Genomic DNA, 72089 nt, shown 5'->3' on the forward strand with positions numbered 1-72089 from the left:
CCTTATCCTAAATAAATTTTAATATCCACAATTACTTGTTAACAAAGTTTAGTTAATAGTCATAAAAGTCAATTGCATTAGATTGGATTCATACTATGTTGAATACGTACTTAGTGTTTTCTTCGTGCGTTATTTTTGAAAGTGGTGCTGATTCAATGAGAAAGCATATAATGGAAAAATAAAAAGGGAAGATATTACTCCTTAATATGTTAAGCAAATGAAACCAAGGTCTTTTCTTCATAAGATGAATAGTTTCTTCAAAAACTGCGTCTGTGTACGTCTAACATTTTGAGAACCTATATTTTTGTATTGAATATTTCCCAATTAGAGATTTTTATCTCACGGAAAATAGATAAGACGAGGACATATGATTGAATGCTTAACCATCTTATTCCATATGAATAACTATTTTATTATGCTATAGTTAATATTAATTTTATGATAATTTATATTGTATTTAGAAATAGATGGGTCGATGTAGTCCAGGGGGTAGAGCTTTGGACTGCTGACCGGAGGGTCCTGGGTTCGATTCCCTGGCAAGGCACTCTGGGCACCTGCAGCTCCAGCCGAGCTATGTGATTTTTCGTGTATCAGGTCTTCCTGGGAAACCATAACCGGCACAGGGAAAGGAACTGGCCCCCCCTACCCTGACGTGTGAATTACTATACGCCGTCGGTCTTAATACTCGTTGAACTCTGCCATCACCTACTAAACCGACCTGCGGTTTGATTACTATGTTTATGGTTTTAGTAATAGTTATTACTCTGCTGTGATGATGCGAAATATCACAATATGATATTTCATGCAATAGTTCCCTAAACTCATCTAGGTTGTTCAAATTTCGTGACCATCTTTTTGGAAGTCAAGCGAAGTCTGCCCTAAAAGTAAGTAAAATAAATCTAGGGAAAAAAATTACAGATGAAAGTAAAAATTACTGAAATTCTTCATAAGAGCACCCTTGTGTGTCGGCACACCAATGCTTGCTGTTCGCTTCCTGTAAGTCATCAACAGGCCCCTCGTTCAGGCACCTCGCCATGGCCTCTTTGACATAATCCAGGGGTCAAAATTGATACTCAAAGGGGTCATACTTGGGTCGTAATCAAAGATCAGTGTCTCTTCACCAGTAACCACCTATTCTGAAAAATTCGGGTAATTTCCATCGTAGTCCAAGAGGTCCAAGGCAAGATTGTCACAGAAGCAACCTTCTGACAACCCCTTGGGAATAATTTTGGCACACCTTTCTGATGGCTACATCTTCTTTAAGAATACAGTTCACTGTGGGTTTCTGAATTGTATTCTTCTGTTAAAATCAATCAGAATTGAGCATTTTTCTTACTTTTTGCACGTTTTCATCACACTGCGTTACCCTCCCAAAAAATCCTTTGCAAGCAGAAAACCATGACTTGGGACATTTCTCCATCTCCATAAGCCTGGTTATGGTCTCCAAACCCAATTTTCCAGGCTAAATGCACAACTTTATCACAAATCATTACTCCATAAAAAGTGGCATCGTGAATTTGTGACCTAACGGTCGAAAAGGGATCCAGTCTAGCAGAAATCCGCACAGTGTAAATGCCCACAGCTAACTGATTTGGGTCGCGTTGCTTTCCCAAGATCTTCCATTACTTTTCCTACCACAAATCACCCCACTCTAGCCATCTGCATTGGTGGCAAAAAATCAAGCCACTTATATTTGGAACTGACCCTGTATTTCTTTACCTTCGATTAAGGCTTTCATGACAAAATTGATACTATGAATACAAATTAATCTTAATATTTGAAAGATCACTTTCAACGTACCAATTTGAAGCACAAATTAAGCTCACATTACTAATAATTTACTGTAAATACTTCTGTCTTGTTTCCATCCTTATTTTCAGCGTGTTTATTTTGGTATAGGATGTATTTTTTTAGTAGGGATGTTACTTTGTTATTTGTTTTTCCCCAATTCCAGCTTCTTTTTTTATTTTCTTTACGTAAGCTATCTTCCTTGCACGTTTCATTCATACTCAGGTTTGTCTTTTTAACTGCCCAGCTTCTCAAACTATTGTTTTCCAAAACGTCCTTATATTTTTCTTTGTAAAAAATACATTCTCTCCGTTCCCATTCATTTTCTTTCCCTTTATCAACACTCCCACCCGTATTTTCGCGTCCCTGTTATCGGGTTGTCGATCCTTTTCATGGCGCCGCTAACTCTCACAGCAATATCCTCCGATTGATCGCCCCATCTACCGAGGGAATTGTAAAGCGGGCCACTTCTCCTTTGATGCATCTTTGCCGTCTTTTTGAACCCATTGTCAAACAGGGTTCGGGCAGACGAGTCACCGTCCCCCTCTTTTCATATTTCGAGGCTCTTTCCCCAATTTTCCTTTGCTCGAGAATTAGGTTTTGGATTAAATATCCCATTTTATGCATTGCCAGCTATGGATCTATTAACAAGACAAAAATTATTTTCGGTGGCAAAACAAAAATTGAAATTAGGGATATTTTTTAGGATAATGCCTTGTTTGCACATTTATTATAGACGCACGGGAAGGAAAGGTTTTTTACCATTTTTTTACCATAATGGAATAATACATACATACATTACATAATACAATACATTACATACATACAATACATAATACATACATACATTACATAATTTGGAATCATTAGGATAATAACGTTATTCTAAATAAGATATTGGTTGTTCTACTAAGTTTAAGCGCACTTTCCGAGCCTTCTGGACAATATAATAAATTATAAACCTCGAGACAAATAATAAACAAAACAAAACGAACAAAACAAACGAAACAAACAAAATAATAAACCTCGAGAAAAAGGGAAAAAGAATGGATTGTCTGGAGGAGCTGGAGATTAGGAAGCATCAGAAGGCAGGAAAAATTGCCAACGAGAATATTTTTGTGAGCAATCCCCCCCTTTTGGATATTTCTCTGACCACAATACCTGACGCCCCAACCCCCGCTGTGAACGGCATACCTAACCAAGCTTCGACTTAGCCTACATCCACCCCACCCCTCCCTTTGAGTCACCCACGCCCAGTACCACGCTCCCTCTCACACCGCCCCCCCCCTTTACCACCGCCTCTTTCCCCTCCCCCCTCTCCATCCTCTTTCCACCCCCACCTCTCAAAAAACTATATATTCTGGAACTCACTGAATCTATGTACCTGATGATGTCGCCTATGCGACGAAACCGGTCGACTTAAAAAAAATGTGGCAAAAAGTACCATCTCTCTTTTGATTTATTAATATAATAAATTGCTGATAACTTCTGAAGTAAATTTTTACCTCACCTCTCTTGAATTCTGTAATTTTAATCCCATCCAAATTATGTAGCGCTGTGCTCACTCTCTTCCAATGATTCTTATTTCTGTATTTTGTTAACGAGTGCAATATAACACTGCTTCTCAGTATCTATGTTCTTCCATTTCTTCAACCTTGACAACCCTTCCTCTAAAATCTTGCTCCTTTTCTCAAGCACATTTAATGCGTTATCGTATTTCTGTTGCTCAGCCAAGCTAATTTCATTTACCCTTCTCTTCCACCTCAACAAGATAGCCGACATATAATATTATCTTGACTATAGCAGCCACGTTCGGTGTCTTATAAAAATGTTTAAAATTTGTGTAGCCTTTTTCTTTTCGCGTACATTTAGTGTTTTCACCTAAATTTCCTATTTCGTACATTGTTCATTTTTAAGGAATGGAAAACTTCTCCAAACGATGTTTATCTTTGCGAAAATACCACCAAATAGATGAATCTTCTTTTTACGTTAATTTGAATTCTAATTGTAAATGCTGACTTCATCTCATCTACTTGGGCATCTCATTCTGACGGGGTGGTGCTCTTTTTTTATGGTTTCTAACCGTTATTTTCTCATGACCTTCTTTAGCAATGATGTCAATTTATTAACCTTCAAAAAATTTATCATCCTGAAGTATAAATCCTTCTATTATATACTAGCCTCCCCTCTGACCAGTTTCCGGAATACAAGTTAAATCCTCCTGAATTCTCCACCTGTTATTTTCTTTGCGTCATTCGAATTTATGTCCACGTTAGAATTTATACGCCCATCCCTACATTCTTTTCCTATGGGCACCATAGGAAAATGTATTACAAGTTGCATAAATTTCTACCACTATGATATATTGAATTCCTAATCGAAATCCACGAAACATAACACCATTCTGGCATGTTAATGTTTTTTCTAGTGAAACTGTCATCACTTCAAGCCCAGGGCACTCCTTTCTCATGCCAAAACTGAAATTGATTTGTACAAGCAGTCGTAGTCACTGTACCTAAAGCGATGTTGATGTTACTCTCTTTTTTTACTTTTTAGTTGCTGCCTTTTCCGTGTGCGAATTTACAATTTTTTTTGGCCATTGGTTTTCTCATATTTAGTATTCTTCTTTTCCGAGGCGAGAATTTCAATATATCTTTTAAAGGTTACTGCGCGAGTTTATTCTAAATCATGGCTGCGGCGTGGCTAAAACGTGTTTCGTGTTTGAATATTTATTAATATTTCTTGTTTATTTTAATATCCTTTGGCTTTATTACCCACATTCCCCGTAGTTTTTCTTATATTCCACCATCCCTTATTCATTGGTCCATTGTATTTTCATCTGTTACGCATTCATTGCCATGTACATGCGCAAACACCCATTGAATTTAAGTATCTGAAATTACATAATGTTGTAATATTTCCTAAATTTTATTCGTATTTCTTTAATTATCCTGTCCTATTTTATCTCAGTTATTCATTTTAAACACTTTTTAGTGGAGCTAATCTAACTTTCTGGATTTTTTTGAGCTTTTGGAAGAATAATTTAAAATGTTTTCAAAAGCCGGAAAAACAAGGAAAAAATGTGCCAATAGAGCAAAAATTGCGATGCACTAATGGAGAAAGACAGAGGTTCATCAGCGCGAATCAAGGTAGTTGGCCCTGTATCATTTTCCGTAGATGGTGGTGAGGTTGAAGTTCATTTAATCTTTCATTTCGAAGTCAACAGTGAACTACCGCGTTGATCTCTAGGTTTTTGGATGGACACAATTACCAAATAAATATTTTATTACTCCTGACAAAACACAGAATCGAGAATCCTACTCTACATTAGCTCCCTCTTCATCTCTGAGTACTTCTCTCCTTCCTTCATCCCGCAACAATCCCTATCCGGCTCCTTCCCTTTCCTCGTTTGACTAATATTCTCCCCTCTATCACAGTCTTCAACATTTCACTGCCGGTTAATACCCCTTTCATCCACTTTTCCTACCTCCATAGGATTTCTACCAACAAACCCCTATCTTCACCCACCATACCAAGTACTTCCTCATTTGTTTTCTTCTCTGTCCATTACACCTTCTGCATTCTTCTCCAGACCCACATTTCAAAAGCCTTCAGTCTACGTCTATCCTCCTGCTTCAATGACCACGTTTCTGCGCCATGCATAGCTACGCTCCATATCAAATGTTTTACGAGTCTTTTCTTAACCTCCTTACTCAACGTCCCCGTCGTCAACTCCCTCCTCCTTGTGAAAGCCTCTTTGCCTAGCGCAATTCTTCTCCTTACGTACCTACTACTTTGACCGTGTTGGTCCAAAACACTTCCGAGATATGTAACCTGTTCTGGCTGCTCCAGTTTTTGCCCTGTTATTTTGATTTTTAGCTTAACCGCATCGCATAACCTTTGTTTTATTAATATTGATTCTCATGCCATACCTGTCGCACTGAATTTTCAATTCACTCAGCAATGCTTGCAACCCCTTGGCTGACTGACCAACTAAAGCTTGGTCATCAGCGAACCTAACTGATTTTACGAATGCCCCGCCCTCTTTCATTCCTATCTCCAGTTCTTCCCATGCCTCTTTAATCATTTCCCCTGCATACAGGTTGAACAGCAACGGTGATAATGGGCAACACTGCCCATCTGGACTCCCCGTTCCCCACTCGTACCTGAGCAGTTTGAGACATGTACAGGTTGCGGATTAGCCTCCTGTTCCTCAAATCCATTCCTAATTTTTGAAATATACTCATTAGTTTTCCCCAATTTGCTCTATCAAACGTTTTTTCGAAATCTACGAAACAGGCACATACCTCCTGGTTGTATTCTATATTCCTCTCTTTTAATTATCTCATTACGACAATGGCATCACGCGTACCTCTCCCCTTCCCAAACCCAAACTGATCATCCCCAAAAGTAAATATTTGCCCTACTCTCAATTCTTTTGTTTATGATCCTGAGAACAACTTTAGCTGCGTGTGATATCAAACTTATTGTCCTGTAGTCCTCACATGATGTAGCCTTTACCTTTTTCGGAATAGGAACTAACACTGATCTCACAAAGTCTTCAGGCCTGATTCTTTCCTCATAGATATTACAAATCAGCCCATATAGCCTCTTCGCTCCGCATTTTTCTAAACATTTTAGTAGTTCCGCAGGAATTTCATCTGACGCCACGGCCTTATTTAGATTCATTTCCCTTAATGCCCTTTCTATCTAATCGTCCTGTATACCTATCTATCTTCCTCTACGTCAGGTTCCTTTTCTTATTATAATTTTGTTGGTCTTCTTGTTTTGAAGGTCTTTACTATGCAGTTCTTCTATTCATAAATAAATAAATGTATGTATAAACACAGATGTAGATTTTTAAAGCATAGAAACACAAAGGAAGGACACACACATATGTTTCTATGTATATATATAAATTTAGCAAAAATTAATTTCAAATAATTTAAAAATTATGTGTCATAAAATAGCGGAAAACAAGTGATGACTTTCATTTGCCTTTCGGAAAAACAATTTGGGTTCGGGAAGAGTGAAGATTAGAGAAATGGTATGATCCCTCTATAAAGGTGGTAAAAAAAGCTCCCACGACAAATGTCATTTTTGAAGCTATTTGATAATTTATGCCCAGGAGAAGGCCTTATATGCGATAGTGTATACGATCAATTAAAAGTACCAGCATTTTTTGAGATGTAATACTTTTGCTTCCTTTGAACAAAATAGTGTGAGAATCGAAGGAATTATGAATAAAACCAGACAATTACTTGACGAAGGAGAGAAGGATGATGGATGAAGGCTGTCGGAGTGTAAGAGAATTAACATTGAAAAGGATATATCGAAGAGCTGTGCTTTGAAATAATTGTGCAGATAAAATAAGGTGAATTTGGAATTTGTGTCAAATTAGTTGGATTGGGCTGTTAGTTAATTAAGAAAGTAAGCGACTTTAATCGTATGATTGAGCATTTAACGGGTTTAGTAACATTTTTTGATGTAGCTGGAGAAAAAGTTATGCCATTATTTATATTTTTATCCAGTCTTTCATCTGTTTCATTTTATTGTTGTAAATAATGATTAAAAGATAAAATATAGATTTTCATTTCTTGACTTTCAAGCGCCATTTACTCCATGTGGTGGGGTAATTGAGTATATCCTCTTAGAAAAGCAAACACATGCAAATATCACCTTTAATTGCCACGGCAATTGACGGTAGTTTTAACTGGCCGGCTAAATATTTCCTGTCTGTGCCCAGGACACGAACTTGCTTGTCCGCTCTTAACTGGGACTTCAGTTTGATGTTTGGGCCGATATTTAATGCCGTACAAAACACACTCCGTCAATTTTATGGCGAATTGCATCCTGTGTTCAGAGAAGTTTGTTTCATTGAGCGACCATTTCTCTAGGCTATCCTATTTATATCGGTGACGCCATATCTCAACGGAATTGTCACATGCCAAAATTTTGTTAAAATGGCTTTCACTGGATAACACGTAGCTTGTCTCTGTCGGTCATTTCATCTCTGTGTGAGTGAATGAGATAAAATATTTTATTTACGGAATGTAAACTCGATTTACGGCGTGCACAAGAGTGCTTCCCTGGGATATTATTACCCGGCAAATCCTGACATTTTTCACTTTATTTTGCATTTAGTGCGGAGCTATTTTCCTGTGGTTAATCGATTAGAGTTTAAAAAGACATTGCTGAATCCGAATTTGTTTACGTCTATAATTGGCTCAGCAATGTCTTAATCAATAAATATCTAAGTCATTATTATATATTGATATCAAAGAAACTCAGTTTTTCAATCTGACTTCGCTGGTTAAGATATAAATGTATTATATGCAGATATACATGCCTGTATTGTATCAAGATTCTAAATATTTCTGGCGCGTTATTAGTCATCACAGGGATTTAATTTTCATAGTTCTTGCTGAAATGTTTCTATCGTAAATATATCTATATCCTCTAGGGTGGCATTTACCAAAAACTTTGATTCACTATTGAATTAAATGAATCTTTGAGTTCACGAGTAAGTTTTTCGTACATCGATATACTATTCTCTCCTAATTAACGCAAATGATTTTCTATTGAAGAAGAAATATTTTACTCTGAACCAACGAAACTTAGGGAAGTAATATTCAAAATACAAACTAAATATTCATAGTAATCTACCCATTGTCTTGTCCGCACGACGTCCTAAGAAGGAATTAAATTTCTGTCACCTCTAGGAATCGATACTGAGGCTGTGGAAGAACTTTGAACTAGCTAGCGCAAATTATTCTACATGATTTACCTGACCATTTAACTTTCTACGCATATTTTATACGAAAATATGTACGTTGCCACCTCACTCTCCCTGGTAATTACCGAAATGAAATCCCTCGGGAGGTGACCACTGAGGCCTCCCTTAATAATCTGTTCCCACGAAACTCTTTCATCTCACCCTACGAAATCCTTCCCCCAAAAATTTAAAACAAAATCGAGTTTTAGTGATTTTTCAAGATTAAAAAAAGATCACCGTGTATTTAAACCCCTTGAAGAGAATGACAGGAAATTGGGCCTGGCATTTGGCGGCGGTGATTTGTGTCTGCCCTTTGGGTTAGGGTGCACGGTGGGTAATGGAAAAGAGGACGGAGGGGCGGGCTTTGTGACAAGGGAGGGACGCATTGAGGGTGTTTTGTGTTAGGGTGGAGGACGGAAAAAGGAATTATTAAAGGGGGAAATAGAGAGGGAGTCGGAGGGAGATCGGAACGGGAGCTGTTGTGTGGGACGGAGTGTTTGGATATGGTTTGCCGAGAAGAGAAAGTTTAAGAGATATTATGAGGCATACATTAATGAGAAATCGAGTGTATTTGGATAGTTACCACGTAGGATCAAAGCTGCTGGACCTGAAAAAATGAAATAGAGAGGAGAAAAGTGGCGCGTGAGAGGATGCGTGGGTGGAAGAAGAAGTGTGAAGGGGTATCATTGCTCTCCCCTCATATCTTGGAGCCCCGCTCCCTTTCTCCTCCATTTGCTTTTAAGGGTTCTTTTTTCCCTTTTCTAAGGTTACCCTTTTTAGCTCTCCCCGGCCCTTTTCATTTTACTCCGCCAGGCCCTTCCCTCTCTCCCTTTCGACGGTTCTTCCTCTCGTTTCCCCAAAAAAATCCCTTCCGAAAGCCAAGGAGAGTGCGTAAGGTTATGAAAAGAAGAGTAGGTTGGTTGGTTGGCGTAGGATGTGTGTGCGTGTGTCTGTGAATGAGGGGTGAGATAGGTGGGCGGTCTGAGCGCCCGTCTCGAATTGGAAGGGCCCTGGATGAGAGGGAGTAGGTGAGAGAGAGAAAGAGAGACTGAGGCGAGGATAAGGGATATATACTCGCGGCCATTAAAAATACTGCCTTCCCTTTGAAGTTCTAATAAAAGTGAGAAGAGGAGAAGGATTCGCTCCCTCCAAAAAAAAGATAGACTTGCTGAGGAGCAGAATAAAAGAAATCCCCCATGCGCGGCAGTCTCACTACCTTCCTCGGGCATTTATTACCGGTGGGAGACGGTTCGATCGATTTGAGTCCGATAAAACAGTGTCCGCGTAATGGGAAATAGCTTTTAAATCTTCGGAGATCACGTGTGCGAATGCAATTAAATATTTAAAATGTTCAATTTTAATGCTCCGTCGGTTGATACGTATCGTTTGGGAGTGTGGATATTCTTTAGTAGGGGTCATGAAGTGGAAAATATATATTTAATTTTTCACATTTACGGATTAATTTGCGTTTTACCCATCTGGGTAAGACACAAATGGGGATAAAACGTAACTGGGCATAAAACGGTGAGACGGGAGTAGACCTTCTTCCAATTGGAAGCCATTTATTCCTAAAACTTGTGAGAAAACTTAGAAAAATTGTACTTAATGTTATATAATGTAGCACCCAAACTGAACGCATACTACAGCTTTTGTGGAGATTAATTTGTTGCAACGCATCTTAACATAAGCCAGGCAATATTTGAAATAAAATCTTGCATGATTTCATGTTTACAAAGAACACTGTTTAATAAGCATCAATGATGTGGGGTTGCCAATATTACTTGACAATACTTCTTGTTTGTGTATGAAAATATTAAATAATTCTATAAACTCCTAAGCCTATTCGATGTTAATCTATGTGTACACGGCCCTGGAGCTAGTTTTTGGAGTATGAATAAGATTTTTAGAAAACTAATATGTTTTCTATCGTCTTATATTTGTATTTTTCATATCTGTTGTTTGCTGCTTTTATACTTGCAATCTCTTTGACTAATAGTAAAAAAGTTTAATCGTCCTTGCTCTTACATCTATGGCTTCTTTTATGCCACTGCATTTCAGTTTTAGTATATATGCCTTTTATGACTTCCTACGCCAGCTTTGGCTCTTCATGCTGTCCACTCCTAGAAATAATGGTGGATTAATACAACGAACAATGCGAACGTTGAGATTTACCATAGGTTTTTTGTACTTTGAGACATGTGAGTTTTTTACGTATAATATGGCCATTAGTATGCATAATTTGCTGTGGTGGATTTGGGAACTGTTTTCGTTATTAAGGGAATATTATGCCCAAGATGCTATGAATTATTATCAAATATCAAACTCTTAATTTTAAACTGCATAATCTCGTTCATCTCTATACGTGTGTTCTTTCAATTTCTAGGAATCTATAACACAAAAAAGTCTTTTGCCTTTATCAAGAATAACTGAAGTTACTTCTTCATTCCCAAATCTCCATAAACGTTCATATACTTAAAGCAGCTTTTGCTGCTTTTTATCCATGGTTAAATAAATAGCAGCGTTCATATTAGTTTACTGGCTATGCCACCGTTTCGGCTCAATTTAATTTTAATTATTATGTAGGAAGATTCTCTCTCTATTAAGTTTGTTAACATTTAATAGCAGCTTAGATCCCACTTAATCAAATCGGGGCATATATTATGAAAAGAATTAATGGTTAAAAATAGAATTATATATTTATCCATGATTTACAGTCGCTTAGCCTACATGCGGGTGACTACATACAAGCTACACAGAAGCTTGTATATCCAGTCGTCAATTTTCGAGGTGCATTATTTTAATTGGCTTAAAACTGACAGTAAAAATGATGAAACATGAAATTTAAAATTCTGAGGGGTTTGTCTTTTATGATTGAATTTTGGTTCCTCAGGGCTGTTATTAAACCTAAGACTTATTAAAAAAATCTTTTTACAAGGGAAAAATCAGTCGTCGTCCGGTCAAAGTAAGTCTTAGAATGCCATGACAATAGGGATTTTCGTTATCTATGTAGGTAGCGTCTCTACGAGAGAAATATACGTAATAGAGTAGCGGAGTTGAAGATTAAATAACAGCTATATAACCCACTCGGCTATTTTGTGTTCTATCTTCCATGTTATTGGGAATGAAAAATTATAAATTTTAATGGTGATAATATTTGGAATAATTCGCCTCTTATTTGATATGTAAGATCATACCGAGTAGTGCATGTAGAAATAATACACTATATATTTGTTAATGTTCCCATAACCACATTTTAATATTTTTCATTGACTATACTCCTGCGTCAAAAAACTTGCACCTTTTAAATGTATGTATTATTTGTTGATTAGCCACGTTATTTGATAGAATACTCTGGAAGTACTGGGTTTATATTGACCGCATTAGCATGCATCTCCACAATTTTACTTAATCAAACTGGATGCATTTGGAACTCCTAGAGTGTGACGGCACACTTAATTTAGAATAATTTACAGGTTTATGCAAAACGCTCCTTAACTTAAATATGTATACATAAGTCATTTGATTCCTTATTCATGAAGAATCGGACCCGAGAATATCATACTTTTCTTCATAATGTCGTCTCCATTTATCCTCCCCTTGCATACGCTTGCATCCATTCTCTTTCCCTCCTCTTTTAAAAGTTCTCACCGCATACTCTCGCACATCCCCACTATTTTTCTACTTTCGAGCTAAAAGGGAGAAAGGTCCATTACCCTTGATATGCACCAAGCACAGGCACGGAACTCCAGCTGAGGGGATATTTCAAGTTTATGCGGAGAAGCGAGGCTATTTTTCATTTCATAATGAAAACTCTCTACATAATAAGGATCTCGAGAAACAGTTGCCTTCCCACATGCGTCTGCTTTAGCACTCCGAGTGAAGTATTGCAGGTTGATTAATACCCTAGAAAGCCTGAGACGTCATCTTTGCGAGAATACATAACATGCTGCTATGGTTACCGTGCATTCCCATAAATGACATCGTCACCAATGTCCGAGATTCTTTTATTATGTTTCCTGTACCATTTCATCGATATTTTCGCTGCCGGGGGCCTGTTTAGGTAACCATATGAGCCTCTCTTCCAAATAAAGAAAAAGTAATGCGTCAGCTCTATTTTACGACACCTATGCCAATTTATATTATTTTTCGAACGTATCCGCGATTTCTGCGTTCCAGACATTAACTTTTGGCCGAGCACACCCTATTTCTTCGTCGTGCTCGAAGCGTCCGTTTTGCGAAGGAAAAACGTTTCCGTCCGTTTTCCTTCCACTTAATCTTCTGCCGCCAGTAGACTCCACCCAACCACCCACGACTTACCATTCAACCCCACCCACCTTCCCTTACCACCCTCTCTCACCCCCGGCCCCTGTCCAAACTCCAAAAACTCCCGCTTCTTTTCCTTATCGTGCCTATTTTGGCAATTTGTGTGCGATAAAAATGAAGGATTATTTATATCTCCTCATAAATCTAATTTTTTTTGCCACTTTTCTCCGCATTCCATCTTTATAGGCTTTCTTATAATCGTCGCTCCCAAGTTTTGCTGCTCCTCCTCCACCTCCCTTTGTCCCTTCTCCCACCCTCTTCCTTCTGCGCGCCACTCCTCGCCTCCTTCACTCATCCCTTTGCGTTTTCCTTCGGTTCCACCCGTATCTCTTTCTCTCTCACTCTTCAATCCATTCTCTCCGTCCCAATATCCGGTCTCTGTGGGTAAGAGGGAAGCTCAAGTCTTGCCCGTTGCGTGGAAATCCGTCTCCTCAGCTCAACGTTCTCATCGATTTGAAATTCGTCGCTCTGTGAACACCCCTCACACGCTCGATGTAGCTTGTGCGCTAGGGGATGCCAGGAGACAAAATAACGTGGTGAGAGAAATGCTCATGGTGAAGCGATTGTCTTAAAGGATTCATTTAGATAGACACGTAGGGACGCTGAGATGAAAATCACCAACTGGCGGTTCCCCACTTGGCTCTGCGCCTACGGCAGTGTTGCACAACCCGCAGCTCGATATCGCACCTGTTTATTCTCAGATAGCATAAGAAGAGATTGCGAAAAATTGTGTTGATTCTTGTTTCTTGTGGGATAGAATTCCAATTTAGGAATTGGTATCCGTTGCTCATCATATTTGCCCTAGGATGTGGATGTGCAACTGACTCTTTGGCCGTTCCGTGGATGAAATGATAGTTTTAGAGTCAGCTAATGTTACTACTTTTGTCCACAATTTTACTGAGTAACCGTCCGTTAAGATTGATTTATTTTGATTATAATTAGCTCCAATGTTCATTCGTATGTTTTTTTTAAGCTGTAATCTTTCGGTCGTTTTTCTTCACTTGAATGGATGCACACTCATGTGAAACCAACGCTTGTAAGAAATGGAATAATTTGATTCTAAATTCAATGTCCATTTTATTTGATTCTAAATTCAATGTCCATAATTTTATTCGTTCGCAGGTTTCCGCGGCGATGAGTAGGTGATTTCCACATTTTTCGGGCTGCGTTCGCGTATGTAGTTTAAATTCACAACAGTTTCGCTAGCTATCCTGCTGGCGTCCTCAGGTCAAGGATGGAAAGAAGCTCGTTGTCCCGTCTTATATAGGGAAAATGCGTCGCCAATACCGGGAAATTTCTTCCTGATTGGCCGAAGAAATTTCCCGGTATTGGCGCCGGATTTTCCCTACATAAGATGGGTTAACGAGCTTCTTTCTATCCTTGACCTGAGGACGTCAGCAGGATAGCTGGCGAAACTGTTGTGAATTTAAACGACATACGCGAACGCAGCCCGAAAAATGTGGAAATCGCCCATAATTTTATTTCGCTAACACATGAAAGATATTCTCTTTGATTGAAATCCAATGATAAACTTCACTAATATCACCTTAAGTACGTATTGATATTAAATGAAATGCCTTAAGTTGACAAAACTCAACTTTGGAAGGGTTGGTATTTTCTTCTTTGTGGTAAATTCACCTTGACAGAGGAGGTAATACATTAAGTATTATACGAATATATGAAAACAAGGGTGTTGGCTATATGAAGTAAGATTAAAATAGAGGGTGAAAGAAATATTGGAAGTCAGTGGAATTTTCAAGGTTATTAGAGGAATGAATGCTATGCAAATGGGGAAGACAAAGAGAGTTAACAGGCATTTGGTCGGCAGAAATATAGGTTCAAGCTGTTAGAATCATGTAAACATTCTTCACATTATAACGCCTTTTAACCTTACGTACATATATGGTGCCAATTTTTTCATGTTCTGTAACGTTCATTAACTGTTTCCAGTCATCTTCCCAAACCTACCTTTTCTAGTCGGGCCACACATAAAAATATTAATTAAGTCGGAAAATAGATGAAAATAATTCATGTACCTTATTGGTATAGAAAAAATCCCCATCCACTGGGTGGAACTAATTCCTCAATTAAGTTTTACCTTTATTTCTTTAGGCTCCAGGCCATACAAACTCTACTTGACCGTCTCGTTTGGACGTATTTCGGAACTTACCTAGGTTTGCATAGGCAAACATATTATCTAAGTATCTAACCAATTCGACCTCTCCAAACGCTCGAAATAGGTAACGTTCTGTAAATATTTATGTTATGTAGGCATACTTTCAAATCATTAATTCTTTTAGAGTATCACTAAAATCACCGTAAGTGGAGTGTAAGGTATTGTTTTTTTCCATTTTTTGAAAAGGGAATTCGACAATACCATTTACGTAGATACTTTACTGGTGCGTGAACCTTAAGTGAGCCTTTGTAACCGCACAGATGTTTTGATTGGATGGTGTTAAATATATTAGCAATTATATCGCGTTCATATTCTTCATTCATCTTGATTAGTTTGATGTTCCTTTTTAGCTTGCGATTGTGTCACTTTGGGTCTCTACGTCATTCACGTCAATTAATCCCGAACGTTAACTCGCGAGTTGAGAACGTGACAGCCGGGTTTCCACTTTGTCTTCAATAAAGTTGATTTTCTTCTCATTTTCCTCTCCGTCCACCCTCATCCCTTTCTCCTTCCATCTCACCTCTTGCCCCATCCCGTCATTCTTTCCCAATATCGCCCCCACTCAATTTCGTACAGCGTTTCCTACCCCATCATCAAAAGTTCTAAACCCGGCTCCTCGCCTTTCCCCCTCCAAAATTCACTTTCACCCGCCTTCTCTTTCAGCTTTCCTCCTCCTCCCCATCCCTCTTTCTTTCCCATCTTCCGTCAGCTCATCGCCGCAGCCCTCATCCGCCTGTTCTCTCCTCAAGCACTCGCTCTAGAGGAGGCAACTTTCCCCAAAGATGGCGGGGAATTTTGATAGAAACTTTTTACTTTGCCCTTGGAAAAGGCTCAGCGGAAAGCATTGCCAACGGCGACCTTTTATGCACATTAATTAGTCGGATCAATTTCCGCGCCATCCCTCTTAGCCCTTTCCTCCAAATACCTCCCCGTCCTAAACTCACTCTCCCACGCCATCCATCCCCGTAAACGCGCTCGTGTTACACATAACATTTCCACGTCGTGCACTAACGCTCTTACCCCTGTTAGCACCTTTGTAATTTTTAGTGAGTCTTTCTCATTCTTATGGTGTTTGACCATCCAAATCCGTGACAGTTTTTTTTCTTCCCTACAATAGGGAGAGGTACATGGCCTACCCTGATTTAAGGCACCCTTGGCTTTAATACTGCTCTTCCCTTTCAGTTGGTTAAGCCCCAAATGAAAGCCAAATTATTTGTAGTTCTTGTCCAACATAATTCTCTGCACAATTTGATCATGTGATGTGTCATATCAGTCATCAAACACATAGTTTGGAATTGTAAATTGAGGTAGGGGTAAAAAAACCTGTCTCACCGTACTTTGTTCGGTGCTCAAACGTTCAGGACTCGTTTGGATCCGTAAGTTTCCTTGTGCCGCTACCAGTTTCCCTGAATCAGGAGATAAACTCCAATTTTGTTATTTCCTGGTAGTGCCAAATGTACTCACCCAACTTAGGAATGACATAACTTAAGGCTTGAAGCGTCATTACGCCAACCTAATGCTCTACCATCTGGGCTTCGACAGCAGTACGCTTTGATCAGTGCTTTTGAAGGAATTGTAATAGCGTATATCTCATTGTTATGATACGTGTATCTTAGATTCTCCTGATTCATTATCAATCGTCTTTGAGTGAAGGTATATACGCACGGTGCAATGTAGTATACCGAGAACTGAGTATTAATTGCCGAAGTTTAATCCTTTTGGTGCTCTTTGGTGGGTTCGGAAAGGGGCAACTTGGTTGGGGAGTCACAAAGTGTCCGTCGCCCTTCCTGTGAAACGGGCTTCCTGCTAATTCTGTTTGTACTCCTTCTGGACTAGAGCTCGAGCCACTAGCTCGTTGTGAAGTGTCAACACGTACATATAGTATGTGCTTCCGTGACTTCTGAACGTTCCCTCATGAGTAATAGTCTCTCTCTTGTTCTCAAATATGACGAAGAGAATCTATTACTCGTGCGTTTATGGAGTGATAGTGTATTTTGTGTCACCACACGAGGCCACATTTTCATTTTTTTGAATGAATGGGAACGATATTCTCCAAATAATCCACATTTCTAATAGTTGTTTGGCTAATCAGACAAATATAATTTCGAAATACGTTTCTGGCCGGCTATTGTTATGTATTGGAAATTTATATTTTTTTATATCAGGCATAATTCTTCGGTAGCGGTTTTGTTTTATATTGGTATATAGGGATCAAAATACCATCATTCGTGTTAACCCCGTAACTTGGAAAATACTCATTTCACCAAAATAATAATGTGACAACGTAAGAAAATTTTGTTTTCGTTAAGTAATTGATCGGGGGATTAATAATAATCAACATCGTTGCTCAACATATAGGTTCATCATATTCTCCCGCTAATTCCATAGTATTAACTGATTTTCAAATCAACTTATATAAATTCGCAGATTTCGCGGATGAGAAATATAAATATACGCGATTGTTCGTTACACGCATGAATGAACTGTGATATGGTTGTAGAATAAAGCGTATATCAAATGATAATGATTGATTCAATTAATTCCTTAAACTCTTAATTTATGAATTATCATTATGAAAACAAACAGATTTGTAGTAACCTACCTACATATTGAATCCTAAAATTAAGTTTGTTCAAAGTTAGAGGACCCATACATATTGTCTCTAAAAAGTATGATTATAAAAAGTAAAGTTAAGGATTCTTCTCAGGTAACCAGCACCATTAGGCGTTTAATACAATTTGGCCCCCAGCCAGAAAAATGTCGGATGCCCTTTAGTTATAAAATATCCCAAAAGAGAGTTGAAAGAATTTGTAAAAGACTCGGAGATGCATATTTCTGTATGTATACACGCTTAATTGGGCTAAAGCGCTGTCTGGTGTCCGGTTTAGGGCAATTACCCCCTTTCATTATTTCATAAGCACGCCGGTAGAGCATTTTAAACGCTATTAATTTCACTTCCTTACTCTTCCCATACATTTAGCTGGCTCATCCCTTCCTCCCACCTTTTTTTAACTGACCTTACATTATCTTCTTTTGCATTTTTCATACGCTTAAAATGTTTCGCTCATTCGCTGAGTTGACTTTCTCATCCCGTAGATGGTTTACCGTTTGTACATAATGGAATCAAACTGACTTGTTTTAGACCACCGCCTCCGACCTACGCATATCTATTTTAGTCACATGGTCATCGGTAACATAAATTATGAAATAAAAAAATGTTTTCCTCGTTGATCAATTAAAATTTGTTGATTGAAATTAAAGAAAAGGAAAAAACCTAGATATATGTTGAAAAAGTGTAATTAGTGTAAAATACATTTGCTAAAGAGAATATTATCATTCATTTGATAACACGACGTAGGTATGAATCCTTATAGTTTGAATTATGAAAAGTGAATTGTTAAGATACGTGTATGTTTTATGGGAAAAGATAGTCATTACAGAAATCACGTTAAGGAAATGTTTCAATGTGAGAAAATTCTTGGAAATTTAATAGATGTTGTTCAAGATCGGGGTAGTGTATTAATGTTGGTACCCTATTAAAGGCATCCATGAAAAGGACAGTTTTGGAGATTAGGAAATAATACTATCTCTTAGATCATTCGAAGGATAAAATAGATGTGTTAGCACATGTCGCAGCTGTAAAGATGAAGACAGAGCTTAAAAGAACCGATTGAGTGTAAAAATGAGAGAAATACGCTTGAAGGCATAGAAGTGATGGGACGTTTAATGGAAGAAATATATCCACTCTGCCTTCAAGTGATTATAGGGCGCCAAACGGTAATTCAACGTATTTGGTAACATTAGAAAAAAATTAAATGCAGAATGTTGGAATAGGCAGAATTTACCGGATTAGAATTCAAACGTCTACATAAAAGGCTGAAACATTAGGAAATACAGGTGGAGGAAGAGAATGTTGCGTGGCAAAGAGTGAGGTAATGTTATCCGTTCTCGTTTCATTTCGAGAAAAAGAATAAAAAGATATATTTAAGACTGGTGTGAAAATTTAAAGTGGGCAGAAATCCGATTAAGTAGTTTAATAAAAATTAAATTAAAGGATTGCAGTCTTGGGAGAGCGAAATAGAGGGTTTATGTTAACAGTTTGAAATGAAAATGCATAGTAAAAAAATTGACGTAATAGAACTAACTCTTTAGGAAGAATGAATAGATCCTAAAAATAAAAAAAAATTAGTATTTCAATAACTAAGTGAAGATATAACGGTCATAATATTTTTGAATTATTTTTTTCCAAAAGGCCCTTGTAACCGTAGAAATCATTTAGGTAGCGTTGCAACTCGGATGATTTGCTCAAAGTGAGATAATGATTATTGAAAAAAAATAAGTATTTAATTCCATGGTCGATTGATGTACATTTGAATGAGTACACAATTCCACTCGCCTGTATGATCGAAACTGTTATCAGTATTTCATCATAAATGGTACCGTCAAGCTTTTGACCAAATAGAAAATTGAGCTTCAATATACTATCTCATGCGGTTGGTGAGGCCTTCATTTTATTGCTTCGCATACTGAATTTCCCATTCTGATCGGCGTTTGTCGTTCCGTTCTGTACAGCATCACAAGCCACTGCAGCCGATTGGATATGTTGATCGGAAATTCTATAATCATACGTAGCGATATACCTCTGAAGCTTTGTTAGGCAATAGACGAAAGCAATGTACAGACTCCAAAAAGCTACTTTTTACTCGCCATGTGCAGAGTTTTGCTTTAATTCAAAATCCATGGGCATAGACGTGTTTAACTTGGTGGGCCCCCATTGCCGAAGTCACAGCTGATAAATGCGATCCTGTAAGGTCGTACCCTTCTGCAGTAATTTTGGGATGGAAGTCATTCAGAAATCAGGTTCTACATTCAATTATCGACTCCAATAAATGGTAAAAATAACGGATTGAGCAAGTGTGCCCCGCTTAATTGTACCACTCTTACCTGCCAATAATGTTTTGTGCTCATCTATTACTCATGCAGCTTTCTAGTTAATCATGTAACTCGAAATTTCGCGTTGCCTACACGTTTCCCCTAGGCTTTATATTAGGTTCTCATTGCTATTTTGGATTGATTTTTGAGAACGTCAATCCGGATCGGAGAGGAAATTCAGGTTTCCAGCTATTTATTAAACCTAATTCTAATGGAGGACCCTTTGTTTGTATATTTGGGGAAAAAACAGACTTTAATACCGTTTATAGTGAAAAGTCGGATGCTACTTTTGTCTTTTAATATTCTCGGAATTCGAAATTTAAACGATCGTATTCTTTGGAGCAATGTGAAACCCGGTTTCATCTCATGGAAATCCATTCCCATAGATACCGGACGACAATTAGATTGACAAGACTGAATGTGAAGTGTCCTGTATGTGAGGCTAGGTTTTCATTGGGCAGATAACTTCTTTCAAATGAAAAAATATCCATTTCTACAAAGTAGCGAACGGGGATACATATAATTAATGGCTAAACTCACGAAATTTTCTGTGTTCAACTGATTAGCCAGGTGATATATTTTCCAAAATATAGTTTTGAAATTTATAAAAATAAGCTATAATATCATAGAGAAATTTATTGAAAATGTACAAGGTAAATGGAACTAATAGGGACTACAAATTCTCGGAAAATGTCATTTCCAGGAGTGATAGCTGTCAATACTTATGTGTATATTTAACCAAGGATTTAGGGTGGGGGCTAAACGTGGAATACATTCTTAAGGAAGCTTTCAAAACTCTGGATTGGGTGATGAGAAATCTCAGAGAGAGCATTAGAGCAACTAAGGAAAAGGCGTATAAGACCTTGGTAAAACCAGTTTTTGAGTACTCATCACTTGTATGGGACTGGCACGAAGAAGGACATATTGCAAAACTGGAGAAGGTACAAAGAATGGCTGTCAGATAGACTGGGGAAACATAGGAGAATGGAGAGTGTGACTGAAATGTTTAAAATGCTGGGCTGGGAACTTTTAGAAAATAGAAGAAAAATAGCAGACTTCGTGGAATGTTCCGCATTCTGAAGGGAGAGAAAACTCGGGCAGAACTATGCAAAGAGGCGGGAAATCCAAATTTTATAGGGAGGAATGATCATAAATACAAGGTAAGATGCCGGGCACAAGGAAAAAATAAAAACATTTTTCATTTCTTAATGAAACAATTGTTGGTTGGAACAGTTTACCTACAAAACTATTCGACCCCATTCTTAACAGGGTAAATAATTTAAAGAAAAGATGTAAATAATTTATATAATAATTTAATTGATGAGTGGCCTAAAATTGTATGTAACAACTTAAATAAAACAGTTTCTGTCGTCACTTGGTTGAAATTCTTCATATTGAACTTAAAATTAAACCACTTGGCTTTTCCACATAAAAATGTGGAAAAGCCAAGTGGTTTAATTGAAACTGATGTTAATGAGAAGGGGATTTTTCTTCTTTATGTTAGAGATTGGTGTATAGATGTTTCCTTCAAGTGTATTGTTTTTTTTGGCTGATTTTATTGATTATCTTTGTGGTATTGATTGAATTTGAGTTGCCATGTTACTTTTCCAAGGCAAGTTTGATTGTAATACTTGGGACGTGTATGCCACCTGACATTGTCTATCTGCACATGTGCGTTGTAACAATAATAATACTTACGTACAAAGAAATTCTAATTTAAAATGCATAAACAGTGAACAAATTTCTAAGGCTGTGGGCATTATGTGTTTAATTGAAAAGTACCTAAAGTTAAAGGGCAAGCGATATCGGATCTAAAACATTCTGTTGATATTTCGATTTGTCACCATTGTAATTTTTTTTAAATCTTGGCCCTAGGCCTTGTATATTTCGTTTATCCACCAATTGATAATTTTGATTGCGTCAATTAGATAGACTTCGTTTTCTTCGTAATGAATTTTAATAGTAATTTACTCTCCGTTGTCCAATGTTACGTAGGCGTTACTATGTTTATTTTTGGTGTGAGGTTGTGACCCATATGGCAGCCATAAAAATGAAAACCGAGGACTTTACAGAAACACCAATATCATCAAAAGTTCAACAAACTATGAGAAATGAAATTGTTGCATTGCAATGCACATGAGCGGATAATTCCGTTATAAGTTATTTTTCCGGCACATCCCGCAGGGCCCTAGAATGAGAGTCATGCTCTCTTTATATGCGAAAATATAAATATATTCGACTCAAAAAAATGTAAGGTTCCCTCGAGTTCTAAGGTTTCCCAATATTTTCTCAGGCCCGGAAGTAGAGGAAAAGAGATGTTTGTGACATCATAATAATTGATCTCTCTTTAAAAATACTATACGTATATGGCTACCCATCTTTAAATGTTTTAATAGGTTTAATCTATATTGTAAACGCCGCTGTGTTTAATCTATATTGTTAACGCCGCTGTACTTGTAGTTTATCAGTCAGCCAAGGGGTTGCCAGCATTGCTGAACGTATTAATAAGCTGATTGGGTGTAATGAAGGGAGGAAGGAAGGATAAAGGATTGAAGAATTGTTAATTGCGGTGTTGGATGCCTGGTTATATTCTGTTCAGATAACTAAGGGAATGTGTCGTTACAGCAGCTAACTTAAGCGATAAAATCTAATAATGAAAAGTAAAAAAATATTTTCTAAGAGTTATGTTATTTTTAGCTATTTACAATTTCAAAAATACAATGCAGGATAATTTCTCTGAAATTCATTAAATGAATTCAGCATAATTTATTTCCATGGCTGTATTTTCATTCACGTTGTTGCATGCAAGTTGACAGTGCCTAATCTTGAAACTTGTCTCAATAATAACTAATGGATACAATTCCTTCATGAAGTAGTTTGGCCCTTCATACATTAATTCGAATAACTAGGCCCTTTTACGATGCGAATTCTTCAAAACCTTTCGTTATTAGGCTTACTAATTGGATTACTCGTGAAATATTGTATCCGTTCAGTACCCCTATACTTCAAATTTTTCTTATTAAATTGGGATTATAAATTATCATAATTTTCAGTGCGCAAGGTTGATATTGTCGTAAAGAAGGCCAGTCATCTGTGATTTTACATTTAATGGTCTCCTCACCACAAAAGTATGATGTAATAGACATCTTCTCTTTCAGTCTGTATTATTATTTACGGAGATATGTTTTTACATTTCCTAAAGTAAAGCGAAGTAGGAATTCTACCCGTTTGTACACACTCGTATGCGTTTCAGCGAGGGCTCATTGAGCTCTAAGGGCTCCAAAGTATTGTCTATTTCCGCACAAACATAATGAAATGAACACCTTTTAATCAGAGTACGATGCCATTTAGAATTCGTCGTTCAATTTCGAGATCCCAGAGGCATACGAATAGCGCGGTAGTGAGTCACCAAACTAAATTAATTGACTTGTATTTGGTATTTAGAATGCTTTCGTTACCAGCACTCGCGCTGTTTTTGAGTATTGTTGCTCAATCAGATGTGGAAATAAAAATTTGACTCATTCTGTAATTGGAAATCACCGCATTATTACCTGCTCATATGAATACATAGAGAAATATGAGGATAGGAGGTGGTGGATGTCGATAAAACTACGAAGAAGACAAAATCGGTGGCTGGAGATTTTCTTGATATGTATTGGGAATAGACGTTGGTTAGGTGACATAGAGTTGGGAAGGAAATTCTAATTTCAGATTAAGTGAAGGAAGGAAACATTGTTAAGAGATGGAGAGTTCGGTGGTTAATTTTAAGACAATGATTGCGAGGCGGCAGTGTTTCCCAAGCTTTGTGTCACTAATCAATGGGGAATGATAAATTACTCTGTGAAAACCTAAAAAAAATATTTTTTTTAATTTATAAATATTTCAATTTCATTCCGTAGCCATTCCGAGGAAACTCAGTCTAATTTTTTTTTACCTCCCGAGCCCTTTCAATCAATCTGATTTTATCAATTTAAATTTTCAGATTTTACTTCTCATTTTTAAATCTGTTTACAATTTTTAATATGTTTATTAAATTAGCTCGAATGATGATGACATTCATTTATATTCCTTGCTAAGAGGTAGTTAAATGTTTTCTGGTGTGGTACTATTGAAAGAAGCAAAGGTATTGTTGGTGGTGTTATTAATAAAACAACTACGGGAACACTCATGGGGGAGTGGGAACTAAGTTTATTTGACTTATTTCCAATTTGTTTTTGGGAATCGTGATGCGTACGATGTACTTCAGGGACCACGAGCTCCAAGTGCGCGACAGGCTAATTATGATGATACGGGTAGTCTCGCCGACCGGGAAGCAACGATTTCGTCAGGCACCGTCCTCTGTTTGCCTGTCCGCTCCCTGACCCTGAATGCCACTCTCTATCCATCCTCGTATCGATTCGTTCGTTTCCGCGATTTCACGTTTCGCCTCCTCTTCTACTCCCCCATTCCGTTTGCCCTTTAGCACTTCATCCGCCCGCACCGTTCTGCCTCTTCCCTGCCACCTCCAAAGCGTGCTCGTCCACCACGACGCCCGCCCCAGCTGTGTGCCTATCTCGTGACACGCTCGTACGAATCCGCCGCGCCGTCCATCAAAAGCGGGCTCGCTCTTGTCGTCGCGGCAAGCTGGCGTGCGCTCAGAGCCCCGCGGAGGCGATTATCGCCGGTCAAACGGCGCCGGAACCGTGGGTGTCCAGCCATCACCGGTGGAAGGGTATTCCGACTTCCCGGGGATGTCGAAAGGTTCTTCTCTCACCCTTCATCGCTTGGGTTGTCGGTGACGAGCTTTGTCACTGGAGTGGTTTACAAAGGGCTCACCGCGAGAAGTATCCAAGCCAATTATGCTCGTGGCTGTGTTATTCCTGGAGTTAATCCAACAAATATATTTGCCGAATTGTACTTGGGCTAGTTTGTTAGAAAGAGAATATGATAGCTTTGTTAAGGCTTTCGTTCACGGTCTCAAAGTATGTGGTAAAATATGGTACAAATTTAGAAAGTGAGGATCGAATTTGTGAGCTGGTATGTGAAGACCTCCAGGTAAACTAAAGGTTCATTGTTTGAGTCTTGTGAAGGCAGAATTTTTGTATTCCCTGTGGTAGCCCTTTCATGTTACAGGACCCGTATGAAATGAGAAGCCTTATTTTGCTATATTAGAGGTGATTTTGCTAAAGGGAAGCGATGCGAAACGTCCGTTGGTGTGAAGAAAAATCCTTACGCTTTTGAAAAGATATATTTAAGATTAGCGTTTCAGATCTTAAGGAAATTGGAATTGGGCTGAATCTGATGATTTTATGGGTGTTAAATTAACAAAATTGCCTAGAGTTAACAAAGAGGAAAAACTCGAAAAATTTACACATAGACATACGTACATGGATTTCTCGTTCAACATTTTTAATAATACTTATAAATAGGTAGAATAAATAGCATTTGGGAATAAGCTTACAGCAAATTAATTTCCTGTAGTTTAACGTATTCGAACCGATAACAATAACTTTTTGAGTGCTTATAAAATCTGATTATTTTATGTCTACCTGTTGTAGCCCTTTGGTGTTTTTTCCTGGAATCCGGCCTCGTTTTATTAGTGTATTTCAATAAAGGCGTGTTTGTCCTATGCAAATCGTATTTGCAGTAGAAATTCACTGGCCATTTTATCCGCGAGGAAATACTTTAATGATTCCTGAAACACTAAAGGTATATTTTTCGTTCTAAAATGTAAGTGTAGGATTCAATATCGACGGAGAAATTGGTATCCCTGTCTACTGCGCTTTGACGGTGATGGGAGAATGAAATATTTTTCTGGTCCAACCTGTGTTTATATGGGAGGTGACATGAGCCGGTGAAGATATTTCGCGAATGATTTACCGCTATCGAAGGCGCAGAAACAATATTTTATTGCCGAAAGATATTTTTCCGATGACAGTGTGGTATACGCTTCCCCGATTGTGATAAAATTGAAATTTTCTGCATTTGCGCTCCCTAAAATAAATATTTACCGTTAATCAATTACTGAAGTTTTATGGTTGTTATTATTTTCGTATACTGCGGATAGTTTATGGTAAAAGGAAAATGTATGGGTCGGCGTTTCTCAGCAGTCATAACGAGTTCAGTTATTTCCTCGGATGCATTTATTCGGATCGTGTGTTTGTTTCGCGGAGCCAAGCCTTCGTATATCAAGGGTATAGCGTTGAAATTTTCCCTCAAATTTATATGGTGTGGTGATGATGAATGGGCTTTTTGGGAATCCTGAAAACATTGGCCGCAATTGAAACTGTGCGACGGCGTAGCATCGTCCGCTCGGGACTTAGCTGTCGAGTAACTCTCCGTTGAAAAACATTATTCCGTGGACTTCGATAAATTTGGACCAAGGTCAAAAAGTTCCCACTATCTGAACCTCTTCTCCTCCTCCTCTTCTCGATATAAATTTATGCGTGCGTCAAAAGCCCTTCAAATTGAGTGATATTTCAACCCCACGGCTAAATTTTCGCGGGCAACGAGGGGAGGCGATATATTCACTCTTCTCTCCAATCTCTCTCCTATCAGTATTCGTCTCTCTCCCTTGCGTTCGATGGAGCAAAAATATCATTGGCAGGTGCCTGTCGACTCGACTAATTCACAGGTTTGCTTATATATATTTTTATCTGCCTGTTCGGAAGGGATTTGGTATTTTGCCATTTCAATTTGGAATCCTGGTTGTTAAGTGAAGCCTTGCACGTTATTCTCAGGCCTGAATCGGCTGCATTCTCGTGTGAGGGGACAATTTTTGTATGGTGTAGACGTATAAAGGACTTCACGTTTAACTTTATAATTTTTGGAAGTAGTATTTAGTTTCGAGTTTGGTGAACGAACGTTAGACAACGCTTTTTCTATATGCATGTCGTCCATTTCAATGGTAATAATAGAAATTGTGCAATGTCTGCCTAAAAAACGGATTCCACCCTTTGGCGGTTACGTAAACACTAATCATCCAATCAGTTTTAATGAGCTAACACACAATAATAACACCTCACATATACTAAATAAATTTATTTCAAATACGAGTTGATTTAGACAATTATTGCAATGACCTCAACGCCGAACTATTTTTATGCTGTAGGACTAACGTAATATGAAGCGACAAATTTTATTTGAACGATGGTTGGTTTTCAAATAAGTGGAATTTATTTTGCACGCACATTTTAAACTCTACGATGCAAAATTGGGTTAACAGAAACGCTTGTCCTTTATTCTATTGTAAAATTGAGTTTTAAAACTGAGTTACGAATAATAATAAAATATTTTGACTTCATATATGTCTTTTACTTGATGAAACTTACGCGACTTTTCATAATTTAAGAGCGATTTATTTCAGATATGTATCACTAACATTTTCGCAAAGCTTTTGTAAAATTAAAATATTTATTGTTTAAATCATTCAAGAACTGAGATAATGGTATACGCTCTGTCCTTCCAATTTTCCATTCTTTTCATAGTTATATTCTGAAGTGAAGCCCTACTTTTGGCAGGAATAAAACAATTCCTTTCAGCATTGTATCTTTTAGGTGCAGTGTTGTTCTTTAACCTTTAAATATAGAAGTCAATTTCAGTGCATTACAAATTTTTCCTCTAAAAATCAAAAAAAATATCTTAGCAAACCTTTCATTTAATAAGGTTAAAAATCCTAAATGTGTCAGGAATAAACTAGGTGGTCTTGTTGTGTTTTCTCTGTCTCTTAAGACTGAAATTCGTCCTTTCATCTAAATTAACGTGCAATTGAATGTTTTTTACTGAACTTCCATCTGAGTCAATCATTTTGATGCAGGTAACGTTATAGTTGTTGAGTTAACCTCTTACCATAGCAATGAAGAGGTTAATTTTAAACCGAATCTAAAAATTAAAAAAATAACATCGTGGAGCATGAGTGTTTTGTGATTGTTAAAGTAAATTATTTTGCACAACTTAGTTGTCAATGAGTGCACACAATTGTCTCGGGTTTGAATATATGTTCAGTTTTTTACGGTTCTTTCAAAATATACCACAGAATAATTTAATTGAAATTTCCTTCATTCTATTCTTAATTAAATGTCCTGGCTTTAACGTGTTTCCTGTATCAAGAAATGAGGCGTAGTGGCTAATGAGTTCTTCAAAAGTCTCCGTAACCTGTCCCAACCCTACTTGTTTCTCCGACGGTCTGTATGGTGATGAGGTAACGTGTGGGTCTGATTACCCCCTGGGTTGGATTTCCTCCTACAATTGAGGTTATGTGAGATTTGCGTCTAACTTGTACATAATTTTTTAAATAGGGGGCAATATGGCCCTAATTTCGCTATTGATAAAAGACTCCAAAGACGCCTTCCTAAATAGGCTCGAAAAATATATTACATATATTAGAGGTTTCTAGTCCTCCCTTTAGAATAGATATTGGTTATTTTCTGGTAGTGTTTCGTGTACATCCCTTAGGTTAACGAGCTAGCGAGTACAGCTATTCACTAGAACTACGTTTCCATCGCTCATCTCCTTCTCATCGTCCTTAGGTTGAAATACGGAAACTGTAACCATCGGTAATTAATGGACGTAGCTGCGGCGGAGCCGCATCCTGTGAAACTGACGCGTTACTAAGTGAGAGAAGGGGGGATACAGGACTTCCTGTCGCATCAACCGTAGGGAAGGAACCCTAGCGTGATTTCTACCCCACCTCCGGCTGCCCAAATTCCCCCTTTTCACTTCCTCCCCTGCCCGCAGCTTGTCCTTCCCTCAGACATCAGAAGACGAGTCGCCCCCTCGGAGCATCCCTACCTCGATGTCATTTTCCATTTCCTCCGAATCTCCCTTCTGTGACCCGTCCCATGACGCTTGACCGATCTCATTGTAGCGGGGCGGTTAAGCTCATGCCATCCATTCCCCCCTCCCTCCCATCGCTCTCCCCACACCAACCCGCAAACCCGAATAGTCGTAGTCTTCCTTACCCCATTTGGTGGGTCTTCAGAACCCTCGCCTCTCTCCTCTCCCGTACCCGATCCAGCCGAAGGCGTCTTCCTCCCAATACGCCCACGCACCCTCCCAGCCCCTAGAAACCGTTGTGAGGTCTGCGACGATTCGTCTTGTTCAATCCCCGAGGAGTTTTTTTCCGTATCTTTTTGTTCCTTTCAACCCTACCGAGGACTAGACTAGAGTTAAGTCCATTGTCGAACGGTATGAGGGAGAATTTATTCCCACATCTACTCCGGTCCCGCAGGGTGTTCAATCTACGGCCTCCTCGACTCCCCGAACCCACCCGGATTCTTCTCGTATCTCCAGAGTTGACAGCCGGGTTCGATTTTGGTGCGTTCCTTCGTGTCTCCACCACCAAATCGTTGCTCTGCCTCAGCAGGTCTCTCTTGAAGGTTGGAACTTCGGCGTTCATCGCTGCGTATTTTAAATGCGGCTTCACCTCGGGCGAATTTTCAAAACTCGGGTTGATATTTCCCATGATTACGTACCGCAATGCTCCGGAATGTTTTTCCGGGATGTGGGGAGAACTCGCGCCCCGAAGCGGTTCGTTTGCTTGGATCCTTTGGATGAATTTTCCCCTTGGTGAATAAGCTGCACCTACTCTCGCGAGTGGATTTTTCGTCAAGGTAGTTGGAAAATTAAATAAAATTTTGGATTTTTCATGATAAAATGTATGTTTTAGAAGAATGTGACATTTTTTTGAATCAAAAATCCCGGCAGCGTGAATATATTCTTTTTTCAATTATGATTTTTTTCTAATATTTTTTCGGCATGTTGTACACGGAGGAACATATACAGGTATTTGAAAATCCGACTGTAGCAAATGAGTTTACGACAAGGCATCCGCGACAGTAGCAAAATGATTTCTAAAAAAGTGTATTTTCGAATGTATTTCAGTCATAAAGATCAATTCAAAATATAGCCCATTCCTGCTTGAAATGTTAATACTTGTTAGGGAAATACAATCGGACCTCGTTTCTATTCAGTTTCAACCAGCAGTAACCTGTAAATGCCCTACTTTGGTGACTAACTAAGCATTTATTAAAAATTATTATTTCAAAGGTTTTTTCGATATCAACCTTGCAGTGAGACGAAGTTCACTCTTCGTTAATATGCTTTCATTTCCCTACTTGAAGCCCGACCATCCTATTTAACCTCCGCCAATTGGAGTAGTATGGGGACAAGGCGCCATTGAGGAGTCCCTAAGCAAACGCCTACCGACGGCAATGGGTCAATGTTTACACCATCTGCCATTATCAATCTTCACCTTTTGTTATTTGAAACTCGTGGCGCATCCCTGTTACGAGACTAATCCTCGTGATTGTCCCTTGTACGAGTAATGCGCAGGGGACTGATGCTTTGCAGTCATTGGAACTGTATTTTCGTACTCGTCTCCCTGATGAAACTACCATGCTTACCTGATGTTTTCAATGATTAAATGCATTTACTAAAGGCTCTTCTTCATATACGGAGCAAATTTTCCATTTCATTTTACACATTATGTATATCTTCAAACGTTTCCAATTTCTCAGTGCAACTTCTCGAAATGTGGTAAATTGTTCTGGATTTTATTACTTCCGATATGAGTGACGATAAATATAAATTTCAAAGGGTGAACTGTTTACGGCTATTGGAGTTTTACATTCATTCAATAAATTTCAAACATTATTTATTTTGAAAGAAAATAGTGCAATACCTGTTACTGCTATATTTTAGTGTGACCGCAGGATTTTAATCCATTGAATCGCTATCATATTAATTTTTAAATTTATATCCTCTTAATGAACATTGAAAACGAGTTTATTGAAACCTTCCCATTTCAACTTTTTTATCTTTTTGACTACGACCTTTTCCTCAGAATCAAAACGTAAAAGTTAAATTTGCCCTAATTTACTGAATTTATTGTCCTTATTTACTGTTAGGAAAAAAATGGAAATCCCTGCGTGTGTATCTGGTGAAATGGGAAGTAATTAGCTAACTGAAAGTGTAATACATCTCAAGTATTTAATTAGGGTTTTATTAGATGTTAAATATGCTTTAGTTCCTTCATTTATTATTAATAACTGTGACTTTCCAGTTGCCTAATTTCGCACTTCATCCGTAACATTTCTAACCGAGACTATTTCTTTAAATAGAAAAGTTTTATATATTTAGGATATTTAATCCATATTCACATTCTTATTCATAAGTCAAATTTATATTTGAACTGTACCATCTTATATTATTATTGAATTCGTTTACGCACGAGCATACAATTTAACTCCTCCCGTATTATATTAGATATTTATTTTTTAGATGATTAATTGAAATGATAAATGAAATATATTATTGCAAGCATAGATTATGATTTACTGTTTGGGTATCTATATATGTGACAATCGGAAAAAGAATTAAATTTTTGATCGCATAAAATTAACTTTGAGAGGCGCTTCAATCACCAAGTTAATTTTGTGTAATACATTTAAATGGCGCAAATATTAGATGAATAGCTATTTATAAGATTAGTGTTTTGTCGGTGAGTCAATATAATTTATATCTGACTAGTAAATAAGTATTGAATTACTTACGTCAGAAAAAATGACCGTAGGAAGTGCTGGTGAATTAATGCCACCAAATGATCAGGGAAGTTCATTGTCGTTGCTCCACAGTCGTCCAATGAAAACAGTCAAGAGTGTAAAGGATAAAGAGCACAGGCCCTCCTGGCGAAATGAAGGGATATTTTGTAATAGTTAATTGCAATCGTAGAAAATACGTTAGATGAGTTATTTAAATAGTTTAGCATTTTTAGTTGCATACGTTCTTGTCAGTGAATGTATAATGCATTCTATAAGTGTAACCAGCAATTATAAAGATGATCGTATTCCTAAAATATTGGCGAGTTCATAATAATGAGATGTAAGCGTTTCGGAGCACAGAAACCGGCGACTGCCGATGTGCGTATTAGGCGGTCGTATTTCGCAGAGGATTTTGTCAGTCGTTTGAGAAGGGTAGAATATTTCCCTTGACCGTAATTCCCTCCCCATTATGCTGTTTGATATCTTAGTACGAAGTTTTCATTCACTGACATCGTCAGTGTTAACTGAAACCGATGAGGCCTCCCCCTCCCTCGGAATCGTGTGTCCGGTCACCCAGACACAGTATTAATGGTCACCGTTCCATCGAGTCCGCGAGCGAGAGCGTGATTGCGCGCTTTAATGATTGCCGGCTCGGTCACACCACAGCGTCGCTCACGCGCGCTTCATTTGTTTAATGTGCAGCACCCGCCGTCAAAACCGTAAATATTCACAAAGGGATGTAATTCTCACCCATACGTACGTCGACTCTTCCGGGGCCGTCCGCTCGAGAGAATGAGGTGTGTATGGGGCGAGGAAAGGAGAAAGAGAAAAGGAGAGAGAGATAGGACGACGAGGGAGCATCATAACGAACCGTGAACTCGCGCATGGCAGTCCCACGGTCTTTCCCCGCGCGTGAAATGTGTGTTGAAATGGAGATGGCTGTCCTTACCCTCTCAGTGACAGAGATGCGGTTTTTCCTCGAAAAGGGGATGTTGCATTTGCACTCCAGAGAGAGTATTTTGTTATTGCCTATTTGGATGTGTACCATAACGTATCTTATGTAGTACTAAAAGCTGTATACCTCACGCGCTATTTTCTGACCTTATTGTCATTGAACGTACGTGTTTATAACATAATGCCATAGTTGGTAGAGTCTTCGAGCTGGGGATTCGTCGAAAGATCCGTGAAGCGACGACCGACGCATTTAGGTGGATAATGATAGCTATAATGATAAAAGTTGTAAAACTCCCAGCTCCTGCCAAACTAGATACATTAGCCTAAAAAATCTGGATAAACGCGACTAATTTTCGAGGCACAGTAGTCTTTCAAGTACAGCTGATTAGATTTATGCAAGCAATATTGGACACAAAAACGCAAGAATGATTTTTTCATTTGATTCATAGAAGTACTTGTGTTTACACCAGTTTACTTCGCACAGTACTATTTAGAAATGAGCGAGTGACTTGTTCGCCAGTTTCTAGAGTGTTATCTAAAACGCTTTCAGTTAATTCGCAATTGAGTGGAAATTTTTAAAATCAAGTTGTCTTATTGAAAAAGAAATTCTCAAGAACTTTTGATGTCCACCAAAATTTTATTAAAATGACTCGGGTCTCCAATCACTTTAGTTTCCGGAGGATATAGATGGGATGCATTAAAAATATATACGGAAGCTGTCAGTCTAAATATTTTAATTTGGAGAAAGTGTGGTGCTGTTGTTGTGAAATTAATTCAGCTTTCAATGTACCAATATTTTATGTGGGTTCAAGGGTTTTGACTTGGTTGGCGCGGTATGAAGTTCAATGTATATGTACATGAGTAGAGGCGAACAAATTATGTTAAACGTGAGATATTGTAAGGAGTACTCGACTAAATATTTTGGTAGCAAATGGTCCTGGGGAGACTCATCTCCCGTATCCGTCACCCTTCTCTACGCCCATACTCTCTCTCTCATTTGCCTTTGTAGCTTTCAACCTCAGGTGATACGGCGTGAGTACTCTACACCAGTGCTTGAAAACTTCACTAAAACATGCGCCGGGCAAAGGCGTCACAGAATTCTATCAGTTAGGTGGCTACGGGTGTAGTTTGACACTTGTTTTATCGTGAAAGTTTGGTCGGGCAAATACCCAAGTCCATCGTTTTGCTTGTTTGGTGGCATGTCGCGTGGTGACTTCCTACTACCAGTTGTTTAATTTTGATGCACAGGGATGTTTGAGGATTCAAATTACCACTATTCCAGTCGATGTATTCCCTATAGATGTGAGATTTTTCTAAGTAAAATGTTCAGTAGAGTTGTGAGTAAAGTTATAAGATTCTTGGACAATATGATAAATATTTCATTATCTTTTTCAATTGAATTACTCGTTGGTGTAATTGTGGTGAGTGTACAGGACGAGGCTTTATTGAAGTTATTTATTAGTGTCATTCATTTAACTTAATAACTTCTAGTGATTCCATAATTTGGCTGCACTAATTATGGTGCTTAATATTAAGAGCTACAATCATTTTCCTTGAAGGATAAAACTGTACGTTAAAATAATGATATGACGGCCTCCTATTGACATCGAATCTTTAGAACTGACATTTAAATTTAGACTTTAAGATGATGATTAAAAGCTGATTATGACTGCCAAAGTGATGAGTGCCGATTTATTTATTTATACTACATTTTATTTAGTCGTAAATATATTGCACCTTGTCATAACATTCCAAATGTAATGAAATAATGAATTTAAATTGTAAATTTAAATCGCCTATAAATCGGAAGCCATGTTTCCTTCTTTCTAAGAAACGCCATTGAGAAAATAGCAAATATAATTGAAATAAAATTGGCTCGTTGTTAGGTTGGTACCTAATAAGAGACACAGTTTCAGGCGTAATATTGTGGAAATACTTCATGATGAAAAAAGGCACTTTCCTTTCCACATAGAATTTTTTTATTACGACCTCGGTTTCGTTACAGCGTAACACGTTCACCTAATACGCCGTTTTAAACCCTAGATCTTAATAAATAAAATTCTATGTGGAAAAGTAAAATGTCCTCTTTCATCGTAGTAACCTGACTTAATTAATGGCACTGAAATTCATAAACTTAGAGGAAAAACAGAGTTAAAGATATTTTTTTCGCTGACACGCTGAACATGGATTATTTTAAATTAAAAGGATTCAGGAGAGAGTTACACTCACATTCATCAGAGTTTTATTTTACACCTACGCAAAGAGATTGCAAAAAGGGTCATCGTTAATTACCTAGAGAAAAACGAGGAGGTATTGGCAAAATCCCTGGAGCACAGTTCGGTTAAGCGGTGCAAGCGACCGTTGTGAAGAATAGGATTTGTAACCGTGACGTCGACGGAAGACCGACAGCATTAATCCCTTACCTAGGTTCCCTAGGTAATTGCACCGTCTTTGCGGCGATTAGACACGCTCGGGCTCACACAGGAGCAATCCCTCCCTTTCGAGGCCGACGCCCACGAGCGAATAATCATGTCCGTCACGTGACTGCCCTTGTACCCACCAGGGGGAGGGCACCCGATCCCCATGCGTCGGCATGCGAGCCGTCCGCTTAAAGCACTCGCTCATTCCTCCGCTCCTCTCTCTCTGCCGACCGGAGCTTTTCGCCCCCAGAACCACCTCCGCCTCTTCCCGCCCTCCCCGGTCGTCCCCTCGCGTCTACGCCCCCATTCCCCGCCTCCTTCTCACACCTCCTCCTTCATTTTCCCACCGCGGGCCATCATTTCGACACCACACCTTATTATCCCTCGGGAAGGGAGCGGGATGAGTCCTCTCCCCCGGAACGCTTCCCGAGGATGTGTTGTTGTTAGTCGAGGGAGTTGCGTGCGTGATGAAGGGTTGAGTGCCGGGATGAAGGGGGGGGCAGGGTTGAGGGTGAGAGCCATCTTGTTTCCTCCTCTCCGTTTCCCTGTCATTCTCCCTTCATCTCACTTGCCTTTGTCCTTTTGCCCTAACCCTTTCAACTCTCCCACGCGTATTGACGCGTAGAGGGGAAGCATTGCGATCAATTAAACACATAATTTGCTTTAATTTAGTGTAACGCGAGACAAATACAGTTGATAATTAAATCAGTCAAATTATATGAATTGAAAATGAAGGATGTATTTTATCCGATACCAAAATTGGATTGTTCGGACTCAAATCAGGAAAGTAGAGGTTGCTTGGGTTCATGTTAGGCTCCTTGTTTTAGGAAAACGTGTCGTGCCTTGACACAAAGTATGCCACGTTTTTATTCTTCATTTGTTTATGCAGTCTTTCGCTCCGTTTCTTATGCTAAATTATTTTACTCAACGGAAAGTTTTCCTTCTCCGTTGGGCTTTTCATTCTTTGATGTGATAGAATTCGTGATACTAAAGGTTTAATTTGTTGATCGATGGCATGAAAGCCAAATTATAGTAGATAATTTATGCCTTATATTTTTACGTTGAGTTATTCTAGTTGTCGGATTATAATATGAATCGTAATCGTTACGTGATGGTGGTTCAGAGTTCAGCCTTCCGTGACGAACAATGTTATTTGGAATCTTTTCCTGTCTCCACTTGTCCGCGTTGATAACATTTCACAACAAAAATGTACTCTTATCTGCGGGAGAAAAAGGTTAACAAGGTGACCTCATGGCCTTTTACCATCGATAAAAGATCAATGCCGGCACCTAAATCTTCATCGAAAAACTGTACAAGTAAATTTTTTCCGTGGTGTATCATTTTATTTTATCGCTCTTAATCTGAGTCGCTGCTGTGTGATTTTTAATATTCTACCAAACTAGGTATCGACCGTTTCGAGGTGGGTATTGTATTTTTCCCACCACCGAAATGCATATCCCCGAGGGTTGCACGGTACTTCAGAGCAGTGTAACACTTTCCCCTTTTTAAGCCTCTCGTAATATTTAATCCCTTTTATGCCCTCAAAAATGTGTTCTCTAAATCCCTCTCTCGCTCACCTAATTTACATTATGTGCCTGCTATTTTTTAATAACACTTCAAAATCCCGCAACCGCTCATTGCCTATACCAATCATTTTCTTCTCTAATTTGAATATCTCCTATGATCATTGTTCGATAGAATTACTCAAATTGTTATTAAGGGTCTGTTCTCTTTTGAGTGTAAAAAAATTAAAGTATACTATAAAAAGCGTATAATTAGAGGAGGTATAGTTGTTAAATGCGTCCTGCATTGCAGAAAACAAATCCTTTATAGATGAAGCTTGTATTTTTATCAAACGTGATTAGATATTGAATGCTAAAGGTAATATTTTATGATGAATAATAAATGGATGAATTTAATCGATCAAATTTGATGAATAATGACAAATAATCTTCCGTGTAGCATTAACGTGCTCTTTGCTTTTATAACCAGGTAAGTAATGTCCTTTTATAGAGTTTGTGAATGCAACTAATATCGTTGTGAATCAAACTGAGCCCAAGGTTTTTCATATCTCATGATTATATATGCATAGGAGCCAGAATTATCAATATTTTTGTATTTTGTCGTCAGGAGGCTGGTTCGTGATCGTATATGCGTGCAGTATCTTGATAATCGGTGAAAACTCCTTTTTTTTAGCCGTCAGATCAAATTAAATGAAATAGCCTTATTTGCATTTTCCCGTTATTCACGGTACGTTAATTTATCGATTTCAGTTTTAATTCTAAGGTCGAGTTATATAAAAATAAATATCCTCCATTTTATAAAACCATAGTTTTCCTAGTGAAACATGTGACATTTCTTGCGTAGCAATAATTACGAGGTATCAAACCTTTGAAGAATGAAAGTGATGAGGGTACAAATAATCTAAAGCGTTCTTTAAAGTTTTGGTCTTAGCTACTCGAATATCTTAGGGTTAAGTGCCACTGATAAAACGTTTATTCCTGTTCAAGCGTTAGACGTTAAGTTGGCATGCATATCGGAGATTTGTGGTAATATCACTTAACTTGTTGTACTGAACTCAAAGCAATTCACTAAATACAACTCTGAATTTCCACATAATAACAATTTCCTGAAAGAAATGGATTTATTCTTCTTTTGTTGAGTGGCTATTGATATGACTTGAACTCGATATCAATTTAAGAAAAATAAGGAAATTCATTAGCGTACATGTACTTCGCAAAGACGTGTTAGTAGCAGTAAAGTTCTTTCCATCCGCAGATTGATTTCCATACTGTAGGCGTTCGTACTTACTCCATAGTGTTTCATTTCAGCACAAACACGATGAATGTCAATTTTTATCAAAACATTTTAGCTGTCATCGGGTTCCTGCTGTTACAATATTTTTTCCTGGAAGGTGAACGTAGTTTTTCGTAGATAAATAATTGTGCCAGTGCAAACTTTTTTTTATGATTTGGAAACGAAATAACATGAGATGCTTTTTGTCTGCTGAGGAGATATATTGCCCTTTTTATCGGAAAGTAATTGAATGTCTTGCTATATAAACGCTAGCTTATGAAAATTTAGACGCATGCAATTATTTAAATATTAATAGTGGTAATGGCGAACAAGGTCTACAGTTGGGAATATTATCATTTTTCAATTGAGATAACTCTGAAATATACCCAAGTAATGCTTATGATATTACCGCTGAAAACTCTTATGGACTTAGGGCGTTTGTTACACGCAAATTGCGATTATTCACCGTGAGGAAGAAAATTCTGGCATTCTGTAGAACATTACATTATATCGTTAGATCTCATCAGATAGCTCAGTTTATCTCCGAGTAATATTACCTGTAAGAAAAACGGCCTGACGATAACGCGAATCATGAGACCTTCCACTGAATGGACTAACGCTTAAATGCACATTTGAATATTTTGTTTCTTTCCCAGTTAAGCTCTCCCTCATCCTTCGTCCGAACACTGTCCGATCCCACGCTCCATCCTCCGGCCGAAAGCACTCTGATCCTCGCTCGCTATCCAAATCTTCAATGCAGCGGCCTTCCAGGTCCCCGTTCGTCTTATTCGCTTTCCCCATTTCTTTCCGTGTTAAAAGATTCATTTCTCACGCCGTCACGAAAGGATCCACGGAGGTGGCGGTCAGTTGGTTGGGGTTTTGTCGGCCGGGGGCGACGGGAAACAACGGAGAGAATAAACTAGGACGGCGGATAGAGAGCTAGCGTTGAGGGGGGGTTCTTAGGCAGTTGCCACGGGGGGCAATCGTTGGAGTTCGCTCGTTTGAAGAAGAAGGCGTAAGTTAGAAGATTTGACCGCAAGAGGGTGGGGAGTTCGCTGGTCGAATTAATCGATTCTCGATATGCCATTCTGGAGAGTTAGCCGAACTGGACAAGGTCACTAACTCGCCTGCGGAAAAGGATTTAATATAAAGACCTACCGTCGCCCTTTTCTTCCATATTCACTTTTAAAAAAGTGAGCTATATCAGGAATTTTATTTTATTAATCAGCTATTCTCCACTGCCTCGCATCAAGCCTCATCTACCATCTTGTGAGCTTATGTGTATGTGATGCATATGTATATATATATGTAAGTATATATATATGTATGTATATATATATATATATATATAATATATATTTATCGATTATACGGAAACATTCACACGAGCAATATAATATTTGGACGGCAAAATAGAACACAAATAAAATAGTAACACTTAAAAGGACACTCATATGGCAAATTGTTTAAGCTTTCGGCTTTCTCCGAGGCCTTCTTCAAGTAAGATTTGCTTGAATACTTACATATATATCTCAGTCTTACTCGGCTGCCTGCTAACGTTTAGGATCAAAATGATGCACTTACGGGTGTCGTGTCTTCTTTGATATTTTTCGGGGTTACTGGCTATTTTTGGAAAAATGAAATTGAAACTGAGACCCTTCCCGGACAAAACTAAAAAGCGCCAGGATGTTTTTCTTCCGCTTTTCGTGTTTATAAGAATGGGTCTTCTTTAATGTCCCCCTGAGCAATAAGATGAAAGAAATCCGTGGATTGAAGGATTTCACGGGAACATGAAAATCCCTGTATTTCTCATTCTAAAAATGCCAGTCAGCTGAAATTTGACAAATTCAGGCAGATTTTTAATCCGTATGATTAATAACAGGCATTCTATTTATTTATATTTGATAATTATGAAGATATATGATTTCAAAATTTGAATTTAATTCTTGAAGAATACTTATTCATAAGAATATTTCACCAATGATATGAAGATGCAGTCCTACATTTACCCTTGTTATACTATTTAACTGTAGTGTGGAAATTTAACAATAACATGTTCATGTCATGCTTTGTGTTCATCGTTGAAAAAGCATCATATTAATTTCGTATCTCGAATTTAAATAAGGAATTGTGAGTTGTAAAAAAAATTAATTTAATATCTTTCATTTTATTTATTGATATTAACTGATGATGAATAAATTTTGTTATATCAATAAATTTCCGTCGTAAAATTGTGAAGGATCAGTGGGAAAATTACAGAATTGATGCAATCCTTATATTTCTCCAAGACTTCGCTAACCATGTTGTCAAAGGTTGATATATTAGTGTCCTCTTCCTGAGCCTTTTATCATTGGACCATATAAACATTCAATAGGTTCAAGTTTACTGCTCTTGATGAATAATACATTATTAATGATGGATAAGATAGCTATGCTTACAGTAAAAGGAGAAAAATGAGAAATAACGGTGAGAGTCAATTTTGAAAAATATTTGCTAAAACTGCCATTCATCGTCATTGCTCCCTTTTCTCGCCAAATAGGGTATCCCAAAACCTGTGATCGAAGTCTTTGGGAAATTTTTTAAACTGGGTGGCTCTCTGCTCAACATTTTGTTGAAGCCTAGAGGTGGATAATCGTGTCGTTTCTCTCTTTCGCGGAATATATTGTGCACTGCTCTATAGCAGAATTTTAATTTAAGGTCACCCCGAATAGCTTATCTGCCATGGAGAGTCAGCGGAAAATTCATACAGCATTAACTGAATAGGATTTTGCCTTCCCTGTGAGTAAGGGCACTTCAGATCGAGACCGATTTGACAGCATATGATAATTCTCTTTACATCATTTAACCATTCATCATTATGTTTCTCTGATTGCATGCCCGCATTAATATCATTGTTGCAGCAAGACTGAAGTAAATACGATCGGTTCAAAACACTCTCACCGCTTGAATTATGAAATGCCTAACACTCAATTTTACAGAATTATGGCTAACCGATTTCTTCTTAAAAGCTCTTTAAGAAAATGAAATATTCATAAAATAAATTCTATGAAAAATAACTGAGGAAAAATTGAATGATCATGCATCCTTTTGTTCGTTCTCCACAATAAATAATACTGCTATGATGTAAAGGAAGTTTGAAGATACTTCATGTGTATGATTCGCATTTTACTGTAGTCATTACGAGTAAAATTCTGTGAAACGAGAGAGGGAAGAATTTCCAACTCAAATCAGTGTTTCCTCGACGACCTGTATGAAGATCTATTTTAATTTATCGCGATGAATTTTGAAAGAACTCAACCTATATCCCTTAGAGCTTGCCGATATAACAAGACACTTCATATGAGTATTCATAAGATTTATGAAATGAGTTTGTAGATATGTCTCATACGAGTATCTCGTACCCTAACTGCTGTGTTAAGAATGCCTCTCAAATGACACAGTTTCAGGGGTAACATGGTGGAAATCTTTCATGATGAAAGAAGGCACTTTCCTTTCCACATCGATTTTTTTATTACGACTTAATTTTCGTTACATCTTCTAACCTGACGATGTTACGCGGTAACGAAACCATAAGTCATAATAAAAAAATTCTATGTTGAAAAGCAAAGCGCCTTCTTTCATCAAATCCTCTCAAAAGAATTGCTTACTGTCAAAAATACTGTACACACATTGAATGAGCATTCTTTGATTGAGAAAGGAACTTTCTACGGGTTGGTCTCCGTGTCCCAACGATCGATATTCATTGGTTCAATTTCTCGTCACTTTTCAATGAATCTGCACAGCTGGAATGGGTAGAGGAGAATCACTTTTGCGAGCCTAAGTTCAAGGTTTCCCCTTTCAGTCTAACCATGAAAATGGGTGTGTTGCAACTTAAGGTATTCAGACCAATAGGGAACCCTTGGCGGGCGAATCGCAGATGTGAACTCATTGGTCCGACAATTATGTCTGTGAAATGGGTAGCACCACTTTAATTCTCAGTAAACGCCATTTTTCGTTTTCCGAGCTCATTTGATTATCGGCGCATTCCGACGAGCGAGCGCCTTTCGATTACGTAGGTTTTTAGAGTGAAATATGTCCCCGAAAATCTTTATTCTTTTTCACTAATGAGGTGAGGCTAATACAAAGGAAAAGAATTATTGCGTGGGATAACGTGAGTATAGGTACTCCGGATGATTTTTCATATTATTATTCAGGTTGCATGGCGCTTGGTTTTTATTCCTGGTCTCCACTCCGGGTACCCTCAGTTTTACCCGAACTGTGATTTCATCTGTAGCAAATCTTCCTGAAAAACCACAGGCAGGATTGGGAAAGAAACTGGCCCCCCTACCTTGATATGTGAATTTCGCATGAAACCAACCTTTGGGTTCATTAGTGTGGCATTCATGCGGCATGCCCACTCCAAAATTTGCGATTGAGTGTATCCACACCTCGGGAGGAAAATGCTCGAGAGGAAAATCACTGCGTATCGTCAGTGGTGTAATTGCCATTGTTGCCTTCTGTGTACGAGAAACCATTGCCTTTCCAAGCGGCAGTCGGTGCGCACATTTTTCCAACCCTCCCATGGCCAATGTTCTTTATTTCGAATATATTTAAAGTTCTACGAGAAAGGGATCGGGTCGGTACGGTGGTTTGTATACTCGGAGGTTCTGGACTGAAATCCCGGCGGTTGCAGAATTTTTCCGAGGTTTTACGTAGGTAGGACTTCGATATCATATAGGGAGCAATTCAAGTTGAGTGCGCCGTCATTCGGATGGGTTCTTAAAATGTGAACTCCTTGACACCTTTTCTATTCAAGAATAAGCCATTGCCGACGCTGGGTTTCTCTCCACCCTTCCTTCATTCCATGAATGTCCCACCTCTGCCAAATTACCAACCTTTCCCCATTGGTGAAAATGACAGCCTCTCGTCGGTCGTCTCCCCTTACGACTGCCTTACAACTAGTTCAAAATTCCTAATTTTACTATTCTCCAGGACCGCCTCATCCTGATAAAATGACCCACACCTATCGTTTTTCTCATGCTGCACGCCGCATACGTGAATGTGCTCAACCTTAAAGACAACTCTGTCTGAGTTTGAGCATATCTCTCCTTCAAAGTTAAGTTAAGGGACTTGGAATTAATAAGTGCTGGACCATTATACAGCTAGTCATCGAATTCGTCAGTCACCTCTCTGCCACTGCAACTAAGATGCTATAATGAGACAATATCATTAAATAAAATTTTATATAATTGGTTAGAACATCGCCATTAGAGACGAGAGAGAGAGTATTGACGTACACTGAATTTTTGATTTGTTTTAGAATAGTTGGTATCACGAGAACCCAGACGTCAAATGACTGAAAATTGGCGCTTCCGTTGATTTTCTGGATGGTAGTCAGCTATGCTGCCAAGTACGTTCGCCCCTCTATTTCGGACAAAATATGAATGCGCCTATTCATTCAAACGAACGGTGGCATCTCGAATGGGGATTTTGCGTGCGTCAATGGTTTGCTTGCTAGTAATAGGCAGTTGCGTATTTTGAGTGCACAATGTCTCTGAGGCGGCACCAAAGGGGGCGGTGGTTTTTCTCCTTACTCTCACTACCCCTTGCGCCATTTCCCTCCCCCGTCTGATGTGTTTATTGCGTGTAATCTCCGTCGCCGTGACTTTGGCCTCCTCGCAGGTGGGGCGGAAAATAATGTCCGATTCGATCGTATCGAGCACTCCTTATACCATAGTCCGGAAGTTATGGCAATGATTTACGAGCGGACACAGGAAAGCGGTCGTTAATGTTCGCCGGTAGAATGTTTTCCTCCCCTTTACCATTTCCCACCGCCCTTCCCCCCGAAAAAGACTCGGAAGATATGTTTCTCTATATTTCTCTCGTTGTTGCCATAATGGCCGATGATTTGATAGGAGAAAGAGACTGGAAAGAGGGAGAGCTCAAATATGCATCCTCGGAAGGAAGAAGGAACTCAGATATTTTTTCGTACGACGGCTACGTATTAATTTCCAAGTGTCATGTCGTTGTGGCATTAACATTTCTGAGAGGTTAGGGATTCGTGTAGGAAGTCGAAATCCGGAAAATTGAGACTTGGTATTTTACGGAAGTATTTCCTGTAATCTAAAGTAACGTAAACATATATTTAGTGTCTGAATTGTTTCGGTCATCTAAGGGTCTATATGTTTTTGTGAAAACGTTTCAACTGACTGTGCTGAGTCAGTGCTTTTAACGCATTATTTTCAGTTTTAAATATTCTTGTTATAATTGAAGGTTATAATTTAAGTCTCACTCCACGAAGATTTCCCGAAGCGAGATTATATCAGTAATCAAGTGAGGAAGAAAATATTCTATCACCGTCATGTAGTTCAATGCAAATACCGACTTGATTTGACACCAAGGAAAAACGGCAAAAGCAAATGCTCATTATTTTATTGCTTCTATCACAATATATGGGAAGTCGATTTTAGAGGCAACAGCTTTTATTAACTTTTTATTTATCGCTTTGAATAAATCGATTTTAAAAGCGAGCCAGTGGTTAGGAAACGTGATTGATATACTTGTAATCGTTTCATGAATAAGTAATGACTTAATTTATTTAAAGCATTGGCAAAGTAAAATATTTATCTTCCTTTTTAAGGAAATTATGATAAATTACCATAACCTAAAGATGAATAGTTTTTTCATTTAATTATTCTTGAGCAGAAATTGATGCACGATAATCTTACTGCATCTGCTCTGCCGTTTTTAAAAGCTGAGCCTTTCGGTTAAATGGCACTCAGTGACAACTTTTCTGTCTTAGAATAATCTTCCGTCTCTCGTGTATGGTAGATTGTGCTTAATCGGCCTTGGTTATTATAATTTAAAGTTAAAAAATCAATTGGTTCAACTTAAAAATTTTATTGATGATACCAATTGTGACTATATATATATATATATATATATATATATATATATATATATATATATATAGTCAATTCTGAATCAATACCTTAATTATTGGCGAAGAAAAAATTAACTCCAAGTAGCTGCCTAAAATAAAATGTTTTTCGGTTTGTTTCTTTCATGTTTTATAAAATGGAGTGATCTCTCTATGAAAAATTAATATTGTCCGCAGATCATTAAGTTTTCCTTTGGGATAGGGGTCATAATAATTATTAAAAATTGGTGCAAAAAACCAAGGATTCAAATATATTTTCACTCCAAATCTCTTAAAACAGTTTCGATTTAGCTTTGGTTTTGGGCGAAAACACAGAGTCTGATCCCTCGAGAGTGATCATTGACTTCCTTGAGTATTTGTAAATAATTATCGTTACTTTCTGCTCACCACTATCTACCATTTATCTGCCGCAAACGAGCCGCACGTGGGGGTTACAAATAGTCATGAAGTGTCGAGAAATCCGAGCGAGGAACATATTCGGACTCGAAAGGCTTCCTCCACCCGTTTAATGCATCTAGCGATCGCGCGTTTGCATGGCGTTTGTGGGCCGAGCATTGCGGTAGGATATAAAAAGGACTTGGGAATTATTCCTGTTAAAAGAGACTTTTCACGATGAAAGGAGGGCGAGGGTTGAGCAAAGGGTCCTGTTCCTACCTTTTCCTACCGTGCCGCCATTCATTCGGAGGGTACAAAAGATAGGCGGAGGGGAGAAAGTTCATGAGGGAGAGGGAAAAAAGGTACCGGCGGAAAAATAACAAAGCAGCGACGGCCGCACAAGGTAACACTTCCCTTGTTTTTCCCTCCTTACCCACCTAGCAGCAGTCAGCCACCTCACAAGTGCGGAGGCCCTCTGGACTCGAAAACCATTCTTCTGGCCTCATATTTTGAGTTAGGGCGCGCGTCGTCCAGAATTTTATTCTCTATATCCTATCGGAAAAAACCGCATCGACCATGTCCAGTGACTGAGTTCGGTGTGCGATGGTGAAAATGGGGGGTAGGGGTCTTTTGTATGTCGGTGAGAGAGTTGGAAGGGGAAGCGGGGACGGAGGAGGGTCGTGGAGGATTGACTGAATCGGGTTGCGTTACGCGAGCAGCGGTGCGGGAGGAAACGCCGACGGTTTGGGCGGGGGGGAAGGCCACTGGGCCGCGTAACTCGGATGCTTTTGTGTGAGGAGATACACAAAGGGAGGAGTCAATTTTTCTTTTTCTCTGCCCCCATCCACGCACTCACTCACTCGTTCCCTCAGTCTGATTCCTTCTTCCTGGTGTGCGTGTTTCCCTCCTCCCCTCAACCTACCCTCCAGCCTACCCCTAAAGCCTCCCCTCAGCCCTTTCACTCTCATTCTGTCAATCCCGTCGAAACCAAACCTCTCTTCTTCAATCTTGAGCCCTAATTTCTTCTCTTAAATGCTATTAAATTGCTTATTAGCGGACGGATAGTTGAAATATCTGGATAGTTTATGATCGAGTAGTGGCACATTCCAAATAAGGGCTGTAAAATTCTTCCCCAATAATATTTTCCGGGGCGTTCTAAATGGTCTAAGGGCATCTTGCATTAAGTAGTACTTAATAGTTATTGATACCTCAACAGCTTTAAACTAATTAATTTTTTTTGGTTCTTTTTCTTAGTAATTTAAATATGTTCTCACTCATAGTGATCATTTTTATAATCATTGATTAAAGACGTAACACCGATTGAGATTTTGAATGGGCGAAGACCGATCACCGGTCAATTTGTAAGTCCAATTCTACATGACGCAAGGTGCCACCCTACATTACAGTGGAGCCTTCTTCATTAACCCATCGAAACTATATTTTTTTATGAAATAATAAATATATGTTTTATTAAAAGGATATGATCCACATCATAATCATATTCATACACCGAAACTTCCCCTTTCAGTACATGTGAATGATTAATTTTATTAATATTATGACACCCTTCGCCTTGGTTCACCGGTGCTAACCATCCTAACTACCAATCCTGGGTTCATCATTCCTCTCTACTATTCCTTCTGACCGGTACCCAAACGCGGTAAGGAAACACGTCGAGTAGGGTTGAAGTTTGAATCCCATGTTGAGTTTTGGATCCCATGGGTTTTCGGAGAAATGGTATTTAGATATATTTGAATTGCTAGCAACATATGTTGTTAATTTTGACATCAAATTAAATATCTTCAAACTCGGTAGTAACCATATGTGCCGTGCTGGGACTATTTACCGTAATAATTGTCATTCGTTTCATCCGTTGCATGGCGCCTTGTCCAGCATTCACTGCCTCTCACTACTCGGCCTACTCTCACTTACCCTGCTTACATTTAAACGAACGCGTAATTACGCAGAAGAGACATAAACAAAATGAGTTTAAAATAAAGTTATGATTTCCGTTCCGAAATATTTGTGAATAGCTGTTATTAAAACTTTAAATGTTTGCAAATGCCTCTGCCAGTGATGTAAAAACGGACATGCAGAGGAAGAGTCATGGACGAGGAAACGTCAAATAAGGGTAATAAATCGTGGTTCTTGGATGCAAGTCAAACCATGCTAGTTCATTTGTCATTAATAATTCCCCAGCGTACCTCTTAAATTATATGTATGAATTAAATTCAGTTAATTTCCGAAAAATTAATATTATAAGATCAGTCCAGAAATTTAAAATGAAAGAGAAGTAAGGTAAGGGTAAAATATTGTACTGTTAACAAATAAACAATGAGAGGTAATGCAGGTTTTTGCTCACAGTCAATCTCTTAAAATCTCTCCTTGTTTTCTGTTTACTTCATTGGCACTCTTGACTACGCGATGCTACACCGGGATTAGGATAATAAATCTTTAATGGGATCTAGGTGCGGGGTTAAAAGAATCTTTTTGAGCCTTTCTTCAATTGAATAAAGTACTATTTTCTTGCTAATTGAAACTAAAACATTTATGTATGTTATTTTCTTTTATTACGTGGCGTTCCTTGGTATACCTGAAGAGAACCTCTGACCGTATTTTTGGTCCGGAAGTATTAAAAGCACACATTTTTACTCTATATGTCTTCATATGCCTCCAAAATTTGTTTACTTCACATATTCAGATGTGCAACATAAGACGAAAATTTATTTTCGGTCAAATGTGTCAAGTCTATTACGCTGTTTATGCCCTTGCTCTTTTAACCTCCAGGTTACTTTTGATTAGTATTAGACCACCACAGCTGTTTTCCTGTGAGCTGTCTACTTTTTTAATGATCCGAGAAATATGATATGAATGCTGCTCTGCTTGCTAATAATTGTTTACCTTTTCGCAATGTCGTAAATCTCTAAAAAATGAAATTTTTAAGGATATTTCATGGCCAACCGGTCGGAAAAAGTGAAAGCAAAATTAAACGGAAATCCACTGTCTGAGAATTAATTTTTCAATTCAAATTCGCAGTTTTTTTTGTAATCCAGCGAATAGTTTGGTAGATATACTTGGTTTTTGATCTTATATCGAAAATAAACCGATTTTACAACCTGATTACACATGCTAAGTCTCGTTAAAAAATACCTTGCCGTGCGAATTCTTTTCCCGAGAAGGGATTTCCGCGAACCATTAAATCGGTCCTAGTCGGGGGAATAGCGATACATACGACGAGTAAAAAAATTAACTTGCGACCGTTAAATACCGAAGATTCCTCATAATTGATTCCATTCCATTGCGACTCTTGCATAATTCGCCTAATCTGAAAAATCCATAATTATGTTTCTATTTACTCACCATGTGGTTTAAAGAGCGGTCTTAGTTTCTCTAAAGTCTTTTCCCTCTATTGCAGATTTTTCATTAATTATTAACCGCTCGTGGACATTTATTTTACTTCTTTAGAATTTACTTCACCCGCTATGAATAATCTTTGAACTAGCGCTCATGTTTATGGCATCAGTGAGTTAATAAATTTGCAGCCATTTGTAAATGTGTGAAATGCTATCATTGAATTCATTCATTTCTCACAAATAAGGCATGTAATTATTATTAACACGACTGTTTGAATGCGTAAGGGTCTTGCCTCTAGATCAGCACCTTTTCGTATTTATCCAAATACAAATCTTTAATTCTGACCAAATATAAGCTCCTATTTCACAAAAATGATTTTAACCGTTGTAAAGTAAATAATATCAGTGTCAGTATCAAAGGATTAAAATTTATATGAACCAAAATATAGAGTCGCATACACAGAATTAAAACATAAAAGTTTATTTGTAAGAAACATTTTTGGATTTACTGTAATAACTATTTTACGAGAGAATCCACGGAGCAGATTTAACGCTCTAGAAAAAATCCAACCCCATTTTTATTTATCAACAGGGAAATAAAATTCCGCGTAGAGCGGAATGGTTTGTTTCGAGGTTGAGTTTCTTCATAATATCGAATTTCAGGAAATAAAACTCTTTTCATGGAAATCGGGGAGTGCGGTGACTGAAAAATGAAGACTAAACAACCTCGCAAAATATGCAAATATCTTTGACATCTTGTATTTCGCTGAATAATTTGTGGAGTAAGGGAGTTTGGAGGGCTGGAATTGTAATACTTTAATGATATATCATTAATGTTTGCAGTAATGGTTATCACTTGAAAACTAACTGAATCTAGTTATATTCGCATAATGTATTATGTAAAGCTATATTTAAAAAGTTACAAGTATTACTAGAAGTCGCTTTGCTTTTTATATTGTCTGTAGAGAGCATGCTTTCTCTAGAATATTTACTATTGACGTATCGATTTATTTGATAAGAGAGTGGCAACTTGAGAGAATTGCGTATTTCCATTGAGTTATACTGATTTACCACGGGAGAACTGCTAACTTTAGTGCATCTAGAATTTTTAATGAACGAAATTGCTCAACCAAGAGCAAAGTAATCTCAAGCGAAATTTATTTCCCATTGCAGGATTCTCAAAGACGTGTGCCATGCATTCTGGAATCATCGAACGAAGTTTTTGTGACAGCCATACTTTAGATGAGCTAAACATCTTAATGGAGATATTTCATATCGTTAGGTTTATTCATTTCCTAATGCCACCGCCACTGCCGGACGCTACCACCGGACTCAAAGGGATTTCTCCAGCGGAACGGAAATTTCCCCGAGTTGGCCGGGGAGAAAAATATTAGATGGAGGTGTGTATGATAAGTGGCGATTATCACAACGAACGCATTCTTCTTTTATTTTGAATTTAACTCGTTAAGCTTCGTTTCGAACCTTTTTTTCGCTTGAAAACAATACGAAATCTATACTTTGCAGTACTTTTTATTTTCAAATTCACGTAATATTTTTGTGATACGTAGCTTTTTATGAGTACGTTAATGCCGGAACCACTAAAAATGGACGATTTTGAAGGTATTTTCGGGGAAGCGATTTTATTCCGCCGGCATTCGTATGTTGTTTTTTGATTTCCCATTGAAATTGCGCATTTGGAAAGGTGTTCTCATCAGGTATTTTCCCGTCGTCTGCAATTCCCATGGCGCTCTTGCGTCCTGAAGTCTCCACCTCTGTGATTTGTATCATCCCATCTACTGCGTATTTGTTCGCACCAAATCCCCCTTTTGATTCCATTGCTACCATTTTTGCGCTTGTTATGTTACAGTAAGTGCCTTCGCTAAGTTTTCGCAAAGAGTCCCCATCCACGCAAATCAAATGAAGGATGGGAGCCGAAACGGGGAGAATTTAATCCTTTGTACCCTGAAACGATGCGAAAGATGGAGTAAGGGTTTGCTTTACGGGGAGGTGGTAAATAAGTGGACCGACCTGGTATTCGCAATTGGGGTATTGATTTAGGAAGTGGCGGAAAAGAGAGGTAAATTAATCGCTAATGATGGCTTTAGGTGGTAATATATTGGCGATATGTCGTAAAAGGGTGGAATAGAGGGTGGGAGATTATTTGAAAAAATTACGTTTATTTTAATTGATCACGTTCAAACTGATTTGCGGGGTTGTGGCTCAAAAGAACAAACGTTCTTCAGATATGCATGTTGGTGAGTTTAGAAGAACCTAAGACCCGGAGGGAAATAAAATGAAAATTAAGTAGCTTTCGCAGATATTAGCAGAGGCGTTGCGAAACGGTAAGGGAGGGGTAATGAACGACAGGAAGGGGTGATATTATTAGAAAAAAATATTTAATTTTGAGGGTGAGGTTCGCTGAGACGGGAAAATCCATTTAATTCCGGTACGCTAAGGCCGACGTTGCCACTAGTTCCCTTCCGAGTTCCGTTCACCGCCGAGCCTCCGTATTCTTAATCGCCCAATGCCTCACACACTCTCCTCGAAGGCGCCATTTTTCGGCGTGTTTCGGTTTTTCTAATGAATGGGATGCTTTCCAGATGAGGAGTCCGTGACTCGGTGTCTTATTGGTAGGTGCATCTGTAAAGGTCTTTGGTATATCTTTCGTGGAATTTAGTGTCTTCTGTCGCAGTTTCGACAGGTTTAAAAAAGAGAATAGCTAAAGGAAAGCTTCAGGACTTCCACTCTCGGTGTTTTCGTTCGTCTTGCTGCCTTTTCAAGTGTTTTGATTAAAATTCTTGGTCACACGTTTTGCTCTGTTCGGTCACTGTCATGTTTATTGTTTCCCAGGCAGACAGGTGAGGTAAAAGTATAATGAGCCCCGGCGGACTCAATCCTATAAGACGAACGCCAAGTAACGACCGCGTTACTTAAGTCTTCCGGAATTCAAAATAAAATGTCGTTTGAAAGTTAACAATGTTAAGAATATTTAAAATAGCCAGGTAGCTATATATTTTCCCAGTAGAGCAAAAAAATTATTTTTAATGACGTCATATGATGCCATTGGGAAATGGAAAAATGAGCCTATTTTACTAATTAATTTTGCAAATGGAAATAAAATCTTATGGAAAGAATATGTATCCTATCACATGTGAAAAAAAACTGTTGTTTAATTGATATTTTTGTGCGTTGTTTGTGTAAAATTTAATATATTTAGCCTAAATATTAAAGTTTTTAAATTGAAGTAAATCATATTTGGATATTTTGAGAGGAATCTCAAATTAAATGAAGCGGTTAAAGAGATGTTGACATGATAAAGCGTTTTCTTTTGAACTTGCTCAAAATGTTATACTCCGAAGAACATTGTCCGTTTTCTAAAAACTGAAGCTATGTGCTCGATTGTATATTAATACAAATTAACGATCCCTTTGAAGTAGGCTCATTTATTTTGATAATGCGTCATAAGTTTTCGGTTTAATGCCCTATGAAACTCTTCTGTTTCGTTCCTTCGCCTTAATCTTCAATATCAATTAACGTTGGAATATCAATTAGCTTTAGAATCCGAGTAAACATAAGCATGTAAAAGCATTTCTTGCTTTCGCTCAATCCTACAGGTTATCTGAGATCAATTTAATTGACTCCTTTACTTATCCGACTAAATAAAATGGCGGCAGCAGTTTGTATTCATGATTAATGAAGGGTGATAATGGGGATATGCTATACTTGTAAATAGCAATATCATATTGCTTCATGCTGTAATTTCTCCCGCAACAGCTTGAACTTTCGGAGTACGTTGTACCGCTCTGTACAGGTTACCCCAATTATTCGTTAATTTTAAGTTAAAAAATACTGCTTCTGGTAAGAATGGGTGTATACGGGCCTATTATAATCCTTCTTAGATACATTTGGGAATAAGTATGTTCAATTGTTCATTTTTTCGCTTGGTTTTTCCAGAAAGCAGAATGGAATTAACCTCTTCCTCAAAAGCTGCACTCAAAACATGCTGCGGCATGCCTTCCACTGAAATAGATTTTCCGTGAGGATTTCATACTCCTTGCCTTGTGTGTGCAATCCACTTGCTCGGCATGCATATTGAATATTATGCGAGAGATTTTCCTAAGGGCCTAGATAAAGATATTAAGTGGACTAAAATAATAGCATATCGCTGCACAAAGTGGTCTCAGAAAAATATTTATTTGATGCTTGAGAGTCTGTTTTAACTCCTCGATGGAACTTGGCTTTTGAAACTCAGAAGAAAGTAGGTAGAGCTGGGCACTCGCTCCAAAAAACAAAAGAATTCTCATAGCTTAGGTCGATCCGTATAGACTTAGGCTTTGAAGTAAAACTAACTAAGATGTAGCACATTACTTTTGACTCAATGAAAAGTTTTATTTTGGTATGATTTCATTGGAATTTGCACTTCAATAACCGCGTCGGAAGTAATGATTTCATCAAAGATCTATAGAGATGATATCTTGAAGGGAATAAAATTGTATATGTGTAATATATAATAAAACATTTATCCTAAATACAATAATGTCAGTTCTTCTCTTCATTATTGTTTAGTCATGAAGTTCATTTAAGCATGACACTAGTAGGTGTAAGAGAATTAGGTTTTATTCCTTAATACATACAGATTTTATTCCTTAATAATCCATACAGTTAGTGAGTCATAGCTTGGAAAGAACTAGCTAAAGTTAATCTGCTCGCTAATTTTTTAAGTCCGTTTCACTGGTTTCGCTCTTAGTACACTGAAAAATTTAAAGTAAATTTAGATGTTCCGTATATATTTTTTCTCTTTTTTTTACTGTTGATTATATTCCTTTATCTATCATTGTAATATAATAACGGAAGAAACACATGATGCATAAATACTCAGTAAAATCATCCAACTTTGGTAATAACACTCTAGTTGAAAAAAATATATTCAAATTGTATAAACTAATTTAATGTGTCTGCAAAGAATGAATCACGTTTGGAAAAATGGACTGCTAAACCAAAAGAAAGGAATTTTTTGCCTTCCATCTTACTTAAGTGTACCGGGCAAAATTATGCTGTTCCTTTCATGAGCGTAAGAAATATTTGGGATTCAACATCAACAACATCTTTTTGTTCGTAAATTGAACCAAATACCTCTGGAATTCAACTTCGATAGCATTGTGACACGAAGACCGTTGATACTTATTATAAACGAAATACGTACGTAACCCGAGAAAATTCAAAATTCGCGATACTTTTTGAACAGACGTCGTACGTATCTTATTGTTCCTAACTCTAAAAATAAAAAACCTTCCAATAATATTTTTGCATTAGAATGCATAAAAATTTGATATCGTTTATTCTCCATTGATTTTTTTGTAACTCTTTAGAAGGAATAACACCGACTGCTAGTGGGAATAATAAGTTACTGCATGGATCTCGCTCAAATTATCAGACGTTACACAAAGGATGTTTGGATAGTGGCTGGTATTATTCTTTACAATTCGATTTTATGAAATGTTCCAATGCAAGTAGAGGAGGGTCGATGACTCGTTCATGGTGACGGGAATGCAAAAACGCTCCGTTCTTTTGAGTCCATGTCTCCAGACCTTCATACGAGGACACGGGCATTTCTGGCTTTACCTAATGTAACGGGGGCTCTTCCCCCGCTGAAGCGTCCTATTGGGAATTCCATCTTCGGGTAAACATTACTCTAGCTTTCCAGCGTATAGATTAAAAAAAGAACGAGTTCCCTCGGTAAGAGTACGAGGGTCGTTCCATTAAGGAGAATTTTTGATGCACACAAATCTGACCAATTGAAAACGATAGGTATCTCAGATCTTCTTTTAGAATGATGAAGATTTTCGCTAGTGAAAGATGTTTTGTGTGCCTAGCTTTCCTTCGGAGAAGGCGACTGATAAGAATGCCTAAGTACACAGTTTTTCAATATTTGGTCACTCTCCCTGGCTGGATGTTTTTAATCATAGAAGTTAAATGATATTGATTCGCAGTGTTACAAAAATATGTCAAATCCGGCTTCTACGTAAGTATAGGCAAATTGTGGGAAAGAAGAAGATCCGGATGGCATTAAAATTGGAACATTGATATTTTGTTATCCAATAATGATTTTAAATAAAAATATATGCATAAAATATTTTATCAATTCTTTTTTTATAAAACACGGCTCAAATACAGAAATCGTTAGAACTTTCAAAATTCTATGGCGAGAACCAAGGCTATAAAAGGCATTCAGAAATTTTATTCAAAAAAAGGTACATCTGAATGAAAGGGGATCTACATCCTGAATTTTCTGTTTGACCGGACGCTATCAGGCCACTTTAAAAAATAAAAAATAATATTTTGATCTGTGGTTCTTAATGCGTAACGTATTGAAAGATAACGTAACTAAAAAAAATGATATAATATGCCTTTAAGGATGATCATATTTTCAGATGCATTGAATCAGGCGAGAAGGTGAGAATAAGTTCAACCCATAATTTTAACGTCCACCTTTAATTTGGCAGTCTGAAAAAAAAATTCTCTAATTCTTGAAAACCATTGATAGTACGTCGATATCCTTTCGCGATATTCCCGATCGTAAAGCTCTCTATAAAAAAGAAATAATTATTCAGCGGGTGGTACCACTAGCCATTTAGACATGCCTTGGAAAATCGTCCTCTACCTAAGTGTAATTGTTGTCATCTTCGAAGGGGACAATATATTGGATTATTCGCTTTTCTGCGCTAAAAACTTTCTCTCGTTAACCTCCAATGGAGAAAATGAAATCTCTGGACTTAAGTTTCGTGTGGGAGAAGCATTACAGTTCTTAGCTTCCGGTCTTAGTAACCGAACCCCTAGTGAGTGCTTAAACTATGAAATGAAGAACTATCTCAGACGACGAATACTTGTGAGTGCTAATTACAACAATATTTCATAAAGATAGGTGATAAAAAATCTAAGCCGATATTATGAAAATTTTTCGATTGCATTATATTAATAGACATTAATTCTTTGCGCGCTTTAGTGCCAACTACTTGACGAAGTACAACCTTGCGTTGAGATATGAAATGGCGTTTTTGGGTAATAACCGGCGCAATGCTGCCGAGGACATATTATCAACATATGGCTAGGTTAAAATTTCCATTGATACGAGCTCTACCATCTGCTGCGTGGCTATATTATTCTCGTTTCATTATAGTTTTAAATATTCCTTCCAGTCATGGAGAAATGTTTCAGGATTAAACTGATAAAATTATGCATGCTTCGCCCTTCAGGAATCTCTTCTATTTCCTAGCTTAAATTGCATGCTATTATTATGGGTAACAAATTTAATGAAGACTTCATTCAAAAGGCAAACACCAGTGTTGTAAAGCGTGCGTGGTTAAAAAAATGTTTAAACAGTGCTTCAAATATTATAATGTCTTAAAATAATAAATATGAAATATGATAAATGGCCACGCAGAAGTATTCATCGATTGAAAGTTATAAAAACTTTTACCACCGCTTCAAAATATTTGGATTTATATTAATGCAATTTCAAAAGATTCATAATGTTTAATCTTGATGGAATGTCATGGTAGCGATCTGAACTATCTCTAAGTATATTTGTGCCATAACAGGAATTGGGTTATATTTGTAGCTTTTGATCCGGAAAAAAAGTGGAAAATTCCCTACAGCTATCGTATTTGTAAATGTTGACAGGCATCTAATCAATTCTGTGTGGAAGAGTCCAGCGCTGAGAAATCGTATTTGTGTCGTAATTTTTTTTAATATGACCCAATAATCAGTAATCGTTATTTTAGCGAAACTGTTATGACTAATGCTCGTAAATAAAATATTTCATTCAAACTTTTAAACTCACTTAGCACCAGGGACTAATCTTTTATCCTAAAAAATATTCAGTACAGCAATAGAATCCCGAAAGTTGCTTGATGGAACCACTAAGCATGGTAATTACGTATGTATCAATTTCAGATGATACTTACATTGAGCCTAATTTATGACTATTTCATTTTCCTTAATAGTATCCCTTTGCTCCCTTAATAAATAATCACCCCCCTTCTTGAATGCTCAATTTATTTTTTGTGGAGTCAAGTCCAAGAGATATCATTTCTGCATTAAAGCACACTGGATTTTTCGATTTTTTTCTTGTTGATTGGGAATCTGATGTTGATGGGATTTTCTTTTTTTTGGGTTATAAATTTTTGTTTGGAAGTTTCCTATGAGTGTATATTTTTTACTGACTGATTTTATTTATTATCTTTTGTGATATTGATTCATGTCATGATATGTCATGTTATTTTTCCAAGGCAAGTTTTATTACAATGCTTGAGACTTGTGTGCCACCTGACATTGTCTATCTGCACATGTCAGTTTTTAATAGTAATTAAAGCTCCACATGGATTGTTAGCCTTGTAAGAACCAGTTGGAGTGAAGTAATAATTCCAAAATTGCTTGCTTTTTGTCCAGGATTCGCACAATTGCATGTTCAAAGTTATTAATTGTAAACATTTTTAAAAATAATTTATAAATGTGATATGAGTATTAACTGGAATGGTTCATATGTTGGAGCCAAACTCATTTTGTGAGAGCAGCATCTGAATCAATGACTTTTTATCTTTCTAGGTGAGTGCGGTATTGGCTGAGTATACATGAATATTTGTGCATTGCGACTAAAGGTAAGTTAAAAATTGTCTCGGATAGTCGCAAGAAAATCTTAACGGTGCAGTACGACTCAATCGCGTACTCATTCTGGAGCCATTACAACCAACCGCTCTTTGAATGAGCACGTGAGATAAGAGTGAGAAGGTAATGTCTACTGACTACCTAATCAGACGGCTAGTATGTGAGCAGAGAATCCTTTTCCTCATACGATTTCAATCATAGCTGTAAAGATATTTCTCAAGTATTCAAAATAACTATCAGGTATAATATGATATATATGGGGAATAACTAAGTATTTCTTTTCGAAATGAATCGTTTCCACAAAGTGACGCCTCAAAATTCAAATTATCAGTATAATTGACTTTCAAGTTACGCGGTAAAACGAAAAACATCTTTCCCTTTCAGCCTGGTTTTCTGACAACTGCCTTACTCTGACGTGATGGCCTGTTCTCTTATTATAGATACGTAGTTACCCACTCTTCTGCGTCTCTACCTTTCATTTCAGGTCACTACACGTTCCGCCTATTGTATCCATTGCACCGCCTAAAACCCTCTGTACCTCTTGAATATATTTAAATAATGAAAATAAAAAGTATACATTTCTTTTAGATGAGACTTATTAAAGGCGGTTCTTTTGAATCCGTTACCCTTCTCTTAGGGTAATTATATCTGGTAGTACTTGTGCTTACCCGTGTTTGGGGAACGATGTTAAATGCCATGACGCTCCAATTGTAGTTAGAAATATACTCCTTCTTTGGTTTTATTTTATTCTTCTTGCGAAACAGCTACCCATTCGCACAACCAACTGAGACCCTGGTCTTGTATGCCCCGATATAATGGCCGATCGATGTAGTGCTGTCGCTCTCGCTTGCCCACTGATATAAGTTTCTTGGAACCTTGAATATATCTCCTCCGAATATAACTCCTGCTCTACCAATACAGACAGAGAGACAACTAAGCGGCGGTCTCTCCACTGAGAAGCGTCGAAACAGCCAACTCCTTCCCCACCCATCACACACGAACGCACACGCTAACCCTGCCGATCCCTTCGACACGAAGCGTCGCACGGAATGAGGCGTGTCCTCACCGGGAGATGATCGCTCACGCTCGCCCGCACGCAAAGGTCTGAAAATGCCTTCTCGAATTCATGCATCTACAAGTTTTACAAAAGCACGCCCTTTCGTCATTCCTGCTGTGATCACACCAACTGCTCATCCGATTGACGGCCCCTTTCCGATTGCCATTTCTTTCTCCGTCGACTTCTTTTCGTCGCAAACATGTCTTCGGTCCCATAAAGAGGAGCTTCTGACGTGCTCACACTGAATTTAGGATATGTCCGAACGTCTTTTTAATTTCACGGTAATTTCGTTCAAAGAACACTTTTCTTGCAGACAAATCAATGAAGATAATCATGTTACGTGTTCTGAAAATTTTAGTGATGATGTCATGTGGGTAGAACATTATTTATCAGCTTCAATATCTTGATCTAAAACATGAAGTTGGTACATTAATTAGAGCTATACCATGTTTATTGATGACCAGTTTAATAACAATGAAACGAAGACAAATGGGTGGAGAGATATCCATTGGCTTGAAACTGGTCGACCCTTGAGGTTGTATGCAACTGCTGATAGAGTGAACCCTTTTGAAATGAGCAGAAAGTCCTAGCGCTGTAAAGGTAGTTTTATAGGCGGTATAATGTGTTAATGCCTTTTAGAATTCTAGAAAATGCCTAAGGGTGGTGTACCGTTTTGGGGAAAAGAGGGAACGGGAGGTCACAGGAACGAAGTCTAGCTTCAAAAAGGGAAGGATTCCGTAGCGAGGCAGTGTAGCTGAGAAATATCATGGCCTCGCTATTTGAATTGAGATCTATTTCCACAATTCAGGGCCCTACACGGCGTTCATTGCTTGGTTGAAGGATAGTATTTTCATAATCATCGAAGCCTATTTATCTTTCCGATAGTGCCTATCAGTATGTTATTGTAAAATTCTCATGTATTTATTCATGTACTTACGAACACAAAATAGTGTTTCAATAGTAATATTAATTCACTTGGAAGATATATTGACGAATGTTTTTGTGATGCCAAAATGTACGAAATGATAGTTTTCTGGTTCTGAAGCTCTAAGTTTTTACACTAGTTTTCCGTTGGCCTCAGTATTTACAACAGACAAGAACGCATGATCAAGGGAGAAATAAATATTATTCTTCTCTTTTTATATCCGTCTTACATATCTCGAAAGCATTCGGTCTTACTGCTCTGCTGAGAGAAATTGTTTTCGTCTCCTTTCAGTTTCTTTCTCTCTGGCGCTTCATTCAGATTGACAAAGGGTACGGCGGCTTCCGAAGCATCAAACCGGATATAAATCGAAATATCGGGGAAAAAATGCGGGATATTTTTGGTCGACGAAAGACAAGAACCTACGCGACCCAATTCTTTCGTTCGATACGTACGGGAAATATTTTTTTTTATTTCGCATGTCATTCACACGAAATTCAAGGTTTACCATATCTTTCGATTGTTAGCTCACCTATCATACAATTTAAAATGTGTATATCTCTGTATTCATATTTTGTATGAGGTCTTAAACTGTGTCATTTTCAAATAAAGGCAAATAAAACTTGCGGCCCTCTTATATGGCTGACATTCTCTTTTTTTTGGAATGTGAAGTAACATAGATCATACGAAATCTTCCGAACAAAATCCTCCGTCATAAGTTTTACGAATTAGCCCATTAAACTTTTCCTACTACGTTTCCCTAAGCCTTTAAGTAGTTCCGCGGGAATGATATTTACCACGCGGCTTCATTTGATTTCAGTTCCATTAATGTCCTTTCTATCTCGCCATCAAGTATGCTTGGACCTAAGCTATCCTCATCTACATTATATTCTCTTTCTATGTCTAACCTTGCTGGTCGGATGTATTTACCCTACAGTTTTTCTATACATTCCTTCCACCACTTTTGGATTATTTCTGGTCAAACTAATATTTTTTCTGACTTATTTATGATTGTTTGCAACGATTTGCGCTTCTTGCTTCCTGACGAGGTTTTTACCTTCCTGTATAAGGCACCAATTTCACCTCGTCTTTGCAAACTTTCCATATCTCCGCCCTGTGTCTCCACAATGGTTATGTTTCAATCCTTCCACCCGCCTCAGTTTATTAATTAACTATTTATGCTTCCCTTTGCCTAAATTTGTATTTCTATTCTTCCCTTTCCTTCTTTCGTGTATCTTTTTAATCGCCTCGTCCGTAATCCATGGTTTCCTATTTCTATAGTTTCGTGACTTCCGTAATAATAGCATTTTTGATATAATGCTGGACTAATGTCTTACCTTACTAATCCTCTTATGTATTTTGTTCTCATTTCTCTTGACTCTTTTCTGGTTCAATTAATATTTTTCTGAGAAATTTTGGATTATTTTCTCGGATTTTTCGTTTTCACTTCCCGCTAGATCTTTCATCTTTCTATTCAGTGAGCCAATTAAACCCTTCCTTTGTAAACTCTCCATGTCCTCGCACTGAGTCCTCCACCAGGCTTCTTTAGTCCTTTCAGCTTCCTGACTCAAATTATTGGTTACTTATTTGTACTTATTTCTACTTAACTTTTTGTTTGCATACTTCCATTTCCTTCTCTCCTTTGTCTTATCAGATCATCGGTAACCCATTGTTTTCTTGTCCTTTTCTTATTTTCTGTTCTTATAGTTTTATTTGTGGATTTCGACATCCTCTTTTCGATATATTCCCATTGCTATTTTGTGTCAGTCTCCCTCTCCTCAGTCGTAATTTTCTCTACGGGCTGATAATTCTTTCGTATCATCCCATTTAATGTTTCTACATTCAATGTCCTTAACCCTTTTCCAAGTTTTATCTTCTTAAATCTGACGTTATAATTCAATAGTACTAAATTACAAGTGCTAGGTTTTATTAGTACCAAATTACTTGTGTGGTCCAAATCCACGTTTGCTCCCTGAAACCTGTGCGAATAAATTACGTGTTTTTAAATCTCTCAAACCTAGTAAAGTAAAATATATCCAAAAGCTAACAAACCTTTCCATGGAAAAATAATAATTTTATTTATTAACAATAGCTTAGAAAATTCCTCGAATGATTTGTTTTAATATATTTAGTCGGAATCCTGGTAAAAGTTTCGAATATACGTACAAAGCATGACAGTGATATTGAAGAAGTTCAGTTAGTTTGGGAATTAAGGCGTTTAATGTATGTTTAATCTTTATATTGTTTACTTTCAAAATTTTTCAATGGTAGGATTCTTACCCCAATCAATTTTTTCCAACAATCTCAACTTGAGATGCAAAGAAAAAACTTCTGTCTAATAAATCCCACCCATAATATCACATGAAGGAAATATTCCCATTTTCCCCATATAACGTTTCGTTTCCAATCCAAGAAATTTGACGGAAAATTTTGTATAAGTCATAACGTCATCATCTTATAGCATAAAACGTTTCAAGTCTCACCTCTGTTCCAAAATGTGTGCATCTACCTTTGCCATCATCATTACTGAACAAAATGTATCTTGCATCATAAATTAATATTCCAGGCAAAAACTCTTTTCTTGAGAAAAACGGTTTTGTGGAATCAGGAATTTGCTAAAACGCGGAAAAAGCACGTAAAATTCCGCGCCCGGAGTCAGATTAAGATCAATTCTGTTGAAGCGTGACTGGTTGTCCTGGCACTTTTCGAGAGGGCGATAGCCCTCTCTAACACACATTGATATGTTTTTGTGCGTGTTATATATATATATATATATATATATATATATATATATATATATATATATATATATATATATATATATATATATATAAATGCTTGTGTGGGCACGCATAAATAGGTGCACAAACGAACCTACGTTCTCCACCTACTGCAAATGAGGACTGAGGACCGTATTATATGGCGAACATGAATCACTGTCATTTCGCATTATCGCTCGGGAGCGTGTGGCGAAAACCTTTACTCGCAAGAAGGGAATATTATGATTATGGGTCTTTGGAGCGACGCCGAAAATGTAGCAAGAAATTGGGGTCGTGGCTGTGATACGATATCATTCCCTATATCTGAAATACAAAAGCTCTATTCCCCACTCAAAACCCACAGTCTGTCCGTTTGGTAGGTAGGTATAATTTCCTTTACCACCCAGGCAAGTTCCTGTATAGCCAGTTATATACTAGCTCCCTTCACACCATAACAGAGGGCCGTTTCTCTCTTTTTTTTAATATTTCACTCTCCCACACACACACCATCCTCTCTTCCATCGTCCGATTCCAATTTATTCACTCGAAACAATAGAGAGAAGTACGTAATAATTTAGTTCACCTTCTTGCTGCCGCACGCGATGCGCCTCTGGCGATGGTGGGTGGATAGAAAGAGGGGGCTCTCCCTTTTGGACGTGGAATGTTCTTTCTTCGGTGGAGGATTTTGTGAGAGCCGTTCTCCATAAAGAGGATAAGCACGGCTGGGAATGAGGGTAGCTGTAGAGGGGGGGGGGGTCGGAAAAAGCGATAAGAGGAAATGGGAGTTCGCGTAGGTGGAGCGGAAGATGTTCTTTTCTCTTTTTTTTACTTTTTCACCCACTCAAAAAAGATGAGAACAAAATTAAAGTATAAACGCGGATGGCCAGAGGGGAAAATTTTGGGGGTGGGTGAGTATTCGGGAGAGGTTGTTGCTTAAGTAGGGAGGGTAGCTGACCGTTACAGCCGCTTTGCTAGACTCGCCTCAACCCTACGCCCGCGTGCGCCTTGCCTAACTCCCCTCCCTCCCACTTTTTCCCTCTGCGCCTCTCTCCACGGTGATCGCAGAAGGAGCCGCTTCAAAGCTCCGCAGAGGGAAGAGCTGCTTGATTAAATTCCTCGTTCGTAGGATAGTTCCTCCACACTGATAGTCGAGGGGGTGCTTTGTTTTTCGGCGCGTCCGGTGGAAGCTCCCTGGACAAGGGGTGGTTAGTTTGGCATCCGGGGGTGTTTTGGGGGTTGGGAGGAAGTCGAGGGTGCGAGAAAGAGTCCCGAGTAGTGGCTGAAAGAGACAGGGGGTGAACAGGGGCGACTCCCCTTTTTTTCCCCCGGGCGCCCAATCACGACAAAATTTGGGGGTGTGCCACTGCGGCCACTTTGGAGACCGGTAAAAAATTATCTTTGCCCTCCTCAGTTCATTTATAGTTCAAAAGTCGGAATTATTTAGTCCACCAAAGGGTCGCACAAGAAAAATAATTTTTAAATTTTTATGATGTTAATCACTGTGCTATAGCAGTCGTCTCAGGAGATTATTTTTTCTCTCTTTAGTCGGAGATCAAAATAGGGCTTTTTCGACTATTCATTGTGATTTCCTTAAGTTAATGAATAACTGTAGCATTTTAATTTTTTTTAAAGTAAAAATGAAACTGTTATAGTAATTGAGATAGTAACTGAACGACAGTACTAGCTGCTATGATAATTCATAAGGCAAATGTGGGCACGGCACTTTTCACTGGCTGCACGATTGGCAGTCTGTGGATGTGCAATGTCTAAGGTTAACATTTCACCGATAGGTTTCCTGTTGAGTTGCAAAAATAACGATTTTATTTAAGTCCAAAACATGAAACAACAATTTTTTATTTACTTCATCCGTAGCGGAATAGAAATTCAACTGCATTAAGTAAAATCAACCTGACTATACTCAACATTTCATTGATATAAATTGCTCTTTCAATCTAGCCCACTTTATAAGTCAAAACTATAAATTATTTTTTTTTCTTCGAAACAATAGAAAATTAAATGAATTAATTTCAACCCTTTATTAAGTAGGCATCCCAAACGAGTAAATTTCAAAACTCATAGGGGATAATGTAAAATATCCGTAGTAATTTTTGCCGTTCATTGCTTTTTAATATTATAACAAATGCACATTTAATTTATTAACCTCATACCGTAGGGAGATCATATGGTAGATTTTAAAGTCAATAGCTACCGATATAGCTGAAATTGGCTGAAGATGCTCACTCCCAAAAAAAAAGGATTGTAAATTGATTTTTTGCGTCGGAATATCTTTTGACTTTCTCATGCCAGAAAAGGAATGACCTGCAGGCTTTCGTGAGATCCACAGAGTATCCCGATAATGACAAAAGAATGGGTTACTATACGCTCCATTACTGGAAACAAGTTTTTTTCCTCTCTGTTCTTGTTTTATTCCGCTCACAGTGGAGAGGTTTCATGTCTCACTGCGGTATGCGGTTAAAATTATATCCCATCTTGGTCACGAAATGCTGTATTGACGAAAATGCAGTCAATTACGGTGGCGTTAACTGGTATGGCATTTTTTCGCTGTTTTATAACGCAATTGATGTTTTACCCCCATAGTTGTGAGTCTTCTGCGGTAAAATTCGGAAACACCATCCCTCTCTTATAGTAATCTTACCACGGTTATTAGCTGCAGGTATGAAATATTTTTGGATGAAAACTTTGTGCCTTTTTATTTAAGAATCTGTGAGTACTTTCTCAAAGCTTGCAATTCTGATGATAAGAGCGTCTAACTATAACTTTGTGGAAGGGTGGGTAAGATATTCCCAGTCGAATTGCTGCTGGCAAGGTATAATCTTAGGTCGTTGGTGTTCTGTAAGTTGATTATTTCTAAGAAAAGGAGTTGGTCGAGCATTTCTGTGACTACACCTGATTCAATCATAATATAGATTTGATCGAATGAATTAAAATCTATGATGGGAAATAATTGTCAAATTCATGTATTTTATTTCGGATTATTGCATATTCTAACCACTGATTGTTTGATTGGTGACGGATTGCTAACTTAGTCTCTCGATTAACTCGAAATTTTCTGAAAATTTGCATTTTATTCTGTAAATTTTTGAAATTCGATCTGCAAAATTTGTCTTCAGTTAATGAGTTATATTGGTTGGCTTATTTTAAAATAAGGTAAGTTTTCATAATTATTGACTTTCGTGGAAGGCACAAAATTAGTAGCATTAGTCGGGCATCCATTTTTCATCCATTTCGCCTCAAATGCGTCAACGTAATGAAGAAAGCACGGCATGAGAAGGACTAAGGAAAAAAATTCGCACAATCGAAATGCTAACTGTGACACGCACAGTTTCACTTGAGACTTTAAACAACGACCTTTATAACATGGCGGTTGGCTGGGAAAAATGAGTTCGGGAGGCATTTCGGTAAGGAAATCTACTCTGAGAAAAACACAGGTAGAGCGTATTACTACTTCACTAATTTACAAATGTTTCAAACCAGTCCAGCAATATCCAGTCAAAAATGTGGTACTGGACATAGATGGTAGGTGCTAGGCGTACATTTATGACGAGTAGAAGGCGCTAATAGATAAAAAAAAAGCACGAAGGTTATGAGAGGGTGGAATTCTTCGGAAGAAACCGAGAAGAGGGGATAAGGAAGATGAGAACGAGGACGATGAGTGAGAGGGAATTTTTCGTTTCCGTTCTTCTGCCCCCTCAGCTAAGGCGGGGACGGAGCGAAACGAACCTCTCTCTCCGAGCAGGCGAAGGGATTTGAGAGGGGAGTTTGGGCACAGGAGGGTAAGTTAATGCTGGAGATGATGAAGCGAGAGAAAGGGGAAAAAAATGAGTAGTGTAAGACGAGGAGTGACGCAGAGGCGTGAAACTTGACTGTAGGGTGTACCGTTGGGATCACGTTGGGGAAGTAGGAGTGCTTAAGAAGTTTTTGGGAGGGAAACTGTGAGACGGCAAATCTTTGTGAAAATCTGGGGAATACTTACAATGTACGAAGGTTGTAAAATAGATAGTTATCATCAAATATTCGTTCGGATATTTCAGCGCAAAAATGTATTATTTTAATATTATTAGCTTAACATCATAATCTTTTTATTAGGGTTACAAGTTCCATTTATTTCACTCCTGCATTGCGTCAGCGGCAATCGTTGCAGAGTTTATATGGTACATGTTCAGTCCGCCTCAAGAAACGATGGTGGTAACACGCAACGCTGCAATGAAACATTTCTCATACCTGAAAAAAAATCACTCAAAACTTTTTTAATGCTCTCAACTGTCTTGAGTATGTAATTTCTTATAGTGTAGACAGAAGATTGTTTAAAGTTTTTGATGAAAACAATTAATTTCACAGAAAGATGAAGCCGGAGCTACAGTCGCTCCTCGCAGAAAAGTAAACATCGACACTTTTGCTTCCATCGGGAGAGGATGCCGTCAAATAGCGTCAAGAGAGTTTTCGGAAATATGAAAAAATACTTTTGTTTCCATCCATGCTGATGTACCTGAAAAATTGCACATGAGACGCATATGGACACGGTGGTTTCCACTTAACCCACCGCGAAATGGCGATTATCTCCCTAAAGCTAATATGAAGCGTGTTTATCAACCTCTGTATAGTCAAGGCCTAGCCATATGAGACATTTCTCTGATACAACGATCTGAAAAACTTCGTGGAAAACTTTTTTTCTATCAGAAGCTGGCGTAATCGAATTGAACTTGTTTGAATAAACTACAGCTGCTGCCAACACAATGCTGAAGACAAATCAGTAAAACTTGTGCCACGTATATGATTGCAAGTTACGCCATCAATTTGGCAGAAATGTATGTTTTGGCGCTATTGATATAACGAATAATAATTTTTATGGTCACTGAAGCATTACTCTTCTGTTTGCCGCAAGAATGTTGGGCGTAGAAATGTCATGAAAGTTAAATATTAGTCTGGAATAAAACGAGGAATCCAGGCAAAATAAATATAGGCTTCGTTGAGGTAGATAAATTGTATATTTATTCATAATAAAAAGGGACAAATCAAAATTTAAATTCAAAGAAATGAATTTTCAATCGTGTCAAACTTGGATCAGGTAGGGAAATCAAGTAAACCTCATGGAAAAATCAAACTGTCGACTAGAAGATAAAATATTTCCTTGGAATATGGGAATATTCTTCAATGAATCTATGGCAACAAATATATTGTCGTGAAAACATGAAATGTCGGATAAAGAAATTAATTATTAATGCAAAGCAGCACTAACTCAGCTTGCTCAGCTTTTAGAGCAGATTATTTTTTCCGTTTAATGTTTTATCTTAGTTAATTTTTACCCTGCTTTGGAAAAGCATTAAATACAGCGGATCGTCCATTAATTGGAACAAAAAATGTATGCAAATTTTGTGAGATGAAGAGAGTACGTTTTTCGTCCCTGGACATATTTTTTGCGAGGAAACCTTCTCTTTTTGGAAACCGCCAGAAAACTCGACTTTTCACTGATTTGTCACAAAAAACGGAATCCAATTGATCTACAAAGAATGTTGTTGCCAGGTCAGATCTAAACAACTTTAAAGAGAGATAAGGGAATCCAATCAGTCTAGCTAGTCGTACACAGGTGCTTTATCTTTTGCAATATATTTCCGTAGGTACCACTTTGAAAGTACTTAAAGTGCTTAAGTTAAATCTGCTCTTCATTACCAGTTTATATTTCTATAGTTAAGGTCACGTTCGTGCAATAAATAATTTTCTGACTTTTAAGCAAAGAAGAAAGAAAATGTAAAATATTAGGTGGCACGGAATTTTTATGAAAAACCTTAATAATATTATTTTTTAAATTTAAGTCAAATATCGTATTCTCACAACGCAAAGAGTTACGATGAGTGAGATGAAAATTCGCTACCATATTAAAGCCAATCATAGAGGCGCCAGTGCCTATAAAACCAGGAAATTTAAAAGTGGTCCTTGATATTCGGTTAAATTAGTACTAAAACATGTTACATGTACGTTTATATTACGCACTGATTTAAAATTATTAAAATAAATATCTAAACAACCGTAATTCGTAGCAGTAGATCGAGAACTGACTTTGAGTAGGTAGTAATGGATGGATTAACTGTGACCTGCTAGTAGGTAAATAATATTTGAAAATTTTTATTTCTCATAAATATTTTTATAATGAGCAATTGTATTATTATAAATTGAGTGATATACTTCCGTGAAACAATAATAATAAATTTCTCAATATGTAAAAAGTGCGAGTATCATCAGTTTATTTGTGGTATATTTATGCTTATTGAAATATATCTAAGAGAATATAAAACGTGTGATTCTGATTATAACTACAATCCCTTTATTGGAGGATGACTTAAAGTTATAAATTGAATGTGCAATGTGAAATAATTATCTATGGATATTAATATTAAGAACTGGAAAGTAATAACTTTTCAAGAATTAGGAAAGCTAATGTTAACATTTATGTCCAAGATTATTAATAATAGCAAGTGGAGTTATAATATTTAAGCAGTATGTTTGAGTGAAATGGGCGCAACGACGGAGATATTAATAACTAAATGCGTCAGAGAAAGAAGGTTTCACAAAAAGAATAATATTTTTAAGTGCCATGTCAAATATAGATGCGAAGAAACGATTGGGAAAGACTTCCATATGGAGCGTAGAGATTTAGTTGCATGAAAACCTAGCCTCTTAAAGCAAAGCGGATGAGCTTAGATAAGGGGCTTTTGTGATGTTGATGCGGGGAATAATCGATCAAAAGCTAACGGGGAAGTTAAATGATAGAAAGAGGGGATATTTTCGGTGAAATAGGGATAAGGCAGGGAAAGCGGATGTGGAGCGCCTTGGGTGGCAATGGAATGACAAGGACTGATAGAGGATAGAAAATTGGATAATCGAGGTAAAAAGAAAGAATGACTAGGCATTTTGGATTAGACGAAGGTGAGTGTAAACCTTGTTATTGCACATGTACATCAACATGTATATATGTATAAACGTATATATATATACATATATGTATATATGTATATGCATACATATATATCATCATCAGTATTTCAATCCTAGGATTGGTTTACTGCACCCCAGCCCATATCTTTCCATTCCACTCGTATTGAAATGCAAGTCAAGGCTGTATATTCTAGGGAGAATAATGTGGTGGTAATTTATTATTTTTACTAACCTTAATGGCGTTCACTAGTATTCGACGCACGCATCTACATATATTACACACCCAATGTCCAGTGCAATGTTAATCACACTCTTTCAATATCAGGTCCTAGGCGATATTCAGGCAGAAGAGTAGTTCATTTTCCTTGCCATTTTGCAGATTATATAACATAGCTGGATATACTACGCTTATTTATTACACTCTCTTGTTTCTCTGTGACCAAAATGTAATGTTGAATTATTTTGCAGCCTTTTTCGTGTTTGGTTTTAATTTCGCCAGATTTTTCTCTTATACCACAAAATTAATAGCTAAAAATGTTTATCAACAAGGTTAATAAATATAAAAATAACATGAATTAATATTTCGGTGTTCCCAGTCACCATCACCAGAGTTAGGAGTTACTGATATATTTATATACTCGTCTCTATATATATTAGTTTTATTAACCCTTCCTGCATATCATATTCAAATTTCTATCGGCACATAGTTTAAATTTGTAACACCCCGGCCGTTTAAAAGGGAATACCTTCCGCGTCACGTAATTCATAGGTCTTTCGGTAAATTCCCCACCTACATTCTCTCGCTCTTCGCTGTTGTTGTTTACGTTCTTCCGGTTCATCCCACAAGTGACTCATACGGTTTTGGACAATGAACACGGGATGCATTCTTTCGTGAACGAGACCACATCCCAGATGCGTTTGAACAAACCTCAGATATGTGCACCCCGAGGCGTACGCAGCCGAGAGGTCTCGACGTCTTCGGATGAGGGTCACCTGGCGCTCGACGCCGATGCCCGCATGACTCAGAGGCGGCATATGAAGGGACGAGAGGAGTCCTCCTGGGTAGAGACATGGGGGAAGGCATTCATTAAGAGGACAAATTGGGTGGCACGTTCGTGCAACAGAATTCTGGGAACGAATCAACTCGGCCGAGAATAATTCGGGTATGTACATTTGGCCACCTCCCACACGACCATCTGCGGGCGCGATGAAGACGTCGTCATTCAATTTACGCCTCGAGCTCCCAGGCTGAATGTATTCATCGCCAAGCAAACTCTACCGCTCAGGTTAACGTATATTTCTCTTCAGTTTTTGTCATTCCATTGATATTTGCCCAAGATTAGATAATAGATGAATGTAGACATTGGAAGCACACACACTTCCCCCATAAGGGAAGAAACAAACCTATCTCAGTCGTCGGGCTTGGTTTTTCCGTCGTGAGCTTCCTTGTTGTTGCAGAAACTTAGGGGACTAATTTGACGTATCAGCTTATATCTCCTCAATATTTCGTTGTTAATTTCTGCGTCAGATACCACAAATTATTATTAAGACTTGTTTTATTTAACGGTATCTGCTCTAAACTTCACTTTTTGCCAACGGTAATTTGGGAACTTTGGAAGGCTACCGAAAATTGTAATCCCAGCGCTGAGATTTCAGTATTATTTCAAGTAAGAATCGAATATAGTCAGTTGATGCTTAGATTAAAAATATGAATTTCCATCGAGATTGCAAAATTTTGATCACTTTCCCTTAGTAAATGGAATATTTCACCATATGGCTTTAAACTGTGGAGATGACAGGATAATAGATCAGAAAATATACACACACACTATAATAATTCCGCCAATATTAATAACTTCAGGGTGTCGAAATCAATAAATTTAAACAAAAATTGCAAACCATTAATTCTTAAAAATACTATCCTTACCGTTATTGTAAAGGAAAAAACCTGTGATGGTACTACGCGTTATGCATGGTCGTGTTTTGATTATGACATATAAGAGTAAATCCCAATTGTAATTTCAGGTTCTTTCATAGCAAGTTATTACTCATCCATTGCGTCGGGTTACCCATTTTATTTGGAAAAATGAATGGTTCCAGACGGAGAAAAGTACACCATTTTAATATTTAATGTATAATAATTTGTGTATTTAAATTAAGGGAATTGATTTACGTATAGGAGAGCGGAAGAGGAAAGGACCATACGGAGCACAAGGACCAAAGTTGTACTACGGAATATCTACATAGATGGATTTGACATAACTTGGGGTATGGTGTATTATTTAAGAACATGAAATGAAGAAAAATTGAAAGGAAGACCAAGAGATAAGTACCCCGGACAAATAAAAAAAGACGCAAATCAGAGATTCTATCAGGGGGTGAGTGAAATAACAATGATAAATGAAAAACGAATGGCTCCAGGAAAACATTCTTAAAATTTAGATACTCATGCATGATGCAAGTCATAAATATACTGTTTTGCCTCGTGTCTTCCGTCCAACTCGAAGGACTCAGTTTCGAACATTGTCTTAGGCTATAATGTCGTACGTTAAGTTTTGACTTCCCTTAAACTCTGTTGGAAACAATAAATAGCATAGGGCATCAAAGTACCTAGAATTCATTTACTACAGTTATAACAACATTAGAGTAGATTAAGGGGAAGATTGAACTCAAGAAATATGCACGTAGAAATGTGGCAATTAGAGATACACTAATCCGTTGAAGAACGGTTTGGGAACTTTTCGCTTACACCGTTACAAATTTGACTTATATATTTTGATAAATATGACAAGGTTTTAAGAATACATTTTTTTATATATGGTTTTAAGAACACTCCTAATGCTGCAATTGATATAAATATTTCATCATTTTTATTGGAGTTAAAATTAACAATGTAAGTAAATTATTGAAATTTGAGAACCAAAATAATCCCTAGTAGGTGCGTTAAATTATATTAATGATGGCCTATTGATATAATTTCTCATTTAACAAATGTCAGTGCGTAATGAAAAATGTCTGCGGGTTAGGAAAAATTAAAATACTTTGGATTTACTCTAGATGAGATTCACCTTGCAGGAAACATGAAGGATTGCGGAAAAGTTTGAGAGTGTGTGGTAAAAATGAGTGATTAGGGGAGAGAGAGAGAGGGTGTGAAAAGGTCGAGGAGAGAGAAGATGGAGGTTTGTAAAGGGCAGGAAGACGAGCCAGCACTATAGGGAACGAAGCGAATGTGGGGAGTGCGAAATACGGCAGCCGGAGTGGGAAGGGGAAAATGCCCGCGCCTCCATCCCCAGGAGCAACCCCCTCTTCCCGCGATTCAACTCCCCTCCTCCCCATTCACTGCTCCACTGCCTTCCGACATTCCCTTCCTTTCTCTGCGAGCCTTCTCATCGCTTCTCAGCCACCA

This window comes from Hetaerina americana, unplaced genomic scaffold (genome assembly GCF_022747635.1).
Source record: "Hetaerina americana unplaced genomic scaffold, ioHetAmer1.1.p SCAF_9, whole genome shotgun sequence".
Classification (NCBI taxonomy): Eukaryota; Metazoa; Arthropoda; class Insecta; order Odonata; family Calopterygidae; genus Hetaerina; species Hetaerina americana.